Source organism: Primulina tabacum, chromosome 1, assembly GCF_025594145.1.
Source record: "Primulina tabacum isolate GXHZ01 chromosome 1, ASM2559414v2, whole genome shotgun sequence".
Lineage (NCBI taxonomy): Eukaryota > Viridiplantae > Streptophyta > Magnoliopsida > Lamiales > Gesneriaceae > Primulina > Primulina tabacum.
The window spans coordinates 40,629,503-40,701,591 of NC_134550.1; the positions used below are offsets into that span (position 1 = coordinate 40,629,503).

A 72,089-nucleotide genomic window follows, 5' to 3' on the forward strand; every position below is an offset into this window, starting at 1 on the left:
TTTTTTGATAAGCAACACCTTGCAACACCCACCGCTTGCACCTCAACAGAGCGGCTTCCTTAGTGTGCATTTCAGAGCTTGGTCTATAGCTTGTGCAACTTATGTAATCTTCCATGTGCTGAAAAGAAATGCCCAAGCACAAAGAATTGTGATGCTCCACCAAATTCATTGAGGACGAGATCCCATTTACTGGAATTTTGGCAAGCCATAAATTCAAAAATGGCAAGATTCATTCCATCTCACAAGGAGTGACGCGTGCCACATCAATGACAACATATAGCACACAAAGCATAATTTTGTTGATTAACACTCCATTATTTCTCATGTGATCACATTTATTTCGCAGAAACATAGTTGGAGAAATCGAGGATTTATCTCAAAGGCCAATGCAAGCAGTACCTTAAATACCAATGGAGAAGGAAAATCTTGCCTCTTGGGAGTGTCGCCGGCCAATCCAAAATAAATTTCTAAGCTTGGATGAATATCTTTGCAATTGACTGAGCATATATGTATGTAATGTCATACATATTGAAAGAAAAAAAATACGTAGGCTAGGGACAGTAGGTGTACTTTTTGCACTTGTTTGCCATTGTTTGGCAAGTGTCTTTTATGATGTGTAGAGTTGGGAAAGTGGCTTGAAAGCCAAACTTTGTTGTTGGAAATGTGTTGTTTACCTTTTACATGCTGCTTGGGATTTGTTTTCATGTATTTGTATTTTGGCATTTCACATTTACAAGAGAAACTCTGTCAAAATTTTCTAAAAACTAAACAAACGGCAAAAAGCCTGTTTTCTTCAACATTGATGCAAACATGGCGGGTCAACATTGCTTGTTATCAATCAACTGTTAAACAACATTTTTCAAACAATACTCCCCAAGGTTTCAAGATATGTCATAAACAAACATCACTTTTTCATCAATTTGGCCAACCAACACAACAAATATTCCTCTCAAAATACATCAACTACATTTGATTCCATGAGCAATCATTTTATTTATTCACAATGTTCCATCATTATTTACAAAAAACTTCAGCAAGAAATGGCTTAAAAGCCTATTCCTCACATATTTACAGAATCTTCTTATGAGTCAATATGACAAAACTAACCAAAGTGGCCATCCAGCCTACTTTGTACAATACTTCTCATCTATTCCATCTTTATGAACCATTTGTCTCCGGCTGTAGATCTTTCATCGGAGCCGGGGCTAAGATTAAATCCTCCGTTTGTAACTCTTCTTCCTAGCTACCTCTTCATTCCTCCTCAAATATTACTTCAACTCCATTGATATCCCACAATTCTTGAGACTGCACTTCGTTCACCAGTTGATGCAATGTGGCTTTCCATTCGGAAGTTGCAGCCACTTCCATCTCTTCTTTAGTGAACTTAATCATCGACCTCCTTGATAATAGGCCGGACCATGGGTCTAGGAGAGACCATGGCGGTGGGTTTGAGAACCTTCTCAACTGCTGCTTTAACCTTTTGAGTGTCCATGTACACTTCTTTTGGTTGTCCATGCACCTTGTAGTTACGAAACTTAATTTGACCAAAAGCTCCATCATAATATCTAGCTTCCACGGCATTGGAATTAGATTGATACGGTTGTGAATCAGCCTGTATCACTTCCACCTCATTCTCTTTCCACATTAACAATTATTGGTGCATGGATGATGGTACACAATGATTGGAATGAATCCAATCCCTCCCTAACAAAGCATGGAAGCTAGCACTGCAATTGACTACGAAAAGGGCTGACATACAGGATCGAGACCCTACATAACATTTTCTGGTAAAACTCCCAAGGTTTTGGTGGATTCTCCAGTAAAAGCTGCCATAGAGACTTCTGTTGGAATCAAGTCTTCCACACATTTCCCCAACTTCTGTAGAATTTTGTAGGGTAGAATATTGACAGCAGATCCACTATCTATCAATACTATAGATACATGTTTTCCATTAACATGCGATGTGATACAAAGTGGTTTGATATGTTTAGTCATTTCATTGATAGGTTTCTTCATAACCACTATTTTCTCTTCATCAACGAGAACTCCAGTACAATCTTTTGAAACATTATTCTGGATAGAATCTGTAGCAATTTCATTTCCTATAAATCCACAAGACCCAAACATTCTTTTGCATTTGAACTCATCTGGTAACATTAATGATCCTGTGACACACTCAAATGAGACAAGAATATGCCCTACCTTGAAGGAAGCTTTCTTGACAACGTTACTGTCTTCTTTAGACAGCAAGTCATCACCTTTTTCCTCATTATCTTCAGTAGCCTTTCTCCCAAATTTCTTCTTTTCTTTGAATGATTCCTCCATCCTAGATCTGCGCTCAGCAGCTTTTTCTCTCAACAAACGTCATTTTTGGGTCCAGGAAATAGGTTTTGGGAACTTTGGATGTTCTACCCACCTCCATACGCCATCGGGAAAAGCTTTAGGAGGAACAACAAAGCGGGATTTTCTTTCATATTTTCTATCAGAGCCTAGAGGTGCTGGTCTCTGGATTATCTTCTGGACCAATTGTGGTTCATTCCTTCTTTGGCCATTCGCCAACCCATGAAACGAACCCTTTTTGAGGTACTGGTTCTCTGGCCTTTTGGCCATGGATTCCCTGTTATACCTCATGTTCCTCCCAGTATAATGCAGATCCTCTCCACTGTAGTCGCGGTCTTTTCCATGAAAAGTTTATGTTTTCTTCTCTTTAACCTCAAACATCATTTTCCGAGGCACCCAACACTTCTTTATAGTAATTCCTGGCCTAATGGACATGTCCCTGTTTCCACTCCTTCTCCTCTCATTGATCAAGAAGCGCAAGTCAGTACTGCTCATGTTCACATTGGCTAACGGGGGAAAAGAATCTTCATCCACTATCATTGCTTCCTTTTTCTCAGGAAATTTCAGGATCCCCTTGTTGATTCATTCCTGCAAGACATTCTTGAAAGCCCAACAAGCATTAGTATTATGGTTGAAGGAATTGTGATACTTACAGTAATCTTTTCCTTTCAACTCCTCCCTAGTGGGTAGCTTGTGATCTGAGGGGAATATTATAAACTTTTCCTTCACTATGTGATCGAAAATTTCCTCCGTCTTTGATGCATCAAAAGTATAGGTCGTTTGCACTGGAGGGATGTTGTTCTTGGAAAGTTCTTCACTTTTGCGTTTCAAGAAAGGGACAATACGTGATCCGGAATTTGCTACTTCTGCCAATGCAAATTTCTCCAAATAAGAGCCCACTGTAGACTTTTTTTTATGACTCTCCTCTCGTAACAATTCCTCATACTCTGATATTTTGGCAGCAAGTTCATAAAAATCGCGGAATTCCATCCCTTGGAATTTCTTTCTAAGCTCAAAATCGAGCCCTCGTTGTGCCATCTTCACATATTCTGACTCGGGGAGGAAAACTCGGCATCTGCTTCACACCTTCTTGAATTTACAAATGAAATCATTAGCAGATTCCCCGGGTTTTTGGACCACCCTTGACAATTCCGCTATACTGATTTCTGGCATTTTTCTGAGGAATTGTGTATGGAACTGACGTTCTATATCATGCCAAGTCATAATAGAGTTCCGAGGTGGCATTGCATACCACGTGAAAGCAGTGCTGGTCAAGGGATTGGGGAACAAACAGTAGCTTGTAATTGGAAAAGTTCTCCAAATTTGCTAACTCCCCACACTGTATTGTAAACCTGGCCACATGTTCCACGCTAGATTGACCATCTTCCCCGGAGTATAACGTGAAGTCTGGAATGTGGTATCCTCTTGGATAAGGGTTCTCACGATCCACAATATCAGGATATGGTTTATGGAATTCTGGTCGGTTGATTGGACTCACTCCTGGGCCATACAACTCTTGAATAACATCACGTACCATCTCAAAATCCAACACTGGAGTTTGTCATAAATGGTGAGGAGAATAGATTGCCCCTCGAGTGTTATTCCCCGAACTTGGCACTGAATATCTACACATTCCCCCATCACCATACATCCCTAGATGTATGTTAAAAGACGTCACGGAGAACATATTACCAGCCATTTGTTTACTGTTACTGCAATTTTTGAATTTTAACCCCAATTCCTCATCATTTTTGTGCGGAGGAGTGTACCTTCCTTCCCTGGCAGATTCAGGAATCAGTGCTTCTCCCAAGCGGCGATTTTCACCTGCTTGAGGAATCCCCGATCCTTGGCCTTGATCTTTAAATAATTTAGTGTACGCTTCTTTAAGTTTATCATTTTCTGATGTAACAACCTCTTCTTTTGCAGACTTCCTCCATTCTTTCACCTCTGCCACAAAGTCCATCATAACGGTAGCGAAAGCTTGGGTCATTTTTATGAGATCACTGCGGATATTCTTTTCCATTGTCAACATGAAGTTTTTTGAAGGTCCATCACCACCAGAAACGATAACTCCTTCTTTCATAGTCTCCTCTTCAAACTGGTGAACAAGTCTTTCAACCGTTTTTCAATCTGAATCATTTCTTCTTCCTGTGAGCGATGACCTTTCCCCTGTGATGGAGGAATTCCCTCATTCTTCTCAGTACGATTTGGAGGCATTTGGTCCCACTGGGCGTGCCAATTTGTTTGTCATGAAAATTGCGGGCGTGCCAAACATGTGTTTTTGCCAAAGTTTTGAAATAATCCGACTTCTTTATCAAACATTGCGACTCTCGATTCGATCGTTTGTTCTAATTCCCTCGAAATGACTCCAAAAATATGAACATGGAATGAGGAGTATAATGAAATTAAAGGGAAAATCCATAAACAACATCAACATTCATTATGTTGTTATAAATTCGAACAAAGTTTTTACATAAAATGTGGATGGACATACTAAAATCTATAGAAAAAGATTGATGAAAATGGAAATAAACAACAAAAATGAGAGAAATTCTGCAGAGAGTTTGCTATGGATTTTTTGTGAATTTGTCGAAAGACTTTTTCTGATTATTCCTTCTACTTTTTTGTGAATTTGTCGAGACTAGCATCTGTGATGTTGTGTACTGCGTTTCTTGGTAAGGGCATAGAGATGTCCAAACATGCAGATGGATAGTCATATGATGATTATACCAAACAACCCTCCCTCGAACTTTCCAAGTGGTTATCATTCATCGAGAGGATAAGTTCGTGGTTAGATTGTACACCATTAGTCCTTACAACCCGGGACAACACTGAGGCTCTATATGCTAGGGCTGTACTTTGACTCGTTTACCGGCTCCAGGAGAGTCATCAGGTGGTGAGGTTGGGTACAGTTGCGACACATATAGGAGCCAGTGCATTGTAGTCGGGGATTCACCGCTCACCTACGGGTGTGGATATCCTATGTGATCTGATGAAATTATAGTGCTTGGAATCTCTGGCCAGAGTATGAGATGTACGTTAGAGAAGGAGTTCTCAAATAGTACACGCGATGCCACTATTATAGTTATCACATAGTTATCGAATTAATATGCAACCCTCGATGAACTAATGGTTGCAAACTCGATCGGGATATATGAGATGAAGGGACCGTACTGTACGTTAATCATAATCGACTGGTTCTTGCAGTTCACTATCAGTGATACCAAGGGGATTATGGGGCGATCCTACTAGACGCTCTTACCATGATCCGATGGGTGCAATCGGAAATGAGTTCTGACATTCTTAATCAAGGTGTTGATGAAAAGAATGGTGCTAACTAGGGTAAGCCCGAATAAGAATAAATATTATTCCGAATCACAAAGAGTCGTGAACCCACGGCTAGCTGTATCCATGAACCATTGAGGGTCACACAAGCACTGGATCGTTTGTTCCCGTTGAGAGAATAAATTCAAGGAGTTAAATTTATATTATGATATAGTAAATTTAAGGAGTTGAATTTATGATAATTACATTTTGAGAAAATAAATTCAAGGAGTTGAATTTATGATAGAGTAAATTCAAGAAGTTGAATTTATGAAATTCGGAGAGAATAAATTCATGGAGTTGAATTTTTAAAATTTGAGAATTTAATTTATTAAACTCAAAAGTTGAGTATATTAAATATTAAATTTTGAAGGTGATAAAATTCAAGGAGTTGAATTTACAATCTATATAATAAATTCAAATGTTGAATTTATAATGGATTTAATTTTTTAAACTCAAAAGTTGAGTTTATTAAATATTAAATTAAAATTGGTGGGAAGTATGTTTAAATGGGCTTGTAGGAGTACAAGTCCGACATACTAAATAATTTGTAAGGCCCGAGAATTTGATTATCATAATCTGAAATGATTTGAAGATAATTGAGATGTGATTATAGACAAAGCACTCCGAAATTGGATTTTGAGTTGTTTGAGTATTGGTTGTGCGTGACCAGAAGGTCTCGCGCATATGCGCGAAGAGTAGGCGCGCATATGCGCGAGCTGTGCGAAAGTTCATGATGCAATGTAGAACACTTGGCGCATATGCGCGAAGATGAGCGCGCATATGCGCGAGGTGACCAGTAGCCCAAAGGTGGATTCCAGAGAAGTTGGCGCATGTGCGTCGAGTGAAGATGCGCGTATGCGCGAGTGTTTGTGCACTGAGACAGTAGGTCTCGCGCATATGCGCGGCGATGGGGCGCGCATATGCGCGAGCTGCCGAAAAGATCATTGCCGAGACCAGTAGGTCTCGCGCATATGCGCCGGTTGAGGTCGCGCATATGCGCGAGACGTGTCGCTTCAAGGAGTTAGCCACTTTCCCCTTGCATGCAAGATATATATATATTTATACAAATTGTATTCCCTTTATATTTCGATTCGTCCGTTAGATTTTCAATCCGACTTCCGTACCGTGTTTCTATTGACGAGAGCTTCAACTGGACATAGGTTTTGTTACGTTTTGTTATCATTTGAAATTATGATACTTCCAGAATCGGATATGATTCATATATGTTATTCTTGCGATATCAGACATTATATAATCGAAACCGGATCGAAGAACAGATACCGTATGAAATTGTTATGATTTTCAGAACTGATATGATCGAGATTGTACAGATTTGAGATTATGATCTGTTATTGTTGAGCTTATGGGTTGTACTGATATTGATTATGAGCCGTGTTATTATATATGTGATGTTGAGATTGACGGGTTATTAAGATTGTATTGTTATGCCGTCGAAACATCAGTAGATTGATATTAATCAGATTCGTTATTGATTGAGATTGTATCGTTGTATAACTGATATTGATCAGATTATGTCTAGATTTGAGTATTGATCAGAAGAGGTCTTGAATTGAGTTGTAAATTGACACAGTATATTCGATATTATCATTACCAGATTGAATATGGACAGAGTTGAATTCGAGACTTCGACTTCATCAGACCGAGAAGAGAAAGGTATAAATTAATGTTGATTCGGGATTGCACAACTCGAGTTTGATTCAACTTGAGTTTCCCAAAATCACATACTGAGTTATCATTGCCTCGATATGTTGCAATGTTTGAGATCGTTATGCTTATTTTATTGATTTATAGTTAAACATATGTTATATGTGGAGTTATGGGCTGATGTGCCTAGTCCTTGGGCTGATGTGCCTAGTCATTGGCTGATGTGCCAAGTCTTCGGCTGAGTCGCCAAGACACCAGGCGTTTGGTCATATCGATGTTGCCTAGGAGAAGAGCGACTCCTATCGCTGAGATTCGATATAGAGAGGACCAAAGTCCGTAAATAAGAACGTACCGTCACCACGATCGGGAGAGTAGGTGGGAGATTGTTGCGTTCTTATTCAGATCGGGATCCCTAGATTAGGAAAGAGTCGAGTCAGAGATTGTGAGTCAGAGTTTGATTTACAGCTTTATATCGTTTCATGTCTTTCAGATTTGATACATGTTATTGATATCTAATTCATGCTTTTATATCTGTTTATATGATTGCATGTATACATGATTTATACTAGGAATGTATTTCTCACCGGAGTTATCCGGCTGTTGTCTTGTTTGTATGTGTGCATGACAACAAGTGGGACATGATCAGGGTCAAGACGAGGACGAGAGAGGACTAGTTTAGCGTGGAGATTCGGACCCAGAAGTAGATCTGTTTCATTACCGGACGTGTAGTAAATGAACAGTAGTTGTTATGATTTACTTTTGTACAGGACTTGTACTTAGATCTGGATATTGATCTTGTAAATGAAATAAGAATAATTTCATATGTTGCGTACTCTTGTATTTTAAAAAAAAATTTAGACCCTGTTTATTAATTGATCTAATTATTCCCAAAGATGATTAAGAAATGAATTAGTGTCCGGGTTCTCACATAATTAAAGTTCTTAATGAACTTTGATTAATTAATTAAACTAGTTGGACTAGTCCAATTAATTAATCAAGCCCATTAATGTTAATTATGATAATTAGGTCATGTGATTTTTTATTTTAAACTTTTTGACCTAAAATCATAGCGTCCACAAAAATTAATAATGATGCATGATATTATTAGAAATATGTGCATCATTCGAGATTGGCAAAAATTTGGGATGCAATTTTAGAATCTTTAATTATCTTAATTGATAAGATTAATTAAGTAAATATAAGATTAGAAAATATAATAAGATTTTAAATCTTATTTTTACATAAATAGGCATCCAAAAGATTTTTGCAAGATATCAATTGATCAATCTTACGCGGCTCTTCAATTTTTCGCGTGCGGCTACTCTCAAAAACCCTTACTTATGCAAGAAAAATTTGGCTTAAATTTTTGAGTCGAATCTTTCGTGTTATATCTCTACGCAAAACTTCTTCTAATTTTCTAGTGCGAATTAGAAGAGGAACAAATCATCTAGTCATTGACCTGATTAGAAGAAATGAGTATTTGAAGAAAGTTCGTAGGGATTCATCAAGAGGTAATCCGTTTATACCGGATTAGTTGGAGCCTCGTGATTAATTCACAAAGGTATAATCTTCTAACTTCCTATAATGTTTTTGTTAAAATCATACGAGTGCCCAAAGAAAAACATATTTTGATTGTCAAAATAAATAAAATTTTTATACTTCCGCTGCGTTTGGGCGTGTAGAAAACCGAGATCCAACAGTGGTATCAGAGCCAAGGTTTTTCTAAATCGTATGGATTGATATTGAATAATTTATTTCTAACCACACAAGAAAATTTTTTAGAAAATTATAGCACCATAAAAATTATTTTTTCTAGAAACAAAAAAAAATATTAATTAATCTGCCCGGAACTGTTCCGGGCAGTCCGCGCGCACAGGGATGCACACGGCAGCGCGCCGCGGGCGCGCGCGGCATCGGACGTTCGCGCGCAGCGCGCGCGCCGTGTAGGACGCCTGCGCGCGGCACGGCAGCGCGCCGCGCGCACAGGGGCTGCCGCCACTGCCCGAAGCGTTCGGGCAGAGGGCGGGCAGTGCGGGCGGCTGCCCGGGATCGTCTCGGGAAGTGTGCTGAATGGTGAGATTGAATTGTTTGGGCCCAGGGTGCAATTTTCTTATTTTTCAAATTTTTGGGCAAAATTGATATTTTTGAAAATTGGTTCAATTTTTATTTTGGAAAATTGATTTTTAGAAAATTATTAATTTTCTTGTAAAATAAATAATTAAAATATGATTTTAATTATTTATGGTAAAATGAGGTTTACAAGAAATCAATTATTATTGATTTAATTGAAAATTAAATAAAAACTTTATTTAATTTATTAAATTCTTTAATAATTGTGGTGGTTAGTGATAAAATTATTAGATATATGATTTATCAATTAAATAAATTTTTTAATTAAATTGATGTTAATATTTGATATTAAATGCATGAAAGATGATCGAGAGCCTTGACCAATGTGTTAGGTGTATGTTATGATATTTTACTGTTTTATTCGTTTTTAATATTTGATATTATTAAAGTGGGCCTGGTTTATGGCCCGTTTCCACCCCATGAGATGTATCCCTTATGTGCCATAACTATTTAAATGTAATTATTAGAAATAGTGGGAGATCAATATTGGAAGATGGTGGGCCCGATGAACTAGATGAAGACATGTAAAATATTGGAAGCTCATGCAATAGTTGCATTTGCATCCCTGCATTCACCTAGGTTTTGGACCTAGATCCATGTATGGCTTACATGGATCTAATAGTGTTGACGATCGATCATCCTTATTTATTGTTGAATGTCATATTATGATATATATGCGATATATAGTAGTATGCATGTATGTATATTATTAGATAATATAGTTGCATGAATCCGGCAAACATACAAACTCATGGCACACGATTTTTAAAATTAAAATGATGAGACAATTTTAAAATTAAAATCACTAATTTTGAATATGATTCAAAATTTATATCAAACCACAAAAGTCAAAATTAAAAGAGTTTAATTTTTCCTTGTCTTCCATCAACCGTGGTTGCATGTTGATCGCTACCCGCGGACAGTGTCTGGCTCATATTATTGGGGAGGCCTGGACGCCGGAAAGATGTGACTTTCACCGGACATATGATGTGAATTGAGTGGAACTCCCATGACTTCGGCTCATATTATTGGGGGAACTCATGGCGACCGTCTACTACAATTCAATATTGATGGGTCGGTTTGACACGCGAAAATAAACGGCGTCATATTATTGGGTCCTTATTAAACATGAGGCAAAACACGCGGAGGTTGCATAGGGATGCAATTGGATTCTACCTTTTAGAAATTATAATTGGCTGATATTATTCGGGATTATAACTGGTTAATTGGACTCTACGTGCCCACTAAGGAAATACGATTTCCCTTTTTCATCAGAGGGTTGTGAAAATGTCAAAATAGTGGGAGGAAGATTTATAAAATAAAATCCATATTTTATATCTTAAAATTATTTTAAAATAATCAACAACCATTATTCTGTTTCTGTATCAGTATATTTTCTATTTCGTCACGTAATCCATTTTTATTATTAACAAGCTAACCGAACCTAATTTTCAAGACTGGTTGGGAAATTGTTCTGAATTTAGAGAAAAGACATAAACACTAATGTCAGTCCTGCTGAACTAACAAAGCATGCAAGATGGTAGGACCATAGTATGCAAGCTAAAGTGTAACATGCTCGCTTTTTATGTCCAATGAACTGTAGGGACAGTTTGAGGAAATTTTGAATGCTGCTCACATTCGAATGCACGTGCAAGAGTTGCATGGTGCATGAAACTCATACGATGATGCACACTACTTTCAAGGAGCTCATGACTACACACATGCAAGATGGGGCTCTAGCCCATGAGCATGATATACATATGACTGCGCTTATTGAGAATGTGGTGGGCCTGGAATATATGATTCCTAACGAATTAATTGATAACATCAATTTGTTGTCTTTCTCACTCTCATTTGACGGGGTTATGGTGAACTTCAAGTTGAATAAGATATATAATAGCCTTGAAGAGTTAGTCAATACGCTTATGACTTATGAGATCACCATGAAATAAGAAAATCGTTGTTTTTATAATGGGCCTCTCGTCGGACGAAAAATGGCCTACAAGGTAAGGGAATAAAATGTTCTGCCCCTCACAAGAAAAACAATCCCAATAAGAGGCAAACTCTGAAAGACACTTAAAAGGCCTACAGAGCCCGCTAAGTTAGAACATATTTATTTCACTGCATGAAGTCCGGACATAAAAAATTATATGCGCCAGAAATGTTCTGGAAATGATAAGTGAATGTCCAAGTAAACATGATTTCAACAACAAACAAAATAAAGTTAGATGATCCAAATCCCACACAAATATGGTACGTTAGACTATGTCATATTTACCAAAGAAGGGTGCACAAGCTAGTGGGAGAAGGTATGTTTGACTTGTCAGACAAAAATTCTCTACCTGCTTGTAAGGCTTGTCTAAAAGGAAAAATGACCAAGACTCCATTTAATGGAAACGTGGAACGTGCACATGGTCTATTGGATTTGATCCACACAGACATTTGTGTCTCGCTAAGTGTTAGCACAGAATATGGGCAGTCCCACTTCATTACCTTTACTGATGACCATTCGAGGTATGGGTATGTTTATAAAACACAAATCTGAAGCATTTGAAAGGTTCAAAGAATTCAGATCTGAAGTAGGAAAACAACTAGAAAGGAGTATTAAGACACTTCGATCTGATCGAGATGGAGAATACTTGAGTGCTGAATTTTGAGTTATCTAAAAGAGAATGAGATTCTCTCACAGTGGACTCCACCAGCAACACCACAATTGAATGGTGTTTCTGAACATCGAAATCGAACCTTGATGGACATGGTTCGATCCATGATGGGATTCACTGAATTGCCTACCTCGTTTTGGGGCTTTGCGCTTGAAACTGCGACAATGTTGTTGAATAATATCCATACTAAAGCAGTTGATAAAACACCATATGAGATATGAATGGGAAAAACTCCCAAATATTCTAACATGAGAATATGGGGATGTCCAGCTTACGTGAAGCAGACAGTGGGAGACAAATTGGATCGTAGATCCACTTTGTGCTACTTTATAGGATATCCGAAGAATTTTGTTGGATATTATTTCTATCATCCCAATGAAGCAAAAGTGTTTGTTTCAAGAAATGCCACCTTTTTGGAAAATGAATTTTTATTAGATAGAAAAGGCAAGATGATAGAACTTGAAGAAATTCAAGATACTCCCTCAACTATAGAAGTTGAACCCATTTCCCAAGAACCAGTAGTTGAAGTACAAGCTTCTAGAAGGTCTGATAGGGTTATTAGACCACTGATAGGGTTATTAGACCACCTGCAAGATATACGCTTCTTCATGAACAAGGCCATGATAAGTCTTGTGTTGGATGTGATCCAATGAACTTTAAAGAAGTAATATCTGATACTGATTCAACCAAATGGCTTGAAGCCATGCAGTCAGAAATGGACTCTATGTATTAAAACCAAGTCTGGACATTGATGGATCCACCTGAGGGAATCGTTCCCATAGGATGCAAATGGATCTACAAAAGAAAGTTTGGGGCGGATGGGAAGGTAGTGACCTTCAAAGTAAGACTGCTTGGAAAAAGTTATACTCAAAGGCAAGGAGTTGATTATGAGAAAACTTTTTCACCAGTTTCTATGTTTAAGTCCAGTAGAATACTACTAGCCATAGTATCATGGTATGACTATGAGATATGGCAAATGGATGTAAAGACTGTATTCCTCAATGGAGACATCAAAGAAGAAATTTATATGTCTCAACCTGAGGGATACACATCAGTAGGAAGTGAGCATAAGATATGCAAACTCCAAAGATCAATATATGGTCTCAAGCAGGAGTCAAGGAGTTGGAACCTCAGATTTTATAGCACTATCAAAGAGTTTGGTTTTTGCTAAGAATCCTGAGGAACCATGCGTGTACAAGAAAGTTAGTGGAGTGCAGTGACATTCCTGGTACTTTATGTTGATGATATCCTGCTCATTGGGAATGATGTAGGATTATTGCAATCAACTAAAGTATGTTTAGCAAGTAAATTCTCCATGAAAGAAATGGGTGAAGCGTCCTATGTATTGGGAATACAAATCTATAGAGATAGATCAAAAAGGATGCTCGGCCTCACCCAAGCCACCTATATCGATACCATTATAAAACGATTCTCTATGGAAGAGTCCAAGAGAGGATACTTACCAATGTGTCATGGTATTACTCTATCTAAGGCAACGTGTCCCAAAAATTTATGAAGAGATAGAGATGATGACACGAATTCTATATGCGTCAGCCATTGGTAGTATCATGTATGGTATGATATCGACGCGTCCTGATGTTGCTTATGCTTTGAGTAATACAAGCAGATATCAGGCGAACCCTGGTCCAATGCATTGGAAGACCGTGAAAGGCATTCTTAAGTACTTGAGAAGGACTAAGAACTTTTTCATGGTCTATGGGGGTGGAGAATTGAAATTGGAAGGCTACACTGATTCTATTTTCCAATGTGATGTAGATGATTCGAAATCGACCTCTGGCTTTGTATTCATTCTTAATGGTGCGGCTGTCTCTTGGAAAGGTTCCAAGAAAGACACCGTTGCTGATTCCACCACTGAAGTTGAATACATTGTTGCATCTGCTGCAGCAAAAGAGGTAGTTTGGATGAGGAATCTTGTCCAAGAGTTGGCGTTGTTCCTAATGGAGTTGATCCAGTCCCGTCGTACTGGGACAACACTGGTGCCGTTGCGCAAGCAAAGGAACCAAGGTCTCATCAGCGATCCAAACCTGTACTGAGGAAGTTCCACATCATACGGGAGATTGTGGGAAGAGGAGACATATCGGTCGAAAGAGTCCCCTCTGCAGATAATGTTGCTGATCCACTTACATAGCCCTTGCCAGGACCATTGCTTGAGAAGCATAGCGAAGCAATGGGATTAAAGTTATGGGTAGTTGGCTCTAGGGCAAGTGAGAGATTGTTAGAGTAGATGCCCTGCAAGCCAACGGTTGGCTAGGGAATTTATTGACTCAAGTGAAATAAACAATCTTTATTTTAATAGAATTTAACTTTTTATGGTCTTGTTATACTTTATCTGTATACCCATGCAAACAGCATAGATAAAATCCTTGATTATGCTTTAATACAAATGAATCGTAATTCGATGTTGAAACTCATTTGTAAACTACATATTCTAAATTCGTTCCTAGTCGATTCAGCCACCTAAAACAGGGATAAAGGCCGCTTGAGCTTGAGACTAGCATATGTGATGTTGTGTACTGCGTTTCTTGATAAGGGCATAGAGATATCCAAACATGCAGATGGGTAGTCATATGATGATTATACTGAACAACCCTCCCTCGGACTTTCCAAGTGGTTATCATTCATCAAGAGGATAAGTCCGTGGTTAGATTGTACACCATTAGTCCTTACAACCCGGGACAACACTGAGGCTCTATATGCTAGGACTGTGCTTTGACTCGTTTACCGGCTCCAGGAAAGTCATTAGATGGCGAGGTTGGGTACAGCTGCGACACATATAGGAGCCAGTGCATTGTAGTCGGGGATTCACCGCTCACCTACGGGTGTGGATATCCTATGTGATCTGATGAAATTATAGTGCGTGGAATCTCTGGCTAGAGTATGATATGTACGTTAGAGAAGGAGTTCTCAAATAGTACACGCGATGCCACTATTATAGTTATCACATAGTTATCGAATTAATATGCAACCCTCGATTAACCAATGGTTGCAAATTCGATCAGGATATATGAGATGAAGGGACCGTATTGTACGTTAATCATAATCGACTGGTTATTGCAGGCACTATCAGTGATACCTAGGGGATCATGGGGCGATGCTACTAGACGCTCTTAACATGATCCGATGGGTGCAATCGAAAATGAGTTCTGACATTCTTAATCAAAGTGTTGATGAAAAGAATGTGGCTAACTAGGGTAAGCCCGAATAAGAATAAATATTTTTCTGAATCACAAAGAGTTGTGAACCCACGGCTAGTTGAATCCCTGAACCATTGAGGGTCACACAAGCACTGGATCGTTTGTTCCCGTTGAGAGAATAAATTCAAGGAGTTGAATTTATATTAAGATATAGTAAATTCAAGGAGTTGAATTTATGATAATTAAATTTCAGAAAATAAATTCAAGGAGTTGAATTTATGATATAGTAAATTCAAGAAGTTGAATTTATGAAATTTGGATAGATTAAATTCAAGGAGTTGAATTTTTAAAATTTGAGAATTTAATTTATTAAACTCAAAAGTTGAGTATATTAAATATTATATTTTGGAGGTGATAAAATTCAAAGAGTTGAATTTACAATTTATATAATAAATTCAAATGTTGAATTTATAATGGATTTAATTTATTAAACTCAAAAGTTGAGTTTATTAAATATTAAATTAAAATTGGTGGGAAGTATGTTTAAATGGGCTTGTAGGAGTACAAGTCCGACATACTAAATAATTAAGTTCTTAATGGACTTTGATTAATTAATTAAACTAGTTGGACTAGCCCAATTAATTAATCAAGCCCATTAATGTTAATTATAGTAATTAGGTCATGTAATTTTTTATTTTAAAATTTTTGACCTAAAATCATAGCCTCCACAAAAATTAATAATGATGCATGATATTATAAGAAATATGTGCATCATTCGAGATTGGCAAAAATTTGGGATGCAATTTTAGAATCTTTAATTATCATAATTGATAAGATTAATTAAGTAAATATAAGATTAGAAAATATAATAAGATTTTAAATCTTATTTTTACGTAAATAGGCATCCAAAAGATTTTTGCAAGATATCAATTGATCAATCTTACGGCTCTTCAATTTTTCGTGTGCGGCTACTCTCAAAAACCCTTTCTTATGCAAGAAAAATTTGGCTTAAATTTTTGAGTCGAATCTTTCGTGTTATATCTCTACGCAAAACTTCTTCTAATTTTCTAGTGCGAATTAGAAGAGGAACAATTCATCTAGTCGTGGACCTGATTAGAAGAAAGGTGTATTTGAAGAAAGTTCGTACGGATTCATCAAGAGCTAATCCGTTTATACCGGATTAGTTGGAGCCTCGTGATTAATTCACAAAGTTATAATTTTCTAATTTCCTATGAATGTTTTTGTTAAAATCATACGAGCGCCCAAAGTAAAACATATTTTGATTGTCAAAATAAATAAAATTTTTAAACTTCCGCTGCGTTTGGACGTGTAGAAAACTGAAGACATCTCTGCTAAGTTTTCGTAGTATCTCATCTTGTCTTCCGGCAATTTGATTCTTTCTTGAAACGCTATGGCGCAAGTGTAGTCTCCTGCTTTTATCGACTTCACTACCTTGCCATTGGCGCCGTCTGCTCCGATTATAACGTCTACGGCGAGTGTATTTTTGTTATTATTTGAGATGTAGTGGATCTGATAGGGGGACTTTTCCGACGCTTGCATGTCTATATTCGTCACAAGGGCCTTGACGAGTGTGGCGCCGCAGTCCACTGCACGGTTGCGTAGGAAACTATCAAGCACTTTGCGGCGGAGCATGGAGATGAACACGTTCGGCTTCAGAGTTTTCCCGAAGTCGACGGTGACGTTCGAGGGTGAGACAATCTTCATTTGGGTCACTTTGCGGTGAATAAAGTTGGATGGGATAGAGAACTCATCAAGCATACAGAAAGGGATTGCTCCGCCGCAGGGCTTTGCAGCTTCGGGGCTGCGTTCGAAGAGGAAAGTCTCTATTCCACCAGCTGCCAGAGCTTCTGCAGCGGAGGACCCAGCAGGGCCGCCGCCAATGACAGCGGCGCGGAGAGTGGCGTTGATAATGGCGGTTTTGGTTCTTCTTTGAGGTTTAACAAATACGCGTTGATAGCTTTAACAGTGTTGAATCTAGTGGGAGTGTTGAAAATGTGGTGAAAGGAGGAATGGGCAGCCATTTTAGGTGGCGTTATTACGAGGTTATTCAATAGCTTCAGCAAAGATCATTTAAATGGAGCAACATTTCCAAAAGCTTGATGCTAATCATGAAAAACTATTTGTCACTAATCACATATCAAGAAACTAACATCAAGCATCGAGGGTCTTTGCTATTTTAAAGTAGTGCACCAACTCAATATGATTTTAGAGAAAAGTGGATCTTGAAAATTTTATATTGATGGTGGGTTTATTTTAGTGTTGTTATTGATCTTTGCAATTTGTTTGATGGCTTTTAAAATTATCTTTGTCGTTAATTTTGAGGCGGAAGATTAGAAAAGAGTGGGAATCTTTTAAGGCTTTGGATGGAGCGAGGTCGGTTGTATTACTGTTACATGTTATACAATAAGGGCTAGATAGAATATTCTCTTAATGTTTTATTTTAATACAATATGTTTAATTAAATATATGACGAGTCTCTCAAAATTGTTATAATACCGTTTTTTCATCTAATATAGATAGAAAGTTTTAAAAATTTGGTTTTCATCGTTCAAAATGATTTTGAGTGTCTTGTTATTTTAAATCATTCATTGCGTGTTTATATTTGACTTATCTTAAACGCTAAATATCAAACCAGTCCGGAATTAACGTAGTTGCTCTTTCTAGTGAATACTTACGAATTTTATTCAACCTTCTAATAAGATCCACGATCAGAGACTTTGTTTCTCGTGTAGTGTAAGGTCCTATAATATATTATATGGTAATTTTGCATAATTAAAATAAATATTTATACCAAATAAATTCAGGAATTGTTTTAAAAATATGTATTTTAGAATATCAAAATTAATACGATATAAAATATGTAGAACCCGTAAATTAGACTACGCATAAGTCATGCATAATTCCTAGTATTTTAAATTAAAATAATTTTATTGCATGAGTATTTAATTACTTTTCTTTGAATTTAATTATTTTATGCAGTAGTTTAGTTGCTATCTTTTCAGTTAATTAAATGAGACCGTACTGGAGTTGGAGTTTGGAGATAAAATTTAATATTAAGAAAATATTTCTAGAATTTATTTAAGATAAATAATAAGTTACATTAATGTGAAAGAAAGTTTAAGGAATTATTCGAATAATTTGAGATTAGTAGTAAATAAAATTCAATAATTAATTTCCTAATTCACTAAAATATTTAATGAGTAGATAAAACTCTAAAGAATTAAAATACAAGATTTAAGAAATATTTTCCCCTCCATTTTTATCTACAATTTTCGGCCCTTCCCTAATTAATTTAAAAATAGTTGTCAACCCATTTATTTAATATCTTCCCCTATCCATTTCATGATAAATAATTCCCTAAAAATTTAATCACCACTAATTAATATTTAAGCAATATTCTACCATGTTATCTAGCAATATTTCCATTTTTTTTTTATAAAAATCGGCCACTACCTTTGGAAGATTTAAAAGTTTAACAACTCATTTCCTTGATTCCTTTCCTTATCCATTTTCTTGGGAGATAATTCTATCACACTAAATCTTCAATAATTATTAATTAAGCAATTTACCACCGCATTTAATTGAATAAAATCGGTCATCCCTTGATTTTTTTAAAAGATTTTAATTAGTTGGACAATTTATTCTTTAATTATCTTTCCTTAACTTTTTCTAGGTAGATATCTTCCCCACCTTTTAATTCACTAAAAAATAATTAATTAAGCAATTTTCTTCTTGAACCTAAACTAAATTTCGACCCCTTGCACCTCTAATATTCCCCAAAAATCTTTTGATATCCTTCATATTTTCCTTATCTCACAAATTCATGGATAACAAGATTTTTTCTTACCATTTAATCTCCCATTCTATCTTGCAATTTCCATTCACCCTCCTAACCATTATTCCCTCTCCTCACCACCGAAAATCAGAGGAAACCTCAGTGTAAAAAAACCGTGAGAAATCTGAGAGAAAATATAGAGGAAAAGTCGAGTAAAAGAAAAGAAAGAAGAAGACTCCTCCTCCGCGCCGCATCGTGTTTTCTTTTTGTTTTATTCAAAACAAAAATCCAAGCATGTATATGTTTTTATTTACCCTTCAATCAAGTCATATAGGTATTTTTAAACAACGCATGTACATGATTTTATTGCAAGAAAATCGAAACTCATATCAATAATTTTCGAAAAAGTAGATGCAGATTTCGGCCCCTTTCCTTGCTACCTCACGGGTTGGCTTGTTTTAATTGTTTCAGGTATTGGTTCGACCCCTGGCTCCCAAGGCTGCTTCTAGACATGTACTAGGACATGTTAGGACCATGTTGGTCCAATAGTTCAAGCCCCATGCATGCTGGAAATCGGATATGACAGCAACTCCCTCCTAGTGTCACTCGAGTTTCAATTTTCTAGTCATCTTGCTGTCAAGGGAGAGTTTCTGATCTTGGCTACCCTAGGGGCCTATAGCCATGGTTAGAACACCCCCCTATCATGTCTAAGACGTGACCAAGTCACCCTTTCGAAGCTTGGTCCGTGGTGGAATCGGTTTTCAAATAAAAGAAACAAGAACAGCCCCTTCTTTCGGCCATTTTGAATTCTGCATGTGTCCCTCGGTTTTTGGTTGTTTGGGGTGGACCTTGTTTGGCCTCTGGCCCTTAGCCCTGGTTCACACCCTACCCCTTGATGTCTAGATCGAGCCATGGTCAATCAAATGGCCACTGGAATGGTCCATGACAGCAAGAACCATAGCAACCTCCCACGCGCAGGTTTAGTGCTCGGGTGGGACGTGTGGTTTGATTTCTGAAGTGGTTCGAATTGTGGCTGGCCTAGGGCCCTTAGCCATGGTTTAAATCATTCCTTAGGAGGTTGGTAAGAGGCTCTGGTCGGTGGTTCAAGCCCCAATGGCCGGTAGTCTCGAAAATGATGCAAGGAAACGGAAGCGCGGCTGCTGTAATTTTGACAGCAAGTAGTGCTGAAAATCAGAGGAAAGTTTCGGGTTCTTGGTGGCTTTTAGCCTATGGCCTTGGGTTGGACAGTACCTCATCGAGTAAACAAGTGACTCTCGAAAGAGAGTTTCATGTTTTTGGCCTCCATTCACTAAATTTCGAGTACTGTAATTTTAGGAGCATTATTTCATCATTTTAAGAGTATTTCAATCATGACTAAATGATGGTTCGGTGTTGGTTTGGGTTGGCACGGAGTCAGGGTTAAATACTAAGTCGTTTGAGGTAATTGTCTCGCTTTTGGAGTCAATTACAAAGTATGGTCAAGTTAAACCATTTGCATATTTTTCATGTGAGATTTAGGTCGCACCGAGCCTGGGAACGATCCAACCCATTCGGTAAAATTAATACAGGATATTTAATTTCGTTGTTTAATTACATTACGTGCAAAAATATAAAATATTCATTTTTGAGAATTATGCGATATTGCTTGTGGCCATTTCACTATCATGGGATTATTGTATCACCGGTGGTCACGTACCGGTTCAGTTCAGTTCCACCCAGTATACTGTGACATTAGTCTGATCAGACGATCATTACTTGCCCCGATGGTCACTTACCGGTTCAGTTCAGTACAGTTCATGGGGCCACTTGCGTAGAACATATTCTCAACAGAAAAATATTATTTCATGACAGGGCTCTACGGAGCGAACATTTCACTTATGATTTTAAGTTCAGTTACGCACGTATTATAATTACTCATGACATGATATATATTTACGTTACTCCAGACTCATGACATTTTACCTTGCATGCAATTTTATTATTTATTCATTTACTCGTTATTTACGATATATGCATTTTGAGTCTTTAGACTCACTATACTTGATTGTCGTAGGTACTGATGAGGTCGGGACCGAGGACGGGGACCAGTGAGCCATCTTGGGTCGGCAGAAGTGGAACCCGAGGACCTCATTTCAGCATTTACCAATTTTTTTATGCTCAAACATTTTATGTTTCGTTGGATTATTTTAAATTGTTATTTTGCAAACAAATATTTACTTCCGCTGCTATTTCGAATATTTAACTTCATCTATCGGTTGAACTATGAATGAGACATTTTAATTATTTAATGAGGCATTTTAATTATTTAAAAATAAAATTTTTAATTTTTCCGCAAATTTTCAAACACGAATTTTCGGGCCATTATAGCTGGTATCAGAGCAATGATTCTGTATAGGGTTGTGCTACTACTGACCTCAAAAAGCTCACGAAGTCACGTCTTCGGTCTGTAAGTTTTACATTTACGCATTTTATTTAAAGCATGAATTATTTTAACTTTATGTTATCATGATTATTTTTACGTTCAGATTTTAATTGTTCAGTATTTATTTAAACTTAAAATAAATTATGGAATTATGCATGTTGGTTACGTATGGGTTATGTATGGAACAGTATGCCTCCTAGACGTATTCTTGAGCGTACGAGAGATGATGAGCCTTGCCAGGAGGACAGAGAGGAGCAGAGGCAGGAGAGGCACTGACCTCCACCCCCTCCACCTGACATGAATGCCCAGATGCTAGCTGGGATGACACAGTTCTTCGCCCAGTTTGCGGAGAACAATGTTGGAGCAGCCAGGCCGACAGGGCCCGAAGCTGTCTATGAGAGATTCATGAAGATGCATCCTAAGGAGTTTTCAGGGACGACGGACCCCATGATTGCCGAGGGCTGGATCAAATCCCTCGAGGTTATCTTCGAGTTCATGGAGCTTGGAGATGGAGACAGAGTTCAATGTTCCACTTATTTATTCGGAGGAGATGCCCGCTTATGGTGGAAAGGAGCGTCAGTAGCCCTGAACTTGGCTACGCTGAGCTGGACATGCTTCATGGAGGTATTTTACTCCAAATATTTTATTGACGAATTGCGTTCCACATTGACCAGGGAGTTCATGACCCTGAGACAGGGAGATCTGACTGTTACGGAGTTCATCCGTAAGTTTGAGAGGGGTTGCCATTTTGTGCCCCTAATAGCGAACGATGCCAGTGCCAAGTTGAGACACTTTCTGGATGGTTTACGGTCGATCTTGCGCCGTGATGTTAGGGTGGCTGGCCCTACTACTTATGATGTTGCCGTCTCCAGAGCTCTAGCTGTAGAGCAGGACCAGCGTGACATTGAGAGGGATCGCCAAGGGAAGCAACCGATTCCAGTACCACACCGCCCTCCTCCTCCGCACCAGTAGCATCAGAATAAGAGGCCTTTCCACGGCCCACCCAGAAACAGAGGCCAGCAGCAACAGCAGTAGCGGGGACGTGCAGTCCCAAGGACCTTTGAGCACCCTGTCTGTCCCAAGTGCTCACGCCACCATCCTGGGGCATGTATGTATGGTTTCGGGAAGTGTTACAAGTGTGGTAGCCCAGACCACTTGCTACCGCAGTGCCCACAGGGAAGTCTGCCTAACCAAGGCAGAGCCTTTGCTCTCCATGCAACAGAGACGAACCCAGACACCATGCTTATGACAGATATCTTACAGCTTTATGTTTATATTTTAAATTCAATGTTTTGGGAATTTAAGTTAATATTTTGAACTTAGAATTGCGATATGATTGCATGCTCTACTCAGTATTATATTCGGGAATTAGGTTATAAGAACTTTGACCCTTGCATGTCTATAAGTTTAGTTCTTGTAACTATTGGGTTCAACTTAGAGTTCCAATCTTTCAGGGAGAATTTTTATATCTGGTTCCGCTACGAAAGCCTTGATAGATTCAGGGGCTACTCACTAGTTTATTGCTGAGGTCTTTGCTAACTTCCTCAAGGTCAAGACCGTTGGGTTAGATGTGGCGTATTCAGTAGTACTATCTTCTGGGGAGGAGATGACAGCTACCAATGTGATCCGAGACATAGACCTCGAGCTTCATGGCAATCTTGTTTATGCGGATCTTATCGTGCTACCGATGCCAGAGTTTGACATTATTCTAGGGAATGGACTGGCTATTGCGGAACTAGAGTTTTGATTGACTTCCAGCGGAGATCTGTTCTAGTCCTACCGCCTGGGATGACACAGTTCTTATTTGAGCCAGACAGGTACTTTCCTTTACCGCGTATTATCCCTTATGTCCAGGCTAGGAAGCTCATGCATAGAGGGTGTCGGGCGTTTTTAGCAACTTTTATATATGTCCCCGAGGCACCCAGTCAGTCAGCCGCGGATGTTCCGATTGTTAGAGATTTCTTAGACGTTTTTCCTGAGGACGTCTCTGGTATGCCACCCGAGAGAGAGGTGGAGTTTTCTATTTCCGACTAGCACCGACAGAGATAGGCAGAGCTTAAGAAGCAGATACAGGAACTTCTTGACAAGGAGTTCATTCGTCCGAGTTTTTCTCCATGGGGCGCACCAGTCTTGTTTGTGAAGAAGAATGATGGCTCTATGAGGCTTTGCATTGATTACCGGGAGTTGAACAGGGTGACAGTGAAGAACAAGTATCCACTTCCGCGGATTGAGGATTTATTTGATCAATTGCAGCGAGCTTCGGTATTCTCCAAGATTGATCTGCGTTCTGGTTACCACCAGTTGAGAGTGAAAGATGCCGATGTTTCCAAGACTGCTTTTAGGAATCTTTATGGCCACTACGAGTTCCTTGTGATGCCGTTCAGTTTGACGAATGCGCCAGCGATCTTCATAGATCTCATGAATCGCGTATTTCAGCCGTATCTTGATCAATTTGTGATAGTATTCATAGATGACATTCTCGTCTACTCAAAGAATCAAGAGGATCACAGCAGACATCTGACCATAGTGTTGTAGACCTTGCAGAAGCATAAGTTATTCGCAAAGTTCAGTAAGTGCGAATTCTGGTTAGAGAAGGTGGCATTCATAGGCCATATTGTTTCTAGCAGCGGTATTGAGGTAGACCCAGCGAAGGTTGCAGCAGTCAGAGATTGGGTTGTGCCACAGAATGGCATCAGAGATCCGTAGTTTTCTTGGGCTAGCAGGATATTATCGAAAGTTCATTAAGGAATTCTCCTCTATCGTCGTTCCACTCACATCATTGACCAAGAAGAATGTGAAATTTGTGTGGAGCGATGAATGTCAGAAGAGCTTCGATACTTTGAAGCAAGCTCTTATCTCAACACCAGTTTTGGCCATGCCGTCAGGGCCCGGTGAGTTTGTTTTGTATACCGATGCTTCGAAGCTCGGTTTAGGCGCATTGTTGATGCAGCATGGGAAGGTGATAGCATATGCTTCTCGACAGCCGAAAGCTCATGAGAAGAATTACCCTACCCATGATCTAAAGTTGGCCGCCGTAGGTTTTGCCTTTAAGATTTGGAGGCATTATTTGTATGGAGAGAAGTGCCAGATCTTTACCGACCACAAGAGCCTCAAGTATTTCTTTACGCAGAAAGAGCTAAACATGCGTCAGAGGCGTTGGTTGGAGCTTGTGAAGGATTATGATTGTGACATTAGCTACCACCCGGGTAAAGCTAATGTAGTCGCGGATGCATTGAGTAGAAAAGTCGCAATGATGGCTCATTTGACAGTTTTGAGACCTCTTCAAACTGAGATGCAGAGGTTTGGTCTAGAGACTTACCCTCGAGGTAGAGTTCCCCGTCTATCTATCTTGACTATTCAGTCCTATCTTCTAGACCGTATTCGCAGGGGTCAGTCAGCAGATGAGCAGTTGGCAAAGTGGAAGAAGAGAGATGAGGCCAAGGGAAGTGTCTTGTATACAGTGAGCGACGGTATAGTGAGATATCGAGACAGGATGTGGGTTCCTAGCAGTGATTCTCTCCGAGCAGATATTCTATCAGAGGCCCACATGTCGCCGTACTCTATCCGTCCAGGGAGTACAAAGATGTACAAAGATCTGCAGTTATTGTATTGGTGGCCGGGAATGAAGAAGGACATCAGACGGTTTGTATCCGAGTGTCTGACTTGCCAGTTAGTGAAAGCGGAGCTTCAGAGACCATCAGGATTGCTCAAGCCTCTTCCCATTCCCGAGAGGAAGTGGGAGAATGTTACCATGGACTTTGTCACCGGTTTGCCGAAGTCAGTCAAGGATCAAATGCTATCTGGGTGGTTGTAGATCGTCTTACAAAATCAGCGCACTTCTTGCCCATTAAGACGACTTTCACCATGATTCAGTATGTAGAGTTGTATATCCGGGAGAAAGTCCGACTTCATGGTATCTCAGTTTCGATCGTGTCCGAAAGAGACCCCGGGTTCACTTCCTCGTTTTGGAAGAGTTTGCATTCGACCATGGGTACGAAGTTACTGTTTAGCACAGCTTTCCATCCGCAGACAGATGGACAGTCAGAGCGAGTTATTCAGATTTTGGAGGATCTTCTCCGTGCTTGTGTCATTGATTTCTCAGGGAGTTGGGAGTCGAACTTGCCATTAGTGGAGTTCACCTATAACAACAGATTTCAGTCGACTATAGGAATGGCTTCGTTTGAAGCACTGTATGGCCGTAAGTGTAGATCCCATGTTCATTGGGATGAAGTAGGAGAGAGAGCAGAGTTGGGTCCAGAAATTATTTAGCATGCTGTCGATGTAGTAGTCAAGATCCGTGATAGGATGAGGACTGCTCAGAACCGACAGAAGAGTTATGCGGATTAGAGGAGGAGAGACCTAGAGTTTGCCGTGGGCGACCATGTCTTTGTGAAGATGGCACCTATGAAAGGTGTCATGCGGTTTGGAAAGAAATGGAAGCTCAGTCTGAGATTCATTGGACCATTTGAGATCCTCGACAGGGTTGGGATGTTAGCTTATCGTGTTGCTCTTCCGCCGAATCTGGCCGGAGTACACAATGTGTTCCACGTCTCTATGCTGAGGAAGTATATGGCGAATCCTTCGCATGTCTTAAACTTTGAGCCGTTGCAGCTTACTCCGAACCTGTCTTATGAGGAGTGACCAGTGCAGATCTTAGACAGACAGGAGAAGAAGCTTCGGAACAAGCTGGTTAAGCGAGTCAAAGTCAAATGGCTTAACCATTCAGATGAGGAAGCTACGTGGGAGTCTGAGCCCGAGATGAGGAGTCGTTATCCTGAGTTATTCGGTGAGTTCTAATTTCGAGGACGAAATTTCTTTTAAGGGGGTAAGGATTGTAGAACCCGTAAATTAGACTACGCATAAGCCATGCGTAATTCCTAGTATTTTAAATTAAAATGATTTTATTGCATGAGTATTTAATTACTTTTCTTTGAATTTAATTATTTTATGCAGTAGTTTAGTTGTTATCTTTTCAGTTAATAAAGTGAGGCCGGACTGAAGTTGGAGTTTGGAGATAAAATTTATTATTAAGAAAACATTCATAGAATATATTTAAGATAAATAATAAATTAAATTAATGTGAAAGAAAGTTTAAGGAATTATTCGAATAATTTGAGATAAGTAGTAAATAAAGTTCAATAATTAATTTCTTAATTCACTAAAATATTTAATGACTAGATAAAACTCTAAAGAATTAAAATACAAGATTTAAGAAATATTTTCCACTCCATTTTTATCTACAATTTTCGGCCCTTCCCTAATTAATTTAAAAATAGTTGTCAACCCATTTATTTAATATCTTTCCCTATCCATTTCATGATAAATAATTCCCTAAAAATTTAATCACCACTAATTAATATTTAAGCAATATTCTACCATGTTATCTAGCAATATTTCCATTTTTTTTTTATAAAAATCGGCCACTACCTTTGGAAGATTTAAAAAGTTTAACAACTCATTTCCTTGATTCCTTTCCTTATCCATTTTCTTGGGAGATAATTCCATCACACTAAATCTTCAATAATTATTAATTAAGCAATTTACCACCCCATTTAATTGAATAAAATCGGTCATCCCTTGATTTTTTTAAAAGATTTTATTAGTTGGACAATTTATTCTTTAATTATCTTTCCTTAACTTTTTCTAGGTAGATATCTTCCCCACCTTTTAATTCACTAACAAATAATTAATTAAGCAATTTTCTTCTTGAACCTAGACTAAATTTCGACCCCTTGTGTAAGGCCCGAGAATTTGATTACCGTAATCTGAACTGATTTGGGTGTATTTACCGTAATATGAGATTATTCTGGGATGATTTCTTGATTAATTGAAGTAATTATAGACGGAACGGAGTGGACCGGGAAAGATGAGAAAAGACGTGAATATATGTGCAAAGGTGTGTACTCGCGCACATGCGCGGCTGGAATGCGCGAGCATGGCAGAGCAGTTGGCGCATATGCGCCGGATGGAGGCGCGCATATGCGCGAGATGTGCGGAAAGAGTGGTGCGTGACCAGAAGGTCTCGCGCATATGCGCGACTTGTGTGCGCGCATATGCGCGAGTAGTCCTGTAGCCAAAGTTTTGAGACAGAACCTTTGGCGCATATGCGCGGAGTTGAGGCGCGCATATGCGCCAGAAGTTGTGAAGCAGCGCATCGAGACCAGTAGGTCTCGCGCATATGCGCCGGTTGGGGTCGCGCATTTGCGCGAGTCATGCAGAACAAGAACATGCCACGTTTCTATCATGCACGAGTTATGTATATATATATATATACATACAAACGTAAATTTGGCAAGAAGAAACGAGAAAAGGGTCGAGGAAGTTTGCCAAAAATCCTTACGCCTTTTGTGAAAGATCCGCCCGTCTGAATTGTAATCCGACTTCAGTACTGTGTTCCTATCAACGCAGGCTACAACTGGATGTATGTTTTGTTACGTTTAGATACGATTTGAAATTATGATATTGCCAGAATTGAATACACGTCATATATGATGTTCTTGACATGTTAGACATCATAGAATCGAAGTCAGATTAAGAAACGGACTGATTATGGAATTATTATGATTTTCGGAGTCGATTTGATTAAGAATCGATATCAGATTTATATCATCGTTGAGATTATGATTTCTACCGATATTAATTATGAGTTATGGTATTATATCTGTGATGTTGGGACTAACGGGGTTATCGAGACTGTATTGGTATGCCGTCGAAACATCAGTTGATTGATATGGATCAGACTCGGTATTGGTTGAGATGGTATTGTGGTATCATATGTCGATTGGCATTGATCAGATTATGTTTTGATTTGAGTATTAATTAGAACATGTTTTGAACTGAGTTATATACTGATATTGTATCTATTCGATTGTCATTATCAGATTTGGGCATGGACAGAGTTGACTTCAATACTTCGTCTTCGTCGGACCGAGAAGGTAAAGGTATAAATTAATGTTGAGTTGGGATTGCACAAATCAAGTGAGGTTTGGCTCGAGTTTCCCTAAATCACATACTTTACCTTATTGTATTGATTTGATTGATGTACTTGTTCTCTTGATTTATAGACAGCAGGTATTAGACGAGTAATCTTTTGACAGAAGTGCCTGATAGTGGTGGGATCGCCACGGGCACATTGCACGATGTCACAAGATAGTGTATTGGCGATTGTGCTAAAGTCTGTCACCGGATGTTTGGCTATCGATGTGGATAGAATTATAACTTCTTCTATTACTGATGATCGATATTATATCGATGTGGATAGAATCGGAGCTTCTTCTATTACTGGTGATCGGTACCGCATCGATGTGGATACAATCATAACTTCTTCTATTACTGGTGGTCGATATCATATCGATGTGGATAGAATCGGAGTTCTTTCTATTACTGGTGATCGATACCATATCGATGTGGATAGAATTGGTATTTCTTCTATTATTGGTGATCGATATCATATCGACGTGGATAGAACTGGAGTCTTTTCTATTACAGTTGGTCGATATGGGAATGCTAACTTCTGGAAACCGGGATCCCTATACTAGGATTGAGTCTAGTCTTAAATGTGAAGTCATGAGTCTAATTGACAGTTATATTGATTCATGTTGATTATGTTCCTGATGATGGTACATGTGTAGAATATGATTTATTCTTGATATGGATTTATATTCTGATCTGAATACATGTTAGAAATATCTGTTATATGCTTTTATATTGTTTTTATGATGATTTATACTGAGAATATAATTCTCACCGGAGTTATCCGGCTGTTGTCTTGTTTGTATGTGTGCATGACAACAGGTGGGATAGGATCAGGGTCAAGAAGAGAACGAGACTGGACTAGATAGCGTGGAGATCCGGGCTTCGAAGCAACTTAGGATTCAGCACTGATATATAGTTGAACCTAGTTGAATTCTTGTAGATAATACAAGATTTGTATGTTTATGTTTAATATGTAATTTGAATTGAATTACATTACGTTTCCGCTGTGTATTATTTTTTTTTAAAAAATTTAGACCATGTTTATTATAATTGTTTGAGTAATTCCTAAAGACGATTAAGGAATGAATTAGCGTCCGGGTCCCCACAACAGGTGGTATCAGAGCATTAGCTTCCAGAACATTAGGTTCTAGAACTGTAGGCTATTGAGACTGAGATAGAAGAGAGTGAGCGGGGTAGATTGAGTTTTCTTTCTTGCATGTGATTGCTAGCATGTGATCTACATATAATGTTGACTTTCATTGTGTATGCTAGCATGATATTATGTTTACTGCTTTTAAATACATGTTACCTGAATAACTGAGTTGATTTGGTAATATGTCTGATTTGAAACTGGATCAGAACCAATTCTTGATCAGAGGTAAGCTGATCAGGATTGGGATTGAGACGGAATTGTCTCCTGTTACTACTAAAATCTGTGATTATCAGATATTCCTCCTAGAAGAGTTCCGGAACGAGGTAGTACTTCGACTGATCTGTTAGATGTGTCAGAAACTCAGATGGAAAAAAAGTTGAAGGAGTTTCAGTTATTTCAGCCGTCGATTCTGAGTGGTATCGAAACGTCTGAAGATTGTGAGAACTTGTTTGATGACATAGAAATACTGTTTGATTTACTTGATTGTACAGAGGAACAGAGAGTTAAAATGGTGCCTAACCAATTACGAGAAGCCGCCAAGAGTTGGTGGATTACAAGTAAAAGAATGTTAGAACAGAGAGGTACAGTGATTTCGTGGGAAATATTCAGAACTGAATTTTATCGAAGATTTTTCCCAATTTCGTACCGAGAGGACAAGAAAGCAGAATTTGAGAATTTGAGACAAGGCCAACTGAATATTGAAGAATATGTTGCTAAATTCTCTACTCCACTACGTTTTGTTCCTCAGATAGCTGGGAGTGATGAAGCTGTAACGGAGCAGTTCATCAAAGGATTGAATTCAGAGATAGTTGCATTGATAAATATGCAGCGACCTTACCATTTTGCTAATACTTTGAATAAAGCAAAAAGAGCTGAGGCGAGTCTGATTAGACAACAAGAAAGGATGTGTGCAATGCAACCCCAGACACAACAATCCCCTCTCCGATTGGATAGTTGCAGTAAGAGTGGGAAGCAAGATTTGCTGAAAGCTTCGAAAAAACAGTTCAAGAAGTTAGGGAGCGGTTCATCTAGCTCCAGTGGTTCTAGCCCGAGTTATACCAGAGTTTATTGTAGAACCTGTGGAGGGAGACATCCCATGGAACAGTGCCAGGCAGTGACTGGTCGGTGCAATATCTGTAAACAGCAGGGACACTTTGCTAGAGTCTGTCCACAGAGAGGTTCCCGAAGATTTCAGGGAGCAGAATCATCTGGTGGTAGTGATCGAGGAACAGACCCAGGACACACGTGATGATATAGTGGCAGGTAATAATCTTTTATGATTATGTTGCATATGTATTGATATATACTAATGCATTCCCTACGATTATCTTTGACTGAGTTGTATTGACATATGTTGTACATGTTGGGTCTGTATTACTGTAGTATTGATCTTTGTACCTTTTGGGGAAAAGAATTGATATCAGTGAATTCTGTGATATATTGTGTACTGCAGTAAAAAGAGAATGAGATTGAATTAGATTGTATTGTACTTGTGTTATCTGATTTTGATTACATTATTGATATTAATATGCTAACAAGTACAGAACTATTATAGATTCTTGCCAGGAGATGGTAAGAGTCGGACCTGAAATGGCCGATGAACGAATGATATACGGTAAGGATTCTCGATTTTGAATTCCTTGATATCCGTATTATGTATGATTCGATGATTATCGAAAAGAATGGAGTAATTCCTTATGTATTCAGTTGATTACTGAAGTTGAGCCTGTCTGGGAATGATTTGTCAGTTGTAGGAGAGTTGCTATAGTCGTTCCAGATGAAATCCGGTTTTGTCTTATATCAGGGAGAGTGACTTCAGCCTTGATTTGATATCAGGTATGGATTTCATTTTAGACTTATGTACAGAATGATATTGATTGAATTGAAAGAATTGAAATGTCAGTTAAAAGATTTACTGCCTGAGAGTTAGAGTTACATTTGATTATGTGTTTCTCTGGGGAATACTTCAGTTCTGTATATGGGTTGATAAATCCTGTGTTCCGAAGTGTTCTGATGATCTTATGCTCGTTTTATCTATGATATTTTGATATGTTCGCAGTGTATGATTGATTGAATCGAACAGTTGAAATTTGTATTGAATATTTTGGGAACTGAGATTGTTGTATACAGAATTGTTCGGCTATGAATCCAGATTGCATTCAGAGTCTGTGATATCTGAAGATAGTATACTGATTTATTGTAGCACAGTTGAGACAGTGATCAGATTGTTCAGAACTTGATTTCGATAGTCAGAACAGTGTGTTAATCAGAATACCAGGTAGGTAATGCTTTATTTTATATAATTAGCTAATTTGTTTGTGCCAGATATTTCGAATTTGAAATGACAGGTATTGTCAGAGGCACACAGTAGTAGATTCAGTATTATTCTTGTAACAGGAAATATGTGATAATTCGAACGGACAGTTTTGATGTAAACAAATGAAATCAGTTTTGTCAGAATTTATATTGCAATGTCTAAATCGCTGACAGATGAAGACAGGAAGATAGAAACCAGGAGATTGATTATACAGATTATCGCTTCCTGAATAGAAATAGGAGTACATTTCTATGGATCTGGTGATAGACTTACCGAAATTGTGCCAAGAATGTACCAGGATGTGGTTATGATTGAACGATTGTTCAAATCGGCATATGTATATTGTACAGGATGATGTACAGATATGACAAGACGACTGAGAGCTAAGTTAGAAAAAGGGGTCAGATGGTATTGAATGCCAGAGTTAATTATATCATACCAGTGATTTTTGGTTGTTTTATACTTTTGGCAGAATGTATAACATGATGTTGATCTATGGTTTATAGATTGACAGATAGTCGGAGCGAACTATCTAGATACTAGAGGATATCCAGGAACTGTAGTGCTGGATTTTAGCTCTAGTGACCTGATGTCTTGTCACTTATGAATTATTGTACAATAATAGCTATTAGATGAGTATCGAGATAGCTACAGACGAGACATTTTACAGTGAGTACTACAAATTTCCTCTGAATGGGAATGATCTTACAGGTGATATTTGAGATTGAATTTGATAACAGCTGATGATATTGATTTGGTATGAGCTGTTGATTGGTATATACGGATGTTGTATAGCCACTATTTGCAAGTAATTTTATCAGAATGGTTTGATAGAATGAATTTGCAGAAGTAACCTCTATTATACATTCCTTCTTATCTGATTTCATTGCCTACATTCCTTCTTATCTGATTTGATTGCCTGTGATTTCGAGGACGAAATCATATCTTAGAGGGGGAGAAATGTAAGGCCCGAGAATTTGATTACCGTAATCTGAACTAATTTGGGTGTATTTACCATAATCTAAGATTATTCTGGGATGATTTATTGATTAATTGAAGTAATTATAGACGAAACGGAGTCGACCGGGAAAGACGAGAAAAAACGTGAATATATGTGCAAAGGTGTGTACTCGCGCACATGTGCGGCTGGAAAGCGCGTACATGCGCGAGCATGGCAGAGCACTTGGCGCATATGCGCCGGTTGGAGGCGCGCATATGCGCGAGTTGTGCGGAAAGAGTGGTGCGTGACCAGAAGGTCTCGCGCATATGCGCGAGTAGTCCTGTAGCCAAAGTTTTGAGACAGAACCTTTGGCGCATATGCACGGAGTTGAGGCGCGCATATGCGCCAGAAGTTGTGAAGCAGCGCATCGAGACCAGTAGGTCTCGCGCATATGCGCCCGTTGGGGTCGCGCATATGCGCGACTCATGCAGAACAAGAACATGCCACGTTTCTATCATGCACGAGTTATGTATATATATATATACATACAAACGTAAATTTGGCAAGAAGAAACGAGAAAAGGGTCGAGGAAGTTTGCCAAAAATCCTTACGCCTTTTGTGAAAGATCCGCCCATCTGAATTGTAATTCGACTTCAGTACTGTGTTCCTATCAACGCAGGCTACAACTGGACGTATGTTTTGTTATGTTTAGATACGATTTGAAATTATGATATTGCCAGAATTGAATACACATCATATATGATGTTCTTGACATGTTAGACATCATAGAATCGAAGTCAGATTAAGAAACGGACTGATTATGGAATTATTATGATTTTCGGAGTCGATTTGATTAAGAATCGATATCAGATTTATATCATCGTCGAGATTATGATTTCTACCGATATTAATTATGAGTTATGGTATTATATCTGTGATGTTGGGACTAACGGGGTTATCGAGACTGTATTGGTATGCCGTCGAAACATCAGTTGATTGATATGGATCAGACTCGGTATTGGTTGAGATGGTATTGTGGTATCATATGTCGATTGGCATTGATCAGATTATGTTTTGATTTGAGTATTAATTAGAACATGTTTTGAACTGAGTTATATACTGATATTGTATCTATTCGATTGTCATTATCAGATTTGGGTATGGACAGAGTTGACTTCAATACTTCGTCTTCGTCGGACCGAGAAGATAAAGGTATAAATTAATGTTGAGTTGGGATTCCACAAATCGAGTGAGGTTTGGCTCGAGTTTCCCTAAATCACATACTTTACCTTATTGTATTGATTTGATTGATGTACTTGTTCTCTTGATTTATAGACAGCAGGTATTAGACGAGTAATCTTTTGACAGAAGTGCCTGATAGTGGTGGGATCGCCACGGGCACATTGCACGATGTCACAAGATAGTGTATTGGCGATTGTGCTAAAGTCTGTCACCGGATGTTTGGCTATCGATGTGGATAGAATTATAACTTCTTCTATTACTGATGATCGATATTATATCGATGTGGATAGAATCGGAGCTTCTTCTATTACTGGTGATCGGTACCGCATCGATGTGGATAGAATCATAACTTCTTCTATTACTGGTGGTCGATATCATATCGATGTGGATAGAATCGGAGTTCTTTCTATTACTGGTGATCGATACCTTATCGATGTGGATAGAATTGGTATTTCTTCTATTATTGGTGATCGATACCATATCGACGTGGATAGAACTGGAGTCTTTTCTATTACAGTTGGTCGATATGGGAATGCTAACTTCTGGAAACCGGGATCCCTATACTAGGATTGAGTCTAGTCTTAAATGTGAAGTCATGAGTCTAATGGACAGTTATATTGATTCATGTTGATTATGTTCCTGATGATGGTACATGTGTAGAATAGGATTTATTCTTGATATGGATTTATATTCTGATCTGAATACATGTTAGAAATATCTGTTATATGTTTTTATATTGTTTTTATGATGATTTATACTGAGAATATAATTCTCACCGGAGTTATCCGGCTGTTGTCTTGTTTGTATGTGTGCATGACAACAGGTGGGATAGGATCAGGGTCAAGAAGAGAACGAGACTGGACTAGATAGCGTGGAGATCCGAGCTTCGAAGCAACTTAGGATTCAGCACTGATATATAGTTGAACCTAGTTGAATTCTTGTAGATAATACAAGATTTGTATGTTTATGTTTAATATGTAATTTGAATTGAATTACATTACGTTTCCGCTGTGTATTTTTTTTTTAAAAAAAATTTAGACCATGTTTATTATAATTGTTTGAATAATTCCTAAAGATGATTAAGAATGAATTAGCGTCCGGGTTCCCACACCTTGCACCTCTAATATTCCCCAAAAATCTTTTGATATCCTTCATATTTTCCTTATCTCACAAATTCATGGATAGCAAGATTTTTTGTTACCATTTAATCTCCCATTCTATCTTGCAATTTCCATTCACCCTCCTAACCATTATTCCCTCTCCTCACCACCGAAAATCAGAGGAAACCTCAGTGTAAAAAAACCGTGAGAAATCAGAGAGAAAATAGAGAGGAAAAATCGAGTAAAAGAAAAGAAAGAAGAAGACTCCTCCTCCGCGCCGCGTCGTGTTTTCTTTTTGTTTTATTCAAAACAAAAATCCAAGCATGTATATGTTTTTATTTACCCTTCAATCAAGTCATATAGGTATTTTTAAACAACGCATGTACATGATTTTATTGCAAGAAAATCGAAACTCATATCAATAATTTTCGAAAAAGTAGATGCAGATTTCGGCCCCTTCCCTTGCTACCTCACGGGTTGGCTTTTTTTAATTGTTTCAGGTATTGGTTCGACCCCTGGCTCCCAAGGCTGCTTCTAGACATGTACTAGGACATGTTAGGACCATGTTGGTCCAATAGTTCAAGCCCCATGCATGCTGGAAATCGGATATGACAGCAACTCCCTCCTAGTGTCACTCGTGTTTCAATTTTCAGTCATCTTGCTGTCAAGGGAGAGTTTCTGATCTTGGCTGCCATAGGGGCCTATAGCCATGGTTATAACACCCCCCTATCATGTCTAAGACGTGACCAAGTCACGCTTTCGAAGCTTGGTCCGTGGTGGAATCGGTTTTCAAATAAAAGAAACAAGAACAGCCCCCCCTTTCGGCCCTTTTGAATTCTGCATGTGTCCCTCGGTTTTTGGTGGTTTGGGGTGGACCTTGGTTGGCCTCTGGCCTTTAGCCCTGGTTCACACCCTACCCCTTGATGTCTAGATTGAGCCATGGTCAGTCAAATGGCCACTGGAATGGTCCATGATAGCAAGAACCATAGCAACCTCCCACGCGCAGGTTTATTGCTCGGGTGGGACGTGTGGTTTGATTTCTGGAGTGGTTCGAATTGTGTCTGGCCTAGGGCCTTTAGCCATGGTTTAAATCATTCCTTAGGATGTTGGTAAGAGGCTCTAGTCGGTGGTTCAAGCCCCAATGGCCGGTAGTCTCGAAAATGATTGCAAGGAAACGGAAGCGCGGCTGCTGTAATTTTGACAGCAAGTAGTGCTGAAGTTCAGAGGTATGTTTCAGGGTCCTTGGTTGGCTTTTAGCCTATAGCCTTGGGTTGGACAGTACCTCATCGAGTAAGGAAGGTCATGTTTTTGGCCGTTCGTGATTCAGATCAGTTTAGAGGTTGTACGAGAACTTACGGTGCAATGTGCCAAAGTGACTCTCGAAAGAGCGTTTCATGTTTTTGGCCTCCATTCACTAAATTTCGAGTACTGTAATTTTAGGAGCATTATTTCATCATTTTAAGAGTATTTTAATCATGACTAAATGATGGTTCGGTGTTGGTTCGGGTTGGCACGGAGTCAGGGTTAAATACTAAGTCGTTTGGCGTAATTGTCTCGCTTTTGGAGTCAATTACAAAGTGTGGTCTAGTTAAACCATTTGCATATTTTTCATGTGAGATTTAGGTCGCACCGAACCTGGGAACGATCCAACCCATTCGGTAAAATTAGTACAGGATATTTAATTTTGTTAGTTTAATTACATTACGTGCAAAAATATAAAATATTCATTTTTGAGAATTATGCGATATTGCTTGTGGCTATATCACTATCATGGGATTATTGTATCACCGGTGGTCACTTACCGGTTCAGTTCAGTTCCACCCAGTATACTAGTGGCATTAGTCTGATCAGACGATCATTACTTCCCCGCAGTGGTCACTTATCGGTTTAGATCAGTACAGTTCATGGGGCCACTTGCGTAGAACATATTCTCAACAGAAAAATATTATTTCATGACAGGGCTCTACGGAGCGAACATTTCACTTATGATTTTAAGTTCAGTTACGCACGTATTATAATTACTCATGACATGATATATATTTACGTTACTCCAGACTCATGACATTTTACCTTACATGCAATTTTATTATTTATTTATTTACGATATATGCATGTTGAGTCTTTAGACTCACTAGACTTTATTGTCGTAGGTACTGATGAGGTCGGGACCGAGGACGGGGACCAGTGAGCCATCTTGGGTCGGCAGTAGTGGAACCCGAGGACCTCATTTCAGCATTTACCAATTTGTTTATGCTCAAACATTTTATCTTTCGTTGGATTATTTTAAATTGTTATTTTGCAAACAAATATTTACTTCCGATGCTATTTTGAATATTTAACTTCATCTATCGGTTGAACTATGAATGAGACATTTTAATTATTTAATGAGGCATTTTAATTATTTAAAAAGAAAATTTTTAATTTTTTCCGCAAATTTTCGAACACGAATTTTCGGGCCGTTATAAAATATATCTGGAATTTAAGTAAAACACTAGAGCTAAATAAATGCAAATTGGGGATAGAAAGGGCATGTGTTACTATTCTTATAAATTAATTTACGCTACATTATATGCATATACACACACATCCAATATTACCTTAAATAGAGAGAGAAGGAAGAAAAAAGCAAAAAAAAAAAAAAAAGAACCATCTCCAACCCAAATTCCCGTCACCATTGTAGCAATCGTCGTAGAATTTCCATAACCTCTTTGTCCGATGTTGAAACTAAAAAATTCTTGAAAGGTTGTGTTCCTAACATCCTAATCTTTGATTCAAGCCGTAAATCGAAAATTTTAAGCAAGGATTCAGCTGGATCAAAGCTGTTTTTTAGGCCGGTTCTGCGCTTCTTCTTCTTCATTTTCCGGTGAGTTTTGCTTCGTTTTCTTGGTGGTTTAGTAGCTTAGAGGTGAGGTTTATAGCCTCTGATGATTTCCCTGTTTTTCATCCATTTTCCAGCCAGTTTTGGGCGTTTCCGATGACTTTTCCGGCTACACACCACCTCGAGGCCGTCATTGTTTGATCTAGCTCCCTTTATTGGTATAAACGAACTTGAATTTCCAGATTTAGGATAGTTTATAGACTGCCCAAAATTGGGTTTTACATGTTTCGATTTAAATTGTTTTCGTTGATCGGATCGTACTATATTGATGAATATATCGGCTAATTGTTGTAGGTTGAACCTTTTGGACGTGTTATGGTATATTTTTTTCAATCAAGAATTGTATAATGAACTAGTTGATAGAGGTCATATTTACTCCTTTTATTGCATCGTTTGAGTCTGAGTGTAAGGTATAGGAAATTCGAACTACGTAACCCGACTGCATGCAATCTAAGGTTTTATTTAAAATATGAGTTTAATGATTTTTATGCATTCATTGCATGAGTATTGCATGGATAAGTGTGTTTTATGGTTACCTTAAAGTTTCATGCATTATTATTTTTAGTTGCATTTAGCGCTTGAACGAGTAACAAAGACCGGGGATAATCAGGAAAAATAATTTTATTGAATAAGTAACTTTAATTATTTAATAATATATGGTGTATTTAAGGGAGAATTTCGAAAATAGGCATTGGTTCGGAATTTTTACTCGTCAGGCAGTATTTTAAACCGGTGCGCAAATTTTATCGATTCGGAGGAATTTTTGAGGGTTCGGCAATATTTTCAAAAACGTACCAAAACAAAATATTTTTCATGAGTGTGATTGGGCTTTATGGGTTTTGTTAGTTCTTAATGAGAACAAAACCCTTTTAACCCCTCTAATTTTTATATTAGGCCCATTAGTGCATGTTTATTTAACCTAATCACTACTAACTAAACCCTAATCCTAGTCATTGTACACGGCCGCCACCTCTCTCTCCTTCAGCAGCTTTTTGAGAGAAAAACCAGCAGCCTCCATTGAAATATCCCTAGGTTTTCAAGAAAGCTTCTTCCCCGCATCTCCAGTGCAAGCCCTACGCGCGTATCTTCTAGTTTTTGAGCACATAAACGTTAAAGCACGTCATGTATCTATTTTTCTCATTATTTACACCATTTATTTGCTGATATATATGTATTTGCATGAGAACTCCTTTGATTTATCATGTGGTACCATTTTTGCAAAGGTTTGACACGAAATGTGCGTTCTATTGTTTCTTACTCACGTTTTTGTGATTCTTGTGCAAGGGGGCAGCCGACTTGGGTTGCTAGGCAGCTGATACTATCGAGAAGGAAGAGGGTTGAGTGCTGGAGTTGAAGCTGGGTTGGTTTATGTGAGGGCCGATCGGTTTGGGTGCAAAAACCTCGTGGCTAGGCGACTAGATCGAGAGGTTGTGGTGCGTTTGCTGTGCAAGGGTCATCCCTAGCCCTGGACCAGACCCTGTTGGGTCTGATTCGTGGCCTAGGATGGCTCGAACATGGCTGTGGTTAGGGAAGAGGCCGATTGAGTGAATGATGCTAGGGTTGTTCTCGGTTGGTGCATTGTTGGTGGCTAGCGGTCGTTTGCCTCTTGCAGCGTGCATGGGGATGTGAGCTTGGGTTAGGTCGGTCCAAGAGGGTCCTAAGGTGGGATAGGAAGGGTTGTTCCAAGGCTAGTTCGAGCTGGTAGGACTTTGGGTCGAAGGTTTGCAAGTTTAGTGTACTACGGTTGAAGTTCGTAACACACTGGAAATTTCCAGCAACCTTTGGGCGTGATTCATATGTCATAAGTGGTTTGGAACGAGTGGTTTAGAGGCTGCTCTTGTAGGTTCGAGTCATTGTTTGTGTTGGGAAAAATTTGGTTAAGTTTCTTGTTGATACGGGTTAAAATCGGGACCCCGGTCCAAGTTTTAAAACGAATCGTATAAGTTTTGAAACGAGCTCGAGTATGTCTAAGAAATGTTTATTATTATGTTTTGAGGTGTTTTAAGGAGTTTGGTAGGCTTCGGGTCGAAATTTTGAGGTCCAGGGGTAAAATGGTCAATTAGGGTTATCGGGGGCAAAATGATTATTTTGCACCTGGGTCGAGTTAGCAGTCCTGACAGCACCCTAAACACGGTTTTGACATGTTTTAAATGTTTATGTTATTATGTATATGAATTTTTATGAAATTATGAAAAATACATTGCATGCTTGATTTAAAGGAAAATTTACGTATATGCATGATTTTATAAGTGATGAAAATGATGACACGTTTTGAAGAAAGGGAGTTGGTTGTGACTAATATGAATATGTATACGATGAGCTGTAAGACCAAGGCTCAGTGGATGAGTAATACTGTAACTGATGTCCCCGCCGCTGGGTACCACTGTAGAGCCCAAATTCAGTACACGTAAAACTATGCATTTATTTAAATTGTTAAATTATTTAATTAAGTTTAAAATGATTTTTAGAGATGCATGAGTTATTTAAATGTATTATTTTAAATTGTTTATGTTTATGTGATGCACGTTAAATGTTTTCTTGAGTTTCATGTTTCAGGCGATTATTCAATGTTGGATCAAGGAAAAGTGACCGGCGACGATTTTGGCAATTTTAAAATATGGTATTTTAATTTAAGTTAAGAATGAGGCATTTTAAATGATTTATTAAACTTTTAGCATTTTAAAGCCTAATTTAATTTACTAGGTGATTTTAAAAATTTATAACTTATAAAGTTTAGCAAATGTGCATTTTATTTTAAATTAGGGGACTTTTCTTAGTAGACGGAATCACATTTCTTAACTAATATTTTTAATTAGCATTTTAATTGTGTAATTAAGAAAATCATTTCCCTAACTTACTCTATAACTCACGCACACACACTTTAACACACACACACACACTTTCATTGCATAGCATTTTGAAAGGATCGGTTAGAAGGTGATAAGTGTTTAAAAGAAGGGGTTGAATAAACACTCACGGATTATATATATTTTTCGAAAATTGGGTTCAGTTTAGTGACAAACTGAATCTGGTATCTCATCAGTCGATAACAATCAGTTTAACTGAAAAAACAGTTGCGGAAGTAAACTGACTTAGAGATAGAATAACTGACTAAAAATAATAACTGAAATAAAATGCACACGATTTGTTTCTGGATGTTCGGAGAATAGAATAACTCCTACGTCACCCCTTCTATCACGAAGATATGATTATCACTAAAAGACTTTGATCGAATACAAAAGTTGTACTGACCCACTTCAGTTTGGACTTAACACGGCCAAAACTGAAAGTCTTAGTTCAAAAAAACTTTTACAGTGCGTGACTGAATTTAACACGACTGAATGAATCTAACAATGATTTCAAAGTGCTAACAAGCTCGTAAATGTAGCCTTGATTTCTACTGATCAATATGATAAGAGTGAGCTTTTGATATTTGAATACGAGTAGTGATTTTAGCAGCGTAACAGCAAGCTTGAATAGAATAGTTGTTCGTGTTTTTTTTTTCGACTGCTCTTCTAGCCTATTTATAGGCTTCTCTTCCAACGGTAACAATAAATAATATTTGAATCTTTATATCCGTTGATTGCCACGTCAATATTCCTCTGACTACCGTACAGTGCAATCTCTGAAATGCGGCGTTCCACTAAGTAACAGTCTGCTGTGTACCACTGTCGGTTGAATTTCCTTTCCCGATAACTAATGACGAGTTCAGCTGAAGAATCAGTTGCTGAGCAATAGCTGGTAAGGTTTACAACTGCTGTTAGTTGACTGCTCGTTCAGTTGCGTAGTTCAGTTGCGGCTTCACGCGTTCAGTTATTATAATCAGTTGCGAGCTTTTGTCCTTCAGTTTGTCAAACGCCGAAACTTAGTTTTCAATAATTTCCCCTTTTTAGGTGTTTGAAAAAACTAAGCAAATAATAACTGAACAACTTAACTCATTGTAGATAAGATAAGAATTCGATTAACTGAAATTCTTCTTAGAGAACAATAAAAACTGCTACTCGAAACAGTTAACTTCTGATTGCTCTTCAACGAGATTCTGACTGCTTTTGTTGTTGATCTAGCTGAGCTTTAATCTCTTCCCCCTTTTTTTCAAATACATCCATCTTATTTTATAACCTCCGAACATCTACTGATAAGAGGCCGACAGTAGTGAACACGTTTAAGATTGCATTAAGCACCGTGGTTTGCATCAAATCTATTTTCCTTGAGACAGACGTCTCCACAAAGTCAACTCGTTTGCTAATTGAGTCTTGAGTTAGGGAGAGACTCTCAACTAAGCCTCTATTTTGTCTAAGTTCCTCTATTGTAAGAGAGATAGAGGTCAGAGCAACTTGAATTTTCTTCAGCCTCTCTGAATTGAATTCAACTGAAGAGTCTAGTTTTAGAGAATGAGCAAGTTGAGTGTTCTGAATTTTCTTGATATCATCCATCATCTGTGACATGTGATTCTGGATGTCCTGAATCTCTTCAAGTACTAAATCCATGTCTGAAGATGGATGAGGAGATACAGATTCAGTAATCCTTGATTCATGTTCCCTGGTAGTTTGATCAAAGACCACCATAGTCCTGTCAGATACTATCGTATCAGCATGTATCAGCTCTGGAACGTCTTGCATACTGGCTTCTTCTTGAATAGGAGGAGATGAAGAGTGATTCGGAGAAGTAGATGAAATGTCCTGCTGATTAAGTTGATGATCTGTGGGAGTTTCAGTTGGAGGGTCAGTGACTGGTGCTTCTGATTTTGGTCAACTGAAACTTGTTGCGGCTCGTCAGTTGGGAAATTTTCAATAGAATGCAACTGAGCCTCCACAGTGTCAATAGTTTCTTGATTTGTCACGACAGGTGATTGAATGGGCACATCAGTTTGAACACTTTGTTCAGCAGAGACAAAAGGCTGAACTGGTTCCTCAGTGTAAGAGATAGGATCATCTGTAGCTGCTTGATCTGTTGGGAGATCAACTGATTCAGTGGAAGGCACATTTGTCTGAAGTTCTTGGGCTACTGACTGAATGATCTCATCGATATTAGCAAGTGTCAAGTCAGCGTCCGAATATAGTTGAGGATCAGCAGCAGAAGAAGATTGTGGCACATCCTGAATTGGCTCTACAGTTGTAGTAGCAGCTTGTTCTGGGGATGGCTCTTCGTGCTGTGATGAAGGTTCGTCTTCTTCTTCTTCTGAAAGGCCTTCATGAATGATTAATTCTTGATCCATTTCCCAGTACTTTATCTTCATTTGCAAATTCATAATATCTGTGTCTAACTGAGTAAGCACAGCTCGATCATTGTAGTCAGTTGGATTTGTAGGAATGTAGTTGCTCTTGAGCTTCTCAATCAGTTAAGCCAACTTTTGGGCTCTTACTTGATCAAAGAAATATTTTTTCCTCTCCAGTGCCTTAACAATGGTAGCAGCATTGACTACTTTGAGAACAGCTGCTTCCAATTTGATGAATTTATTCAGTTGAGACTTCTTTTTCAACTCTTTGGCAAAGATGTGAGTTCTGAAACGCGTCCAAGCATCATAAATTTTAAGTTTGGATTCAGCAAATGCATTGACCTATTCCCAGATAAGGTCAATGTGAGTTTGAATCGCGTTTGTTGGCCTGGGCTCTTCGATCAACTGGCCCTTGCCTTTCTCATCAGAGAGAATGTGCGGAATGTTCAGTCCAGAATGAGTAGTATCCACCAGTTCCTGAATTTTGATTCCTTTGGGTCGAGCAGGAGCAAAGATGGTAGGTCGATTGACATGGATCAAAGGAGCTGTAACTCTAGCTGATTCCTTCTTTTTACTAGCTGTGGTGATGACCTTTTTGGATGGATCAATTGATGAAGGTAACTTATCTTTTGCTGAAACTTCAGCTGGAATGGCTTTCAGAGGAATAGCCTGAATAGGCTGTTGAACATCTGATTGCTTTACACTTTCAGCCGGGATGAATTCCAACATTGCTGTCGGCTTGGTTTTCTGTGTCCTTTGTTTCTTTGTAATCTTCGGAGAAGGTGTCTTCTCAGAATCTGATTCACTGACAATCAATTTTCTCTTGATTGTCTTCAGCTGAGCCAAAGTTCTGCCCTTCTTTACTGACTTGGGAACATCCTGCTGCATTCCTATCTCCTTTTTGATCTTTACAAACTGATCAGGAGAGATGTCCAGTTTAGTCTTGGGTGGCTGAACGTTCTTGGCGTTGAAGATTTTGAACTTGCCTGATTTTTCAGCATTATCAGCCACTAGCCCCTTGGCCTTCAAAAGATAACTGATTTGAACTGCATACCCCCTTGACTGCTTGGTTGATTTGAGCATGTTGCGCAGAATGGTGAAGATGATATGCCTCTAATTCACCTTCTTTTCAGCCATAATCATAGTCATCGCTTGAAAATTTTAAAGAGTAAGGACAGCAAAAGAACCGGCCTTAAGGAATAACAGAATTGGGGCGGGAAAGGTACATATGTAGGTGACTAGTTCAATTTCTGGACATGTGTCAGTCCACGAAAAATTTGAATTAAAAACGTATGAACGTGTGCTGCAAGCATGTGTACCATTTCAAATGGTTCAAATGAGGCCACGTTTTAAAGATGCTATTTAGCAAAAAAAAAAAACAGTCACAGTCAATTGATTTGGAATATAATGTGGTTAATTAGTTAACTTATGTGAGAAGATTAGTAAAATAATCAGCTGAACGATCAGTTGTGAAACTGTGTCTTTTCAGTTGAGGATTTACTAACTGCTGTTTTTTCAGTTAACCTTTTAAAACCAATATTCCCCCTTAATAAATGCATATAAAAATTACGAGAATTTAAGCATGATATAAAATGACTAATTAAAGTAAATCTGATGCTTAGTAGGTTAATCGTCTGCCGTAATGATTTCGTCCTTTCAGCTTTCTTGACCCTGGGCTTCTAATGTTCCAGAAGAAAGGAAGATCCTAGAACAAATTGCTGAATCAGATAGCTTCCTTAAGAATTCCACCGGAGTTTTAACCGGTTGGTTGGCCAAGTGTAGGTTTGCTGTTGAGGAAGAATATTTCACTGTACTCAGTGCTTATTACTTTAAATGAATAAAATTTTTATCTAGTTTATCTTTGTCTTTTATCTTTCTGTAAGAGTTAATTTCATCAGTTGATAAATAAATCACGAACTGAACATAATAGCTGACAAATAACAAACTGAAAAGCTGACATCAGTTAAAAATTAAGAGCTGATAGATGACACAAATTAATTAACAACTGATATATTAGCAGTAAAACTGATTAGGATAAATCAATTGATCCAAGTATATTGCGAAAGTGAGAAAACTTAGTCTCGGGCAATGGTTTTGTGAAGATGTCAGCTGCTTGTTGTTCAGTTGAGACATATTCCAGTCTTATGTCCTTCTTCAAGGCATGATCTCGGATAAAGTGATGCCTGACATCTATGTGCTTGGTCCTTGAGTGAAGAACTGGGTTGTAGGTAATAGCAATCGTGCTTGTATTGTCACAAAATATGGGCGATTCTTTGGCAATAACTCCATAGTCTTTCAGTTGTTGCTGACTCCAGAGCAGTTGAGCACAACAACTCCCAGCAGCAAGATATTCTGCTTCAGTTGTGGAAGTAGCAACGGTTGTCTGCTTCTTGATGAACCAAGAGATCAGTCTGTCACCTAGAAACTGACATGATCCACTTGTATTTTTACGATCAAGCTTACATCCTGCATAATCTGCATCTGAATATCCAACTAGATTGACAGAGGAGTCTTTAGAATACAATAACCCAACATTTTGAGTGACTTTTAGATATTTTAAAATACGTTTGGCAGCTGAAAAATGTGATTGCTTAGGTTTGCTTGAAATCTAGCACACATACAGACAACAAATACAATATCAGGACGACTAGCAGTTAGGTACAATAATGAACCTATTAAACCCTCTGTAAAGTGTCGTCTCAACTGATATTCCCCCTTGATCAGTGTCTAGTTTGACTGATGAACTCATGGGAGTACTTGCAGCTGAACATGATTGCATGCCAAATTTCTTCAGCAACTCCTTCGTGTATTTAGTCTGACTGATAAAAATGCCTGTCTCCAGTTGCTTCACTTGTAGTCCAAGAAAAAATGTCAGTTCACCCATCATGCTCATTTCAAATTTATCCTGCATCAACTTAGCAAATTTCTCGCATAATATGGGGTTAGTTGACCCAAATATAATGTCCTCAACATAAATTTGAACGAGTAAAATGTGATCATTCTTTGAAAATTTGAACAATGTCTTATCAACTGATCCAACTGAAAAATCATGATCAGTTAGAAATTTTGAAAGAGTTTCATGCCAAGCTCTTGGAGCTTGTTTAAGACCATATAAGGCTTTGTTCAAATGGTAGACATGATCAGAAAAATGATGATTGATGAAACCTGGAGGTTGTTCAACATAGACTTCTTCTTGCAACTGACCATTTAAGAATGCGCTCTTTACATCCATCTGGTAGACTTTGAAATTCTTGAATGATGCATAGGCAAGGAATATTCTGATAGCTTTCAGTCTTGCAACTAGTGCATATGTTTCATCATAGTCAATTCCTTCTTCTTTCCTGTATCCTTGTGCTACCAGTCTCGCCTTATTGCGTACAACTGAACCATCTTCGTTCAGTTTATTCCTGTACACCCATTTTGTACCTATAACAGTTTTTGAAACTGGTCTTGGAAATAGGTTCCAGACATTGTTATGGGTAAACTGATTCAGCTCCTCTTACATTGCATTTGTCCAGTTAGGATCAGCAAGAGCTTTATCAGTTTTCTTCGGTTCCAATTTCGATACGAAAGCTGAATGAATAAATAAATTGAGCATTTGATTTCTTGTTCTTACCCGGTCAGATGGATTACCTATCACCAATTCTGGAGGATGTGATTTCTTCCATCTGAGTTCAGCGTTTGTTGCTTCTGTATCAGCAACTACTTCTATCGGCAACTGAATGTTTTCAGTTTCAGTTGGAGCTATTTCATTTGGTAACTGTATCATTTGTTTGCTCTACCAACTGACTTTCAGGAACTACTTCCTGTTCAACTGGTTGATCCACAATTTAGGGTTCTGGTGTTTGAAGGATGTTTCGATTGATGTGATTTTCTTCTTCATGATCATCCTCTAAAATGATATATGTAAATCCATCAACTACCTCAACCTGGATCAGTTGGCTTATTAGTTAGTACATTTTCGTCAAAAACAACATGTATAGACTTTTCAACATTTAGTGTGCTCTTGTTAAAAACTCTATAAGCTTTGCTGACTGAAGAATATCCCAGAAATATTCCCTATGCAGATTTAGCATCAAAGGCTTTTAAATGATTTTTGTCATTGTCAAGAATAAAACATCTGTAGCCGAATATTTTGAAGTAAGAAACCACACTTTTTCGTCCATGCCAAATATCATAAGGTGTTTTCAAATGATTTTTATTAATCATCGATCTGTTCTGAGTATAACACGCAGTGTTTACTGCCTCTGTCCAAAACCTTTGAGAAATACAAGAATCAGAAAGCATTGTTCTAGCAGCTTCTTTAAGGGTTCGATTTCTCCTCTCAGCTACACCATTTTGATGAGGAGTTCTAGCTGCTGAGAGCTCATGCTTAATTCCAGCAGTTTCTAAAAAGTTTGAAAGAATTTGATTGATGAATTCAGTTCCTCGATCGGATTTGATTCTATCAATTCCAACTGATTTCTCATTTAATAATCTTTTGAAAAGCTTTATCAGTTGTGCAGCAGTTTGGTCTTTGGATTTGAGAAAAATAACCCAAGTAAATCTTGAAAAATCATCCACAACCACCAAGGTGTATTTCATTCCCCCTAAGCTCATGACTGGTATTGGACCAAATAGATCCATATGTAACAGCTCTAAGCATCGACAAGAAGATTTACGGCCCTTGTTTTTAAAAGAAGATTTTACTTGTTTACCAAATTGACATGCTGAACATACTTTATCTTTGGTAAAATCCATTTTGGGCAAAATAGTGACAAGATCGTGATTAATCAGATATGCAATAGATTTAAAATTCAGGTGGTTTAATCTCTTATGCCACAACCAGTTTTTAGAAGATTTTGAAGCAATAAAACATACTGGTGCATAAGGTTGATCATTCCAACTGACTTTGTAAGTGTTTCCACACCATTTGCCAATTAGGATGACCTCATCAGTTGAGTCTCTGACTGAACAAGAATGTTTGTCAAACTGAACTGAGAATACATTATCGCATAACTGACTGATGCTAATCAGATTATACTTGAGATTCTCAACTAATAAGACATCATTAATGATAAAGTTACTATGGATAAGCTTACCCTTACCCACAGTTTTACCTTTGGAATTATCTCTGAAACTGATGTTTGGTCCAGTGTACTTGATCAGTTGAGATAAAAAGTTTGCATCTCCCGTCATGTGTCGTGAGCATCCACTATCCAAGTACCAGATTGATTCCTTGCTTGTACGTGTTACCTGCAATCACACACAAGATATAATTTTGGTACCCTTATTTATTTGGGTCCTACACTGATTAGTCCTTTAGGAACCCAGACTTGGATCAGTCTACCTGAATGTCCAGTTGCAGTATTCCAGATGGTCTTTCTCGATTTGTGTGTGCTTGGTGTGTAGTGTGCAGATGAGACAACATGTGATTTAGCTTTGTTCAACTGATTGTTCAGCCGATATCTTTTCTGAACTGGCTTGTTATTATAGTAATTGGAGTAGCCATTTGAATAATTCTTGCTGAATCTTTTTGAAGACTGACTGCGTGAGTCAGTTAAAAATTTTAGGCTATAACCAATACCATATCTTCTAGCCTTGTTCGTACTTTCAATAAACTGTTCAACCAGTTTTACTTGGCTCAGTTTCTTCTTGTACCACAGCTGATTTGACAAAGTGAATGTATTTCCCTTTATCCATATTCAGTTTTGGTCGAGTATCATTGGAAGACATTTCATCTTGGTTACTGAACCCTAAACCAGTTTTATCAGTAACTGATTTCTGTGAGTTTTGTATTTCAGTTAATGCAGCAGATGATTTGTTCCACGCCTGAATAAGCTCAGTTTGCTTTGAATTTTCAAGCATCAACTTCTGAATCATTGATTGATTCTTGCTTCTTTCAGCATTGAGCTCAGCAATCTCCCTTTTTAGACTTAACACATCAACTGATTAATCAGTTTTAGTTTTATTGTCTATGGGATCAGTTTGCTTTGCTCTGGTCTTTTCAAAAGATAAGGCAAACTTGTGGTACTCATTAACCATATCATAAAGAGTTGAAATGAGTTCTTCTCTAGTGAAATCAGTTGAGGTGAAGTCAAATACATGTTGACTGCTTGACTCCACTTCTGTATCACCAGCCATTAGACACTTCACTTCTCTTCACCATCACTGGAACTGTATGAGGTTTCTGGCTCTGAATCCTCGTTGTCAGTTTCTACCCATTTAGATTTACTTTCTTCAGCTAAGAGCACCTCATGCTTCTTCCTGAAAGACTTCTTATCATCGTTGGATCTCCTTTTGTGCTCATATGACTTCTTCTTTCTTTAAGTAGAGCCTTGACTGTCCTTCTTGGGTTTGGGACAGTCAGCAATGTAGTGACCGGGTTTGCCACAGTTGTAATAGCCGAGCCTGGTGAACGGTATGGTTTAAGATTTCGTATGATTATTGGCTATTTGGGTAAGTTTAAGTATAGTTGGATGTTAAGAATGTCGATTTATGATTTATAGCATGGTTGATTATAGATGTTGTGTAGTGTTATTGTAGCGGCGTTACGATTAAATTCATGATAATTAGTATGTTGAGTCAATTGGTATGAGGCCAATTGGAGTGGTTAGATAAGATATAGAGGTGTAACTTTCTTATTTTGAGTTTTGTTCAAATCATTGTGGAAGGTAAGCCAAAAGTGGCCCGAAGTGTGTCGTGTGTTTCGTCGTTCCTTTAGTGAAACAAGTTGGGAGATTAAGTATAACTTTTTACTCAGACCTCCAAATGATCTGAAAGTTTGAGAGGTTTAAGAAAAGACATAGAGCTACAACTTTGTAGTTTACCATTTTTCCAAATTCTGAAGGGAAGAGGCGTTTTGGAGGCGATCTTTGGAGAAGCTGTGCGCAGAGTGGAGAACGCACCCGCGCTCTAAAAGATGACCGCACCCGCGGTCTACTGTTTCAAATTTTTGGATGAGTTGCCGAAGGCATAGCGCACCCGCGGTGCATGGGCTAGCGCACCCGCGGTCTATGAACAGTAAAGTCGTGTTTTTGGTGTTTTATGGTATAAAATTGGTGGAGACTTCACTTTTCTCTCATTTCTTTCCCATTCTCTCAGTTTCTTCAGAGCAAGGAAGCTAGGGTTCGTTTTCCTTTCATTTCCTTCTTTTGATTCAAGCATTTTGTTGGATTATTGAAGTGAGATCAAGATAGTTTTGGGTTCAAGGAAGCTAAGGTAAGCTTTTGGTCTAGTTTATTCTTAGTTTTTGGTGTTGGAGATGATATGGGTTTGTTGATGGTGTTGGTTTATGGATTAATTGATATGGGTTTTTGATTATTGAGATATTGATGGTATTATATATGGTTTATTGTTGTAGGAATTCAACCAAGGGTTTAGATTGAAGGTGTTCTTGTTGGTAGTAAGTGGAATTTCATTCTTGTGCTCACATGATAATATATGTATGGTATTTCAATGGTTTTAATGTCCTATTCCCTTCATTTGATTCATGATTATGTATTGATACACTTGTTATATATATATATTGGAGGCATTTTATGTCTCAATTGTGAAAAAGAGAATACAAGAGAAAGAGTATGCAAAGTGTTTGATAAAATGCCTAAGAGAGAGTTCAAATGTTTTATGGATTGATAGATACATAGTTAGAGATTGCATGCAATTAGTTGATCAACGACCATAGGCTTTTATCCCTCAGAGTTATCGATTTATATCGATGGGATATAGGTACAGAGACAGAGATACTATTTAGATATCAATCCAACCAGAGTAAAGAGAAATACCATCGTTATTGTTATTATTGCTATGATATTCATGTTTCAGAATATTCATGTTTCAGAGTTGATGGTATTTAATGTTTTCAAAGCCATGTTTTACAGAGTATGCTATGTATCCATTGTTATGTAAGAGTTCCACTTGCTAAGTTTTATACTCATTTCAGTTATTCATGTGATGCAGATAAGAGAAACGGGCCGGGACGTTGATTGTATGTCATGAAATTTTAATCCTTCTCTTTCAAGAAAAATTTTAAATTCCGCTGTTATTTTACTAAAACGGGTCAGGGCGTTACATTTATTGGTATCAGAGCACCGTTCTTCGGACCAATGCATATGACTTCGTCTACTTTCAACGGTCCGGGTATGTCTTCTTGTGCATCTATTCATTGTTATTGGTTGATATGTATTATGTGAGCACATTGTAGGAGTTATGCCTCCTAAGAGAAAGGCTTCAGAGGGTGAGGATAGTTCTTCATCTAGAGTTGTCGATGAGTTTGGCAAGTTATTGAAAGAGCAAGCCAAGGTCCATAGTGAGCAGATCCAACAGTTACTCCGTATGCAAGGTACAGGTCAAGGTAGAGGCCAAGGGAGAGGCCAAGCGGCTCAAGCAGTTGGAACCGATGGGATATTTACTGCTTTCAAGAGAATGGATCTGCCTGAGTTTGCAGGAAGCACTGATCCATTGGTGGCAGTAGAGTGGATCAAGGCACTTGAGGCTATTTTTGATCATCTTAACTTTGAAGAAAAGGACAGAATCAGCTGTGCAGTGTTCATGTTAGTCAAAGCTGCACGCATTTGGTGGAATTCTACCAAAGTAGGTGTTGATGTTCCGGCAATGAAGTGGCAAGAGTTCACTGATCTCTTCTATGACAAGTATTTTCCAGATGCACTTCGAGCTAGGAAGGTGACTGAATTTTTAGAGCTTCGCCAAGGAGATTTGAATGTTGGTGAGTACATTCTGAAGTTCGAGGAGGGCTGTCTGTTTGCCCCGTATATTGCTTCCAACGACAAAGACAAAGGTGCTCATTTCATTAGAGGCCTTAGAGCAGAAATCAGAAGGGACATTAATATGTCGAAGGCTGTGACATTCAAAGAGATTGTGGCTAAGGCTTTGTTGGCCGAGCAAGATGAGAAAGACATTGCCAGGGAGAGACAAGCGAGGCAGCAGGCCATTGCTCAGAGAGGCCAGGGTTCGAATCAAAGAGGAAAGGATCGTTTCAAAGGAAAAGGCAAGTTTGAGTCGAGTCCTAAACCACCAGCAGTTCCATTTGATTCAGAGAGGCCCTTTTATCCCAAGTGCAGTAGGCATCACAGGGGAGAGTGCAGGTTTGGTTTTTATACTTGCTACCGATGTGGCACTGCAGGCCATATTGCCAAAGATTGTCCGAGAGGATCGGGTAAAGAGAAGGTGCAGGGTCGCATCTTCACTATGACGAAGGAAGGTATAAATCCTGATTCTTCCGTGATCCTAGTACTATTTTAATTTCAGGCAAAGTAGTTACGACATTGATTGATACAGGTGCTACTTATTCTTTTATGTCTGAATTATTTTTGAGATCTTTGGGTATAGTTCCTTCTGTTATTCCCCTCCAGTTTAATGTTGTATTGCCTTCGGGAGATGTGTTGTGCCCGCTGGTTTTTCCTTTTATTTTATGTCTTGAGGCTATGAAGTTGTTGTTTAGAGGTTGTGATGGGTTTTTGGCTTCGATTGTGGATGTGGATAGAATTGTGAAATTGAATATTGATGATATTGATGTGGTGAGAGAGTTCTCTGATGTATTTGAGGATGATGTGCCCGGTTTGCCACTGGACAGAGATGTGGAGTTTGTGATTGATCTAGTTCCAGGTACGGTTCCTATTTCTAAGGCTCCGTATAGAATTGCCCCAACAGAGATGAAAGAGTTGAAGACGCAGTTGCAGGATCTTTTGGATAAAGGTTTCATTCGACCGAGTTCTTCGCCATGGGGAGCTCCGGTTCTTTTCGTCAAAAAGAAAGATGGGTCTTTGCGGCTTTGTATTGATTACAGAGAGATCAAAAAAGTAACTATCAAGAATAAATATCCGTTGCCACAGATAGATGATCTTTTTGACCAACTGCAAGGGGCTACAGTGTTTTCGAAGATTGATTTGCGATCTGGCTATTATCAGTTGAAGGTTAGGGAGTCTAATATCCCTAAGACGGCGTTCCGGACCAGGTATGGTCATTATGAATTTCTGGTTATGTCGTTTGGTCTGACTAATGCTCCTTCAGTCTTCATGGATCTTATGAACCGGGTGTTCATGCCGTATTTGGATAGTTTTGTCATTGTTTTTATTGATGACATATTGATCTATTCCAAGACCAGAGAGCTTCACTCAGAACACCTCAAAGTTGTTCTTCAGTTTTTGAGAGAGAAGAGGTTGTATGCTAAGTTGAAGAAGTGTGAGTTCTGGTTGGAGCAGATTTCTTTCTTAGGCCATATTGTTTCGAAGGATGGTATAGCGGTTGATCCAGTAAAGATTGAGGCGATACAGAAGTGGCCTATTCCTACCATTGTATCAGAGGTACGCAGTTTTCTTGGTTTGGCGGGTTATTATCGTCGCTTTGTTTCAGATTTTTCCAAGATTGCCCTGCCGTTAACCAATCTGACGAGGAAGACTGTGAAGTTTGAGTGGTCCAATGATTGCCAAAGTTCATTCCAAGAGTTGAAAGATAAGTTGACGTCAGCTCTTGTACTTGCATTGCCCAGTGGTTCAGAGGACTTTGTTGTTTACACTGATGCGTCGAAGAAGGGTCTTGTTGCAGTGCTGATGCAGCGTGGGAAAGTTATAGCTTATGCTTCTCGCCAGTTGAAGGACTACGAGAAGAATTATTCTACGCATGATTTGGAGCTGGCAGCTGTGGTTTTCGCCCTGAAGATTTGGAGACATTATTTGTATGGCGAAAAGTGTGAAATCTTCACGGACCACAAGAGTTTGAAGTATTTGTTTTTTTAGAAAGAACTCAATATGCGACAGAGACGGTGGTTAGAGCTTGTCAAAGACTATGATGTGACTATTAGTTACCACCCAGGGAAAGCGAATGTTGTAGCGGATGCTTTGAGCCGTAAGTCGAGTTCTTCTTTGAGTTCGATGATTCAGCAGCCGTTGTTGTTAGACTTGCAGAGAGAGGAGATAGCTTTGGTGGTTCCGGGGACCATTGCTAGTTTTTCAGCATTGGTTATTCGGGCTACATTGACGGACAAGATCCGTAGAGAGCAGGCCAGTGATTTACAGTTGACAGAGATGAGAGCCAGAGCAGAGGAGAGAGGTAATTCAGAGTTTGGATTGAATGGAGATGGTTTGGTGACTTTCAGAGGCCGTATTTGCATTCCTGTTGGTGATGATATTCGGCGAGACGTCTTGACAGTGGCACATACCGCGCCATATTCGATACATCCAGGTAGTACCAAGATGTATAGGGATCTTTGTAGACTCTATTGGTGGCTAGGTATGAAGAATGATATTGCCATGTTTATTTCTCAGTGCCTAACTTGTCAGCAGGTGAAAATCGAGCATCAGAGACCTGCTGGGACATTGCTGTCATTACCGATTCCTCAATGGAAATGGGAGCATATTACGATGGACTTCGTGACTGGTCTTCCAAGGACGCAGAAAGGTCTTAACTCTATTTGGGTTATTGTTGATCGGTTGACCAAGTCAGTGCATTTTCTACCAGTCAAGACGACGTATTCTATGAAGTAGTATGCCGAAGAGTACATAGCAGAGATTGTTAGACTTCATGGTGTTCCTGTGTCGATCGTGTCTTATCGTGACCCTAGATTTACTTCAGAGTTTTGGAAGAGTTTACACAGAGCTATGGGTTCACGGTTAGCATTCAGTACAGCATATCACCCCCAGAGTGACGGTCAATCAGAGAGAGTTATTCAGATGCTAGAGGATATGCTCAGAGCTTGTACTATCGACTATACTGGTAGTTGGGATTCCAAATTGCCTCTTGTTGAGTTCACGTACAATAATAGCTACCAAGCAACGATTGGCATGGCACCATATGAAGCACTTTATGGCCAAAAATGTAGATCTCTCTTGTATTGGGATGAGATTGGTGAGAGGAAGATGTTGGGTCCAGAGTTGGTCCAACAGAAAGCTGATGTTGTTGTTGTTATTCGGGAGAGGATGAAGACAGCGCAGTCGAGACAGAAGAGTTATGCTGATGTGCGTCGTAGGCCGTTGCAGTTTGAGGTGGACGACCATGTGTTCTTGAAGATAGCACCTCTTAAGGGTGTGATGCGGTTTGGCAAGAAGGGAAAGTTGAGTCCGAGATTTATTGGCCCATTTGAGATCTTGGATAGAGTTGGTGATCGAGCTTACAGGTTAGCACCATCGCCAGATCTTGACAGAGTTCATAATGTTTTTCATGTATCTATGCTCAGGAAATATATTGCGAATCCTTCCCATGTTCTTCACCACGAGCCATTGGATTTGACGCCGAATTTGACTTACCAAGAGATTCCGGTCCAGATTCTGGATCGCAAATTTAAAGTATTGAGAAACAAAGCGATCGACATTGTTAAAGTCCTTTGGAGGAATCATTTGATTGAAGAGGCCACGTGGGAACCAGAGGACGAGATGAAAGAGAAGTACCCTGAGTTGTTTGCGCAGTGAGGTCAATTTCGAGGACGAAATTCCTTTAAGGAGGGGAGATTGTAATAGCCAAGCCTGGTGAACGGTATGGTTTAAGATTTCGTATGATTATTGGCTATTTGGGTAAGTTTAAGTATAGTTGGGTGGTAAGAATGTCGATTTATGATTTATAGCATGGTTGATTATAGATGTTGTGTAGTGTTATTGTAGCGGCGTTACGATTAAATTCATGATAATTCTTAAGTTAAGCCAATTGGTATGAGGCCAATTGGAGTGGTTAGATAAGACATAGAGATGTAACTTTCTTATTTTGAGTTTTGTTCAAATCATTGTGGAAGGTAAGCCAAAAGTGGCCCGAAGTGTGTGGTGTGTTTCGTCGTTCCTTCAGTGACACATGCTGGGAGATTTAGTATAACTTTTTATTCAGACCTCCAAAGGATCTGAAATTTTGAGAGGTTCAAGAAATGACATAGAGCTACAACTTTGTAGTTTACCATTTTTTCAAATTATGAGGGGAAGAGGCGATTTAGTACCAAGATTGTGCTAAGTACCTATATATCCATGTGGTCTTAGGTTCGATCCTGGGGAGGTACAAACTCCAGTGCATGTGCTGGAGTAGCTTATGAGTAACGATGCCTATGGAAAGCCCGTGAGGGAAGAGTCTAGAGTTCCAGAGAGAGCCCATAGTCAGAGCCCAAGATCGGGATAGCCTTGGGTCGTTACAACAGTTGTAGCAAGCATTTGATTCCTTTTTAGAATTGTTTCGCTGATAATGCTTCTGGAAGTTCCCTTGATTCTTCATTATAAACCTTCTAAATTTTTTGATGAATAATGACATAGCATCAGTTCAGTTGATCAGCAACCTTCTCGACTGAACCAGTTGGTTCTGTTCGGACAGCAGCTAAGGCAGTTGTGGCTGCTGGAGTAGAAGGTTCTCCTTCTCGAGTTTGCAGCTCAAACTCATAGGCCTTCAGATCAGCGAATAGGTCATGAAGCTCAACCTTCTTTAGATCCTTGGACTCCCTCATTGCCATGGTCTTAACGTCCCACTCCTTGGGAAGACCTCTGATCACTTTTAATGCAATTTCATTGTTGGTATACACTTTTCCAAGTGCATTTAGCTCATTGATGATACAACTGACTCTTTCATCATACTCATGCATCGATTCTCCAGCTCTCATCATGATGTTGTCAATTTTCTGAACAGCAACAAAAAGTTTATTCTCTTTTGTTTGTTCATTTCCTTCACAAAGCTGGATCATTTTTTCCCAAATTTCCTTAGCTGTCTTACACATCTTGATTTTGCTGAAAGTTACTTTATCCAATGTTTTGTACAGTATATCCTTTGCCACATTGTCCAAATTTGCTTTTCTTTTATCCTCGGCAGTCCATTCATCTCTGGGCTTTTCAATTCTATGAGGTGCCCCATCGGTGATTGCAACTGCTATGTTGGCTTTCAATATTTTCATCGGACCTTCAGTGATGACATACCACATGTCATCATCTTGTGCAGCTAAGTAAGCCTGCATCCTGATTTTCCAATCATTGAAGTCTTCTTTGGAGAACATAGGGATTTTATTGAAAGATGCCATGATAATCAATTTGAGTAGAAATATTTTGAGACGAGATACAACTGCTCTGATACCACTTGAAAGGATCGGTTAGAAGGTGATAAGTGTTTAGAAGGGGAGGTTGAATAAACAATCACGGATTATATATATTTTTCGAAAATTGAGTTCAGTTTAGTGACAAACTGACACTCGGTATCTCGTCAGTCGATAACAATCAGTTTAACTGAAAAAACAGTTGCGGAAGTAAATTGACTGAGAGATTGAATAACTGACTGAAAATAATAACTGAAATAAAATGCACACGGTTTGTTTCTGGATGTTCGGAGAATGTAATAACTCTTACGTCACCCCTTCTATCACGAAGATAGGATTATTACTAAAAGACTTTGATCGAACACAAAAGTTGTACTGACCCACTTCAGTTTGGACTTAACACTGCCAGAACTGAAACTCTTAGTTCACAAAAACTTTTACAGTGCGTGACTGAATTTAACACGACTGAATGCATCTAACAATGATTTCAAAGTGCTAACAAGTTCGTAACTGTAGCCTTGATTGCTACTGATCAATCTTATAAGAGTGAGATTTTGATATTTGAATACGAGTAGTGATTTTAGCAGCGTAACAGCAAGTTTGAATAGAATAATTGTTCGTGTTTTTTTTTCGACTGCTCTTCTCGCCTATTTATAGGCTTTTCTTCCAACGGTAACAATAAATAATATTTGAATCTTTATATCCGTTGATTGCCACGTCAATATTCCTCTGACAACCGTACACTGCAATCTCTGAAATGCGGCGTTCCACTAAGTAACAGTCTGTTGTGTACCACTGTCGGTTGAATGTCCTTTCCCGATAACGGATGACGTGTTCAGCTGAAGAATCAGCTGCTGAGCAATAGCTGGTAAGGTTTAAAACTGCTGTTAGTTGACTGCTCGTTCAGTTGCGAAAATAAATTGCGTAGTTCAGTTGCGGCTTCACGCTTTCAATTATTATAATCAGTTGGTTCTAGCTTTTGTCCTTCAGTTTGTCAAACGTCGAAACTTAGTTTCCAACACATTTTATTTCATTTCAAATTTTTGAGAGCAACAAAATTAGGGTTTTTATATGTTATAGCAACCGTTTCTTTCTCTGCATTTTTCCAGCGATCAATCGTCCATTTATCTTTAAGAAATTCGTGCCACGTTCGTCCCAGATCAACCCTCGCACTCGTTCCGCTTCGATATAGTCGTTTCGGTATTTTTAAATATCAAAGGCATGTATATTTTTTCGTTTATGCATCGATCTTGTCACAATATTTATTTTTATGTTTATTATGTGTAAAAATTCATGTATGTTGTACAAAGTTTGAGCAAAAATTGGTTGGATTGATTTTGAAACGATTTTAGATCTGGAAACTAGAAATTTGATGTCATTTTAAAAACAGCGACTTTTCGGTCGATTTTCTGGAAAAACTTTCAACATATGAAACGTACAACTTTTTGATACCTTCGATTTGATTGTAAATTTCAAATATTTGGATAAGAAATGAGCGAGTTATGATCGTTTTCGTGGGACTGTTCAAACTGCGATTTTCTGAAAATGCGTTCTTGAAGTTTTATTGTTGCAGGCTTCGTTGGAGATCGATGAGCGATCGTTGTTGCATTTAAGTATGTTGAGTATGATGTTGAGATGGTTTTTGGTGTGTCGGTTTGCGTCGATAGGCACTGGATTGCATTAGAAGTCGTAGGACGCGGTTTGGTGTCAAAAATTTCGTGTTTACGGGTGGTGTTGCGTTGTTTGGTATGTGTTGTCGTTTGGAACATTTGTACAGGTTTGAGTCAATGCCATAGTATCCTAGGATGAGTCTCAAGGTGTTGGTTCATGGACCGTATGATTGAGTTAGTAGGAATAAGCCACTAATATAGTGTTTTTACCCTTGGTTTATCCTTCCCGCAGGTACACGAACCCAAAGCAAGACCCTTACATAGGGTCCGTGCCCTTGTTCTTTCGAAATGTGAATTTCCAGCGCCTACACGGACTCGGACCCTTACACGGGGTCCGTGTCCTCCAAAAAAAAATTATTTTTTTTAGGGATTGTGTTTGGGTTTTAATGTCATGGTTTAGTACGATGATTAAACGAGATTAGGTCCCGAGAGATTTAGAACTTCATAAGGAAATTTGTCATTTTAGGTGTGAGCATGACTTATGCGTCAAGTTATTAAAAATAAGTGTTTGAACTTATGTTAGTACGTGCAGCAGTGGCCCCAAGAGAGATCCAACGAATCCCTCAACCCCAAGTAAGTATGTTTGACGTGCAAAAGAAAATATTTTAAGTTTTTAGGTATGCTAAATGTCTTGTGACCAATTATTAACGGGTTTGGAAGCCGGAGAACGTGTCCGGGAACCTCTCCAACTATGAATGGGTTTGGAAGTCGATGAACGTGGCCGATGACCTCTTCACACCGATAAAGCATGACCGGGTTTAGATCAGGATTGGAAAGCAGAAAAGCATGACTACGAACTAATCCACCCAGTAAAGAATGACCATGGATCTCATGTATGTGGTAGTGGATTTTCCCTGTCACCTCAGTACTGTGGTTTAGTCTGATCAGGAACATTTATGTATGGGTCACTTTCTTTGAAACATATCTCTAAGCAAAATGATGAAGTTTATGCATGTTCAAGTATGTATGATGCAAGTATGTTTATGAAAAGTTTAACGTTGATGGCACGTCTATGATTATGTTATTATGTTCAAGTATCAAGTATGTACGCTCTAATTTAAAGATGCATGTAGTTATATTACGTATTACTTGTTATATCCAGTCTATACGTGTTGAGTGATTAGACTCACTAGACTTGATCGATGCAGGTGAGGATGACTTTGAGAAGAAGAGTGGTGGGGACCAATGAGCCGGCTTGGACTAAGCAGGAGGCTAAACCCGAGGAACGCCCATGTTTTAAGACTTTATGCATGTTCAAATACTCTGATTTAACGTTTTTGTTTACGATGTTTAAACAAGTATTTTTAGCAAACTTTATTTATGATCTTTTGTTGCAAATATTTTGGATGAACGGTTTAGTGTTATCGCAACTTGAAGATTGATTTTGTATTTAAGAAATTTTTTTTATTTTCCGCAAATTTTTAAATTGTTCAAAATACTGTACGTTACTATCACAGTTATACGTAGATGAATCCATCGAATAGAGCTGATACGAATGCAACAACTAATGAAAAAAATTCAATTAAAAGGAAATGAACACGTATATGATGAGATTTTTAGACATTCTTTGACACGTATGCTTTATTATGTTTAAGTTAACGCTTTAAAGATCATGAAATTTATTTTTATTACGGTACTTTTCACTGTTGCCTGCTATTTATATGTACTTGCTATAACGTTACAGGTGTGTGGAGTCTTTAGACTCACTAGGTGTGAATGATGCAGGTGAGCCTATTGATCAGGAGATTGGAGGTGCTGAAGACTGAGTAGGCAGAGTTGGTTGTGCGCACGCGAACCCGAGGACCGTATTTTCCGCACATCATGTTTTTGAGATGGAGTGATTTTTTGGATATTTTCATACTATGTCTTTTTATTATGTTGATGCTTGACAGGATTTTTCACACGTTTTGTATTTGCATTATTTTAAAATGTAAGACTAGGGTTGATGATTTGCTTATTTTTAACTGTAGTGTTTTTACTTATAGTTGAATACTTTTATTTTTAAAATATGAAATTTTCAGCTTATATCGCATGCAAGCTTAAAGATGTATAATTCCGAAAATGATTTTAAAAAAAAAATTCTAGTAGTATTTTAAGTAGTAGACATGTCAGCTAGTATCAGAGCAAGGTTCCTGTATGGGGTTGTGGCACCGCCAGCTTCTACAGCTTAGTCTTCAAGCCTCAAGTCTGTAAGTTAGTATGATTTTAAATGTTTGAAATGATTTAATGCTATCACCTGTGTAACGTACCGTATTTTTAAACTACTTAAAATTTGCTGAAAAATAAAAATTTTCATAGAATGAATCGTGAACCTTCAAAATTCGATAAAACAATCTGTCCATCCCCAAAGTAGTTGCATAAAAGATCTCAAAGTAAAGTTTGTCAAAGGTATTTGTTTAAAATCTCATAACCTAGTAACATAAATCAGAGTACTTTTAAATATTTCATAAAACTTACAACTTGGCGGTCCTCGGGTTTACCCTCCCGCCCAGTCCAAGCCAGCTCACTGGTCCACATCTCTGGTCTTCTCAAATGCATCATCACCTGCATCGATCAAGTCTAGTGAGTCTAAAGACTCAACATGTATAAACTGGGAGTAACGAGTACTACGTAATAAAATCACATGCAACTTCAAAATAGAACGTACATACTTGAACTTGAACGTGCATATAAAAGCTTGAACTTACATACATACATAGACGTGCCATAACATGAAACTTTTCTTAAACGTGCTTGCATACTTGCACATACATGAACATACATAAACATTCATCATTTTGCGTAGAGGCATGTTTCAAAGCAAGTGACCCATACATAATACGCCTGATCAGACTAAACCACAATACTGGGTTGACAGGAAAAATCCACTGCCACATACATGAGATCCATGTTCATGCTTTAACGGGTGGATTGGTCCCTGGTCATGCTTTACCGCTTTCCAATCCTGATCTAAACCTGTTCATGTTTTAACGGGGAGGAGAGATCCTCGGCCACGTTCACCGACTTCCAAACTCATTCATAAATTGGTCACATGACATTTAGCATGTAACGTCTCACTCATTTTTTAAAATTTTACTGGACATTTTTTTTAAAAATAAAAGCTCGCATTTTTGAAATAACATTTAAAATAATCGTAATCATTTGACAATAAAAATAATGCAGTTTAAATTAACTAAATTCATCCAAAATCATGCATAAACATAAACTAATAAAAATCTTAAAATCATCAACATATGAAAATATTCATCTCCTCTCAATCTCATAAATCGTAATATGGAAAACATGTGGTCCTGGGGTCGTGTAACCGTACCATGTCTGCCTACTCAGAGTTCGGCACCTCCAGTCTCCTCAACATTTAGCTCACCTGCATCACACACGCCTAGTGAGTCTAAAGACTCAAGACACTTGTATCAGGAATAAAAAGTACATATACATAGCACACAGCAGTAAAAAATATCATACTCAACATATCTTTCATGAACTTAAAAACATAACGTAAATGTGTTGTGTAAAATCATATCGTGTCAAAGCATGTCATCTCATGTCATCATATACGTAAACTTGTCGTATGCTTTCAAAACATGATAATATTCATAACATGTATCATCGTATCAGCATATACGTGTTAAAGCATGTCATCTCATGTCATCATATACGTAAAAATTTTCTTTTTAATTGAATTAAGTTCATTAGTTGTGACTTTCGTATCAGCTCTATCGTATCAGCTCTATCGATGGATCCATCTACGTATAACCACGGTACCGGGCGGCGAGGGACATCAGCGACAGCATTACCCATCCAGTGAGCCTGGGCCTCAGCTCATCATATCTCATATCATCGTATACATATACATCATCAGTCATAACCAATTCCTATCCTTCAAAAACATCATCATATTCAACACTTAATAAAAACATGCATATACGTAACTTTTTCCTTTAAACCATGCATACAACGTATTTATCGTAACTCCATAATATTAATGAACGTGATGCATAAACATTTAAAACATGATAAAATGTGCTCAGGGCGCTGCCTTGACCAAAATCTCACCCCGAGTGCAAAATGATCATTTTCGCCCCTAGACATCAAAAAATTACTGTTTTGCCTCTAGACGTAAGATTTCACGTTTTTGACATTTTCATAATTCTACTGACTCTAACATGTCCTAAATAATTATTTAAGCCTAAATGAATTTTCTCATATTTTTATTTGGCTTAAATCGACGACTTTTAAATTAATCTTTAAATATAACATATTAATGCGCTTTAATCACGAATTAAACCAAACCTTAGCATAAAATTCCCAATTAAAAACTTAGACTTCGAATAATTATTTGAGCTTAAAAATAATTTCCCATAATTTTATTAAGCTTAAATCTAGGCGTTTCAATTCATCCTTTATTAAACGTTTTGTGCGGTGATTAAATCCCGGATAATTCCAAAACTCATTATTTTGATTCGAAGCTTACCAAACTCCTAAAAATATCCCAAAACATATTTATAAGCATTCCTAGACGTAAACTCGAACTCATTTCATAACTTAGCCAAATTGTTTTAAAACCTGGACCGGGGACCCGATTTTAACACGAATCGAACCGAAATTTAACCAAAACTTTCTCAACCTTTTATAAACTCTTAAAAGAACTTAATTTCCCCAAAACAAGCCTCTTAACCCTTCGAACAAACCTTGGACAGCAGCTGAAAAAATCCAGCAGCCACCACTCAACCTTTGCCGAGACCCTAGCACGCAATTACCATCCCTACACCATAGCCGATGGTTCCAGCCACCAACCAACCTTTCTTAGACCATCCTAGGACTTTCCCATGTTAGATATTTTTCTCAAAATCATGTTTTTACGTATACATGAACATGAAAAAACAATATGTGGAAGCTTAAATCGAGTGTTACCTCCGGCCATTGAAAATTTTGATTTCTCTGATTTTCTTCTCGGTTGATGCCTTCTAAGCACTCCGCCCTCTCAATAGATGGTGTAAATTTTTCTTATGAGGTGTGTGCTTAGGAACCTCAATCGCTCTATTTATAGGCATTTCTCATACCATCGATGAGTGTATTGAGAGCCGAGATTCAGAAGAAGAATCGTGTACGCATCTAAATTTTCTTGGCCGTCGCCAATATCAATTTTTACACGCTACTTCTTTTAATATGTGTCACGTTTTTCTTACATTCTCCCACTTGACACATATATCTCATTTACCATAGGAGAAAAAAAAATACATGAATCATGGCGATAGGTCATCTTAAAACGAATATTATCTTCCATGTATTACAATGCATTATGTCTCTCAAATCTGTATAACTTAATGAATAAACCCTATGTTTATTCGAGGTCCAACTTTATTGATATTTCTCAAATCAATGAATGTGTACACAACAAATATGATAAAATATCACATCATAGTTTCATTAAATTTGTTCTTACAACAAAATTACATAAAGGAACCAAGTCCCATTCTTTCTGTATGATCCTTAAATTTCAATGGTGGCATGTCTTTATTTAAAGGATCTGCAATCATCAATTCAGTGCTAATGTGCTCGATAAGTAACTTCTTCTCTTTAACATATTCTCGTATTTCTAAATACTTAATGTCGATGTGCTTGCTTCGACTACCACTTTTTTTATTTTTAGCCATAAAAACAGCAGCTGAATTGTCACAATATATTCTTAATGGCCTAGATATAGAATCCAGAATTCTAAGTCCTGAAATGAAACTCTTCAACCATACACCATGTGAGGTTGCCTCAAAACAAGATACGAACTCAGTTTCCATAGTTGAAGTAGCAGTCAATGTCTGCTTTGCACTTCTCCAAGATACAGCTCCACTAGCTAGCATGAAAATATATCATGAAGTGGATTTTCTTGAATCAATGCAGCCAGCATAGTCTGAATCAAAGTAGCCAATTACTTCCAAATTCTCAGTTCGTCTGAACATAAGCATATAATCTTTGGTCCCTTGAGGGTACCTCATGACTTTCTTTGCAGCTTTCCAGCGATCTAAACCTGGATTACTCTGATATCTTCCCAACATCCCAACAACAAATGCAATGTCTGGTCTAGTGCAAACCTGAGCATATGTAATGCCCGAGATTTTGATTATTGTAATCTGAAATGATTTATTGATAATTGATGTGATTATAGACGGAAAGGATCAGATCGGGGAAGACTGGAGAAGAAATTTTTATGTGCGAGGACTGAGCCCTCGCGCATATGCGCGACCCAGCAGGGCGCATATGCGCAAGGTAGGCAGAGAACCTCGCGCATATGCCCGACCAGGATCCGCGCATATGCGCGAGTATGGCAGAGAACCTCGCGCATATGCGCCGGAAGAGGACGCGCATATGCGCGAGCTGAGGAAAGAAGAACGCCGAGACCAGTAGGTCTCGCGCATATGCGCCGAGGGAGGTCGCGCATATGCGCGTGACGTGCAGTGCAAAGAAATGGGCCACTTGTCTTTGCCATGCAAGTTGTATTAAAATAACTTCAGTCTCATTCAGACTTAGGATAGAAAAGAGAAGACCGAGGCTCCGTGGAAAAAAACTCTCAAGCTTTTTCAAATAATAGAAACTTGATTTTGTGCAAGATCCGCCCGGTAGAATTTTTATCCGAGTTGATTTCCGAGTTCCTTTTGTCAAGAACTTCAACTATACATAAGTTTTATTACTTTCTTATATGATTTGAAAATATGATATTGAGGAAATCCTGATATGATCTATATTATGTGTTCCTGAGATTGTTTTCATAGTATAATTGAAATCAGATCAAAGAACAGACACTGTATGAAATTATTATCATTTTTAGAATTGATTTGATTGAGATTATACAGATTTGATATTAGATTATGTTTGTCGATCGATTATGGGTTGAGATTGGTATCTATGGATATTTGTATTGCTGGGTAAATTGATATTGTACTCCTCAATATTGTCCATGCCAGATTGAGTATTGACAGATTCGAATTTGAGACTTCGACTTCGTCAGACCGAGAAAAGAAAGGTATAAATTAATGTTGTACCGGGAAGATACTACTTCGAGTTTGATTTAACTTGAGTTTCCCAAAACCACGTACTTTACTTTATTACATTGATATTTGCAATTGATGAGATTGATATGCTTAGTCTATTGATTTATAGCAAAGCATATTGAGTCATGGGCGGATGTGCCTAGTCATTGGCGGAGGTGCCAAGTCTTTGGCGGATGTGCCAAGACACTGGATGTTTGGTTTATATCGATGTTGCGTAGGACCAGATCGGCTTCTATTGCGGAGATTCGGTATATTTTGCCAATGTCCAGGAACGGGGATCCCTAGATTAGAGATGAGTCGAGTCTGAGATGACGAGTCCAGAGTTTATTTACAGTTTTATATCGATTCATGTCTTTCAGATTATGATACATGTTATTGATATCTGTTTCATGCTTTTATATCTTTTTATATGATTTCATGTATACGTTGTTTATACTGGGAATATATTTCTCATCGGATCAAGAAGAGGATGAGAGATCAAGATTAGCGTGGAGATCCAGATTTAGAAGTAGATTTGTTTCATCACCTGATATGTAGTGAATGAACAGTAGTTTGTTATGATTTACTTTCGTACAAGACTTGTACTTTAGATCTGGATGTTGATTTTGTAAATGAAATAAGAATTATTTTATACGTTGCGTACTCGTGTATTTTAAAAAAAAAAATTAACCCAGATTAATTAATTGATCCACTTAAACCCAGAAGACGAATTAGGTTCGGGTCCCCACAGCAGGTGGTATCAGAGCAGTAGGTTCCTTAGACTGACCTAGAAGCTAGTGAGCGGGGTAGATTGAGTTTTATTTCCTGCTTTTGCTATGCTAGCATGCTTTACTGCTTTGAAATGCATGTTTACCTGATTATCTGATTTGATTGGAAACATGTGTTGTTGAGAATGAATCAGAACCGATTCTTGATCAGCAGTAAGATGATCAGAGGAGGACTGAAACAGGTTTGTTGTATTTGGTTACTAATCTTTTTGACAATTAGATATGCCTCCTCGAAGAATCCCAGAACAGGGAAGTACCTCGACTAATCCGATGGATGTCACAGCAACTCCGATGGAAACACTTCTTAAGAGATTTCAGTCATTTAAACCGCCGACTTTGAAGGGCACAGAGAATTCTGTTGAGTGTGAGAGTTGGCTAGATGACATAGAGATGCTGTTTGATTCATTGGATTATACAGGCGATCGCAGGGTCAGATTGATTGGGAACCAGTTGCATGACGTTGCAAAGAACTGGTGGATCACGACGAAGAGGGCTTTGGAGCATCGAGGTGCAGTGATTACTTGGAAAATATTTAAGACTGAATTTTATCAAAGATTTTTCCCAGTGTCATACAGGAAAGACAAGGGTGCAGAGTTTGCCAATCTGAGACAGGGTCAGTTGAATATTGAAGAATATGTGGCCAAGGTCTCTACCTTGCTACAATTTGCTCCACATGTTGCTGAGAGTGATGAAGCTGTAGCTGATCAGTTCATTAATGGGCTGAATCCTGAGATTTTTACACAGGTGAATACCGGGCGACCGAATAACTTTGCTGACTGCCCTGAACAGAGCAAAAGGAGCTGAAGCTGGCCTGATTAGGCAGAAAGGAGCTTTCGTATGTTCCTTCAGTACCGAGACAGCAACAAACTTTTACTCCATTCCAGCAACCCCCTCCCAGATTTGAGAGTGACAGCAGCAGTGGTGGGAAGAAATACTATTTGAAAGCCCGAGGAAAACAGTTTAAAAGGCCTGGTAGCAGTTCCTCCAGCTCCAGTGGTTCATGACAGAGCCAGAGTTATAAAGAGGCTTATTGCAGAACATGTGATGGGAAACATCCCACTGAGCAATGCCAAGGAGTGCTTGGTAGTTGCCGCATTTGTGGACAGCAGGGACATTTTGCTAGAGTGTGTCCACAGAAAGGTTCCCAGATATCCAGGGACCAGAGATTTGTAAGGACCATGTATCGTATTATCGTAAATCCTATGTGATTATCGATAATTTATGAATCTGTCATGTGATTATGTATTTGATGTATATCGTGACAATGAAATTGAGAAAATGAATAATGAATATGAATTGACGTTGTAAGAGCTCGAGTGGAGAAGCCAGACGCCAACATAATGCCAAAACCAACATTTGGTACAGAACGTGTGGCGCCCGGGCGGTAGAAGATGACCGCCCGAGCGCCAGTGTGGAATAAGGGGTGTTCTCAGACAGAACATGCCGCGCCCGAGCGGTAATTTGTGACCGCCCGAGCGCGGTGTAAGTCACACTCGGGGACAGAATGTCTCGCACTCGGGCGCGAGAATTCTACCGCCCGAGCGCGATAGCGGTGAGGATAAGAGTAACTTTTTTCCTCTTTTCTTCCTCAGTTTTATTCCATAAATTCGAGAGAAAAAGTTGGAAATTCGATTTCTTTCGTCCGAATCGACTTCGAAACGTTGTCCAAACGCGAAACAAATTATAGATTCGGAATCTTCGCGTTGAGAGCTTCCTGTTGAGGTAAATTTCTACCAGTTCTAGCAGCTCTAAATATCAAAGTACTGGAATAGCATGTATTTGAAGTTAAAATTCCTATATGTAGTAGAATAACCGACAATAAACTCATATTCGAAGTCGGAATTGAATTATGATATGATTTGATTTGATATGAATTTTTGAAGTTTCAAATGATATTTGAAACTCATATTAATGATTTTGGATTATGTTATTGATTGGAATAAGTATGTTAATGATGTAGATAAAGTATTATACCGATATCTTCAGGCTACATCAACTGGAAACGAAGAATTGAGGTATGTTGCGACCGGGTAACATACGACAGGTATCTGTATTATATGTGTAACGTCCCGAAAATTTAAAGGTTCACGTAAACCACATGCATGCAATTATTAAATTCCCTTGTATTTTAGTTAATTGTTTTAATTGCAATAAATTAATTATGTTGTGCATATTTGTATGTTTAAAATATATTTTTCTTCATGGTTGCATTAAAATGTATTTTAAAAGGGATATTCGAGTTGCGATCGAGGAACGAAAATCGAGGGCTGAAAAATAGAAAATGTTTTTATTAAATAATTGTTTTTAATTATTTAAATTAAGGATGATGCTTTTTCTTATTTTTGAAAATAAGGGGTTTTGAGGTGATTTTATACGCCGGGACGTAAATTTTATCGGTGTTGTTTTTTCAACAAAACTCGAATGTTTTGGCAACCTGGCTAATAAATTCACAAACTTATTTAAACAAAACTATTTTAATATTTTAATTAAATTCTAATTAAACACTGATGGGCCTAATTAACCTACCTAATGGACCTAAGCTTAATTAGTAACTTAATTAAGTATTTAATATTCAAAACCCTTCCCCACACCATGGAAACTCACGCCCCACTCCCCTAAATCATACCAACTCCTTTTCCCCTCAATTCACGACACACTCAAGGGTTGGAGAGGAAAAGTTTTGAAAATTCTTCAAGGTTTCAAGCCAAGGCCCTCCTCGTCATCGTTCTTCAATCGCCAACGTTAAATCGTGCGTTTAATACCCAAAAGCACGCCTTAATCTCTTTTTTCTCATCTTTCATATCATATTATGTGTTTGATACATGATTGTATGAAAAACATGATAAACTTTATTTAATTTCGTTTTTATGGCTATACATGCACAAAACTAGTGTTTTCTTATTTTAAAACTCTTCCTAACGATGCACAAAGGGGCTGCCATGTTAGGGGTACTTGAGGGGAAGTTTTCCCACACGTTTAAGAGTCTCTATAAGCACGACTTAAGGCTGGAAAGTGGGAGGAAAAAGGCTGCACGAATTTTGGGAGTTAGGGTAACTAGGGCTCGGTTTTGTGAGGTTCAGGAAAGGAGCCGTGCATTGTGCTTTCCAGGTGAGGGGCTGGGCTCATGAGGGTCCTAGCCTCAAGCCAAGGGGGTGCATGCAGGGCTGGAAGGGTTAGGAGTGGAAGGGCACACGGCTAGAGCACCATCTTGCCGCGGCCGAGCGCAAGGAAGAGAACCATGCACGTCTTCGTGCATGGCTCGTGAGGGCTGATCTCAGAGGGTCTTAGAGGGTTCAGGTAGGGTCCTAGGAGTGTCGACCAGGGTCTGGATTAATTGATTAAGGACTGGAACCGAAATAGGAGGAGTTAGAGTCATATTAGGATTAGAGCACCCATGCAGAGAAATCAGCAGCTGTAGGGGTGGGTTCCAGGGATTTTGTGGGCTTGAATTTTGTTCAATAAGGCTTAGTTATGTGTTAGGAATCTTTGGTTCAAGTTTGGTTGAGTTTCGAGTCCATACGAGTCAAAATCGAGAAGTACGTCTAAGTTTAAAAAAAAAACGAATAGGGAAACGCCTAGTTTTAAGCTTTATAAAATGATGAAAAATTATATTTAGCTTAAATAATTATTAAAAGTCTAAGTTTTCAATTTGATAATTTCATATCAAGGTTTGGTTTAATTCGGGATTTAAAACGCATTAATACGTCACATTTAAAGACTAAATTAAAAGTCCTCGATTTATGCTAAATAAAAATATGAGAAAATTCATGTAGGCTTAAATAATTATTTGGGACATGTTAAAGTCAATGAAATTAAGAAAATGTCAAAAACGAGGAATGTTACGTCCAGGGGTAAAACGGTCTTTTTACACCTAAAAATTAGTAAACATCATGGCAGTGCCCTGAATGCTGTTTTATGTGCTAATATGATTATTTTCTATAGTTATGGATGTTTATGGAAATTTTTTATGTTAAAATGATATTTTAAATGTTTATTGGATTTTATATGTTAAAATGATATTTTAAATGTTTACGGACTTTTGTATATTTATGATTTAATATGTCAAAATGTTATTGTAAATGTTTTAAGGTTAAAATGTCATTTTAAATGTTTATGAAATGTTCATGATTAAATTATGATTTTTAAATGTCTATGGGATTTTTATGATTTAAGGTTGACACTTAAATGACATGTTGCATGCTTGGTTTCAAAAATAAAAATGTATGTTATGCACGATTTTATAAAGTGATGGGAATGAAAAATGTTGAAGGAAGTGAAGTGATTGTGACTAATTCGTTAATGATGGCGATGTCGTGAGGGTGATGGTCCCAGTGGGAGCCCGACGATCGTGTTTCCATTATTGCGAATATGAGGTTATGAGGATATGAGGTTTGAGGTCAAAATGGGAATATCGTGAGGGGAGAAGGCCCCAGAGGGAGCCCATTTATGGGAGAAGGTCCCAGAGGGAGCCCCGACGATCGTATTTCTATTCGATCATGATAGGCCAGGGCCCAGTTGACCGGTAAGAGTGTTGCTTGTATCCCCACCGCCCAGTACTGTGGTTACATGTAAATGGATCCATCGACTTTTGAGGTTTGAGGAAAGTCACAATTAACGATCTGAATTCAACAAAGAAAAAGAAAAAAGGAAAAATGTTTATGATCATGAAAAATGTTTTATGTCATGTCATGTTGAGGAAAAAGGAAAAGGTTAAGGTTTATGTTATGCATGTCACGAAAATGTTTAAGCTTAAAGTTAATGCATCATTATGAAAATGTTTCTATTTAAAGTGCATGCATCATAAAAAGGATTATGAAAATGTTTATGTTTGAAGTTTATGCATTTTCATGAAAACGATATTTTAAGTACAAATATTTTTCACTATTATATGTTGACTGTATTACGTATTACTTGCTGTAAAGATGATGTTGTGTTGAGTCTTTAGATTCACTAGGTGTGATGGATGCAGGTGAGTTTGAGGGAGGTCTTGACGGGTGATTTGACTGGACTGAAGGTGCACACAATCCGAGGACCAGCGCTTCTAATTTTTCCGCATTATGATTTATGACTCATGATTTATGTTAAAGATTTTTAAGACTATTTATTTATGTTTTGAGAGATCTTTGAGAGGTTTAGTATGGGCTATGCTTTTCAAATATTATTGCTTTTTAGGTTGAGTAAAACAGTTGACGATTTCATTTTATGACTATTGCACTTGATTTTAAAATGTTAGTTGGATGATGTTTTATTTTAAAGGGTAAAATATTTTATAAAAATATTTTCATGAGGTTTATGTGTAAGGCCCGA

The 72,089-nt window shown here is 38.3% G+C and overlaps 1 protein-coding gene across 1 annotated transcript; it reads right to left on the reverse strand.

Annotated features, from left to right (window-relative positions):
• Nucleotides 1–16,051: 16,051 nt before the first annotated feature.
• On the reverse strand, nt 16,052–42,668 carry LOC142509386 (geranylgeranyl diphosphate reductase, chloroplastic-like). The gene is made up of 3 exons (XM_075619565.1): nt 42,223–42,668; nt 16,591–17,258; nt 16,052–16,092 (listed from the first exon to the last, which is right to left on the reverse strand). Exons 1-3 carry the CDS (start codon nt 42,666–42,668, stop codon nt 16,052–16,054), a joined length of 1,155 nt encoding a protein of 384 aa, XP_075475680.1.
• Between the last annotated feature and the right edge of the window lie 29,421 nt (nt 42,669–72,089).

What these genes read in the sequence shown, in the direction of transcription:
- LOC142509386 (XM_075619565.1), bottom strand. Translation starts at nt 42,668, where the DNA reads ATGGTGGTCTTTGATCAAACTACCAGGGAACATGAATCAAGGATTACT. An exon ending in TTATCAGTAGATGTTCGGAG is followed by an intron (nt 17,259 to 42,222) that starts GTTATAAAATAA and finishes ACACTGTTAAAG; the next exon opens with CTATCAACGCGTATTTGTTA. An exon ending in CACGTCCAAACGCAGCGGAA is followed by an intron (nt 16,093 to 16,590) that starts GTTTAAAAATTT and finishes TGATAATTAAAG; the next exon opens with ATTCTAAAATTGCATCCCAA.